Consider the following 72,089-nt stretch of genomic DNA (forward strand, 5'->3'; position numbering starts at 1 on the left):
CAAAAACCTCGCTGGAAAGCAGCAGCGTTGGTGATGCTGCCTCACAGCTTCAGCTCCTGGATAGGAAGAGCATCAGGGCTGAAATACCGGAGAAGGGGGCTTTACTGCTCCTCTGACCACCATGGAGATCCCTCTGAAAAAATAACTGATTAGAATTTTATACTAATGCTTCTAATTGGTAGCACAATGTGCTAGTTTTGCAATGCAATAATCCCAAGGAAGACGGCTTCACATGCAGCTGAGCACTGCTAGCGAAGGCAAGGTGAGAAATTCCCTGCTCGGAAAGGCTGCCATTTAAATAGATAAGGCAAATTGTAGGAGGAGAAGCAGAGCTAGAGAAAAGTGAAAAGACTTGCTCAAGGTCACATGGCAGATCAGTGGCAGATCAACAAAGCTGTCTGGTTCTCTGACCTGCCAGTCTGCTGTCCCACAAGATCCTTGGAATAAAGGCTCTAATAGCTCCTGCTGTCCTTGTGCCCACGGTGAGGCTGTGCAAACAATATATCACAGCATCACCTCTGGCATCCCAGAAATGAGAATTCCATATTTTGTATGCTCATAGTAGGAGTCCCTAAGGTGGCTAATTTGAAAGCGGAATGGTTTGTTAGATTAGTCATTTGTTTTTAAAAATTAACTTTTGGAAAGCGTAGCTATCCCAAAGTCTATTTTTTCCATGGTGAGACGAACACGCCGGTGACCATAATCGTGGTGAAAATATAGGATAAGGAGCTCCCCCACACACACCCCCCCATGTGCTATTTTAAGTTGGCATGTGTTTACAGAGATAACATTTGATGTCATAGTTGCCACATTTGACAGAGAAAAGCCTGAGAGAACCATTAACTATAGGACGAGTCAGCAATCTAAGGCATCTTTGTCCTTTGCTAAATGATTAGCTCAAAGCAATGCTTCTTCTGAAGTTTCCACCCCAAGAAAATCCTGCAAACAAACACTCTAATAGCTATTATAAAATAAAGAATCGTTTATACATAACTGAATTTTACAACTAGGCAAAATCAACTCATCTTTATTACCCACAGGAAAAAATATTTATTTTCCCTTCATTTCTAAATGCGTTATAGTGATGTTAACTACAGATTTGAAGGCATCAGAGAATCAGAGAATAGAAACTAGAGACAAATAGGAGTCACGGTGCCAGATTACTTTTTCTGCTCTACCACGTTGTTGCTTTGTAGCCCTGAGCATGTCACTTAACCTTCTGCCTCAATGCATCCATATGAAGAAGGCAGTGATGATTTCTAATTCACATAACGATGCTTCTTCTGCCAGAGCCCCCATTCCTTGAGCCTCCTCAGGACAGGATTCAGGAAAAAGAGATCTGCTTGTGAAGATCTGGGGAGAAGCTTTTTCTCAATGAATCCACGTAATCCCCAAGGAGCTCAGCAAATCCTAAGGGATCATATAATTCAGTGGATTAGACATAGCTGTCAGACTTGCACAGGAACTATGTTCCTAGCGGGCTGCTGGCCACAGCTCTCTCAAAGCCCCTTGAAGGGAAAGGCGATGCTGGTCCACCCAATCCATGGGTCTTCTCTCAGATGCCTCCAAGGACCAGAGGAGCCAATGATATTTCCGCCTGCAGCTCACTTGGTTTCTCGACTGGAAAACTCCCTCACCATAGCTGAGAGAAGGGGAGGACAAGAACGGGACAGGGACAGCTTAATTTGTCTCTGCAGGGGAGGGGAAGACAGCACGCAGATGGTCCTCTGAGCAAAGGGATCTGAGTAGCTGGGGGAAGATCCCACCCTGAAGCATACTTAACTGCTAATAGGTTAAGAAGAGCAAGATTATTTTTAACTCACTACTTGTGAAACATTTTTCCTTTTCCTTGAAGAAGTACTTGGCAAAAGGTGTGGCACAGATGCCTGTAATAGTAAACGCGGTTACTGGGAAACATTGCACTACATCGCATCCATAAGAATGTAGAGTTTCCTTTTGTAAAAGACTATTTTAGGCACTCAACATTTTTCCATGCTTTCCTTCCTACTAAAAACATCCCTGAAGGGTGTCTATCTTACGGTTGATGATTTATTTATCTTTTGGTTAAAGATTCAGCAGAAATGGCTCAGCCATTATTTCCAGGGGTAATGAAATGAATCTGTCATTCGGCTCATTTTCTAAAGGGAGAAAAACACCTCCGTCCCACTGCAGAGCACTAGCTTGCGTGTGCTCGGGAGCAGGGATGTGAATTTGCTGACAGGGTTACTCTGGTGTCAGGAACATGCCCTTTGCTTTCCTAAATAATATCAGCCAAAACCGTGATATTCTGGTTTGGACGTAGTTTGGAGAGCCTTGTTAGAGCCGGGCAGCTCAATTCTCTGAAGGTTACACATGCCGTAGCCCCCGCCAGCTCTCATCAGGCTACGGCTGTTGTAGGAAACACACATCGATGTGTTACAGAGCCAAAACGCTGCAGCACATCCCAGAGGGTTCCCCGTGATGATGGCGAGCTGGGGGCTGCTGCTTGCTTCACTTTCTGGAACTAGCCAGTAATCCAACAGCCCCCGAGGCTGCACTTTTGAACCCCAGCTCTCCAGTCCAGGCTTGGAAGATCTTGAGGAGAGTTTGTGGCCAAGTGGCTGCTGGAATCACCATTCTTGTGCTTGTGGGAGGAGGCCAGCTGAGTGCAGCAGGGAGGCAGATCTCAGTGGGCATCTGGAGAGACACAGTCAAGGGACATGTAATGCTGCACTTGCCAAGAGAATTAAGATACCCAGGCCAGGCTGAAATTGAGGGCTGAGCGCTTTCTCCACAGAGGTGACAGAGAGCTTGAGATGGATGGCCATGCCCAGCTGGGGACCATGGGAGACAGCGCAGACAAGGGCACCATGGCATTAAGAGGAACCGCAATTGATTGCATCCCCTCTGGAGTTTGTAAGCACTAGAAGAGGGCAATCAGCGTGGATAGGGCAGGTGAGAGCACCGCTTGTAGTTAGAGGACATCCTCATTGGCATGGAAAAGAGCATGCCAGGGAAAGCAGCTCAGCCGAGTGGCGTGTTGCACAGCTGAGGAGCCTCAAGCCATGTCTTTGCTCAGGGACTGTATCGACTGGTGAGAGGCCTTTGGTACCCAGGACTGTGCCTACGTGCTCAGGTCTGAGAGTGGTTTAGACTTCCACAGCACAAGTATGGGTCCCAGTCACGTCCCCAGCCCACGTCAGGACAGGCTATCAGTTTTTGGAATCCAGTTTTTGGAGTCAGCTATCCAGCTCCTGAAGCAATGAAGCAGAAGGCTGTCAGAAGTGGTGGCTCTAAGGGAACACCACATTTTTCTGCAAAACCCTTTCCTGAAACCCTGTTGAATCCAATGGAAGTAATTGCTAGATGTGTTGCTGGTAAATAATATCAGCAGGATTTGTACCACGTAGCAGTGAGGACCCCAAGAACGGGGTGTCACCTCCAAGCTATCCCAGTTTTGTGGAAACTTCTTGACTTTAGCCTCTCTGTGCTCACTTCACCAAGTTAAAAACAAAGACAATACTTTTCCTTTCTTTTCTTCACCAGGAAAGTTTTATTCACCCTCTACCCTCAGGAAAATAGAGTCAGGAACAAAAGGAAAAAAAAAAAAAAACAGAATTAGATTTTTTTTTTTCTTAAAAACTCTGAACATTTTCAAAACCAAACATTTTTCATAAAAAAGCTCACATCTGTTATTTATAAAATTCAATTTTTATGTGATTTTTTTTTTTTTTTTTTTTTACTGGCTCCCATTCAGATACCAACAAAACAAATCAGACACAAGTATTACATGTTGTACCAGTAAGTGCTGGAGTCCCTGGACGAATATAACAGCAATTACTTTTTTTCGCTAAAGACTTGGCAAGGGAGGTGTGCTTGGAGGAGGGATAGAAGGAAGAGAGGTAGCTTGAGAACAAAGACAAGCGTGATTAATAGAGTACAACCCTCTTTATCTTCTTTGTTCCAGATACCAAAAATATTCAGGTGAGCAAGGAAAAAGGCAAGTCAGCGTTACATCTCTGATGAGAGCCGGAGTCAAATGAAGCAGACTCCCAGATAAACCCATTTTCTTTTTCAAATAAATATATTCAAGAAGGCACAAGCTTGTCAGCTTGGGCACTAGGCTTATTTTTAAACATTTATCTAGTCAGCATGCCAAGTTCCTAGATATGCTCACCAGCAAAACTCTTAAGCCCAGTGCATTATAGCTGCAGACTGCCTCTCTTGTCTTTCTTGGGAAACCCACCATTTCGGCCCCAGCTCCACACAGAAGCTGCATTGCTCCGACCGCTCGGGCGTAAGGACATCGGCACAACCTTCCCCCTCTCCCCCATGTCGTGTCTGCCATTATACCAGCATAAAGACCCCATACCGGTATTATTATTCCTTGCCAGGAAAAGGAATGAATTGCAAGCACCTTCCTGCCACTGTAAGTGAATTGATACCAGGAGCTGTAGATGCAGTTAAAAGACCCCCCAGTGCTTCCCCCCCGAAGTCTCCCACGCAACCGACACAGTTACACTTGTACAAAATCTACCTGTAGAGCAGGCTTTCATGGGCCAGGAGCCTTTACCCTTCTTTAATCCACTTAGATTACCAGCGGTGCACTGCTAATTCGCATGGCAAAGGGCAAAGGGCTTTCTGCAAAGCGCAACTTTTTCTTGTAGCAGAAATAGATGAACCCACTTTCCTCTAAAGAATTGATTACTTGATGCCTTTGTTGGTTTTGTAGAGCACTCTGGCTGTGTGAATTAGGTGTAGTCTGGTGAATGTGAAAGCTGAACTCCCCTCTCTCCCCCCAACCATGTGTGGGGATGGCAAGAATTTGTGTTTAAGTTCAGAACTGTAAAAAATACAATAAGCTGTATTTTTTTAAATGTAACTTTTCTGTTTCTACATGCAATAACACACATTTTAAACTAACAGAAATACAGAGCCTTCTGAAGTTTTACGAAAATGTCTGTCATGCTAAGAATCTCAGTCTCCGTTGAACTGGCAACACACATTAATGAGAAACATTAGATTATGAATAAAATCATAAATTTGTTATGTTAAGGGCTAACTTTGTCCTGTAAACATTGCCGCTAGTCCAAACAAACCTTGGTCCAAATAGAAGTTGCTTATGAAATAGACAAGAAAATGTTATGGATTTATTACATATTAAATATTCTTGTACTTTACATATAGAACTTGATTTTTTAGGCACTCTGGATTTTCATTAATAGAAATCAAGCAAATCAGAGTTTAAGCTGTTGCTGTTGCTTGAGTTGAGCTATGCTGCTAAAGACATTTTTACATGTGACATGCTCTCCTACGTACTACCAACCATTTGGTCACATCAGTACTGTTTGACCACATGCAATGAAGGCACTGCAACTAAGAGAATGGAAATATATACACTGTGATTGGTGTCACCAGAAATGATGGAAAGCTAGAGGGGGGTAACACATGAAGGCAATTTGTGCCCATCTTTATTTAAACTTTTTAAACTTCCCTTGGTATTCAGATTTTTCTTTCCGGAAATTTTCTCAAAACAGTGGGAGATCCCTGAGCAATTAATTGAAGCTTCTAATATTTTAAAATTTCTAACACTGAACTCAGTTGGTGGTATTATTCATGTAGTTAAAGTTAAGCTTGTGCTGCAGTACCTTGCTGAAAGAACCAAATAGATTTTTTTCCCTGCTCACTCAGCAAAGGAGTTACATCAGTGTTAACAAAAAGGCTTTCTGTATGAACCGATTATTAGTCACGTTCTCTTGGTCTGTCAGATTTACTTCCTCCTTGCCTGACACCACATCTACTAAATCTCCATTCACCTGTAGAGTAAGGCAAGTAGAAAAAAAACGGACTTTTTTTTTTTTTTGTGTGTGTGTGTGTGTGTGAAGTATTACCAGAAAATCTCAGTCTGGACTCAAAATAAAAAAAATGGTGGATTAGTAGAGATTAAGACTACAAAAAGTTATTTTCTCGCACTGTTCAATCACATTCGGGGGCAGCCCTAATTCTGCATTTCCTTGTGTTTGCTATTCTTTTAAAAGCTTCCAGTGAAAACGGAGATTCGATTCTCTTGACAGCAAAATGTCTATGACTGTAAATGAAAGGCTATTTTTCTAGGCTGTGATGGAGATAAACATTGCACGGCCCTTCTTTTCCTCTTCCCTTCCTCAGGCTCTGTTTCAGCTCCTTACGCTGTGATAAATGGCACTTAGATCCAGGATCCTGCTGTATCGCAAGCACGGCTTCCTTAAGTATAACATCATGCTCTCTGTACCAGCATGCTGCTAGCGCCTAGTGTGGAGCGCATACTTCCATCCAGCCTGTGGACAGCCTCCTGAAATGCAGTGAGGCTGTGGTTGTAGTCTGTCCTCTGCATAAGTCAGATCTGAAGAATAAAAATTGATTCCTATTTGGGTAAAGCACAGAGCCTCCATCATCACCAAACACAACTGCAATGCTGATACTTTCTGCTAATAGCGATAACTTTGGTCTAATGCCGTATTGTACACAACATAGCGGGTAGCTATGTTAATGTGCCCACTTACATGTGGACCTTTTCAACTCCAGCCCTTCAAATTTTATCACATGGCTGCTGCTCCACAGAGAGAAGGCTCCTCTTCAGCTGACTGAATGGCAGGTTTATGGCTTTTAAAGGCTGTGTCCAAAACCTGAAGCAAAAACACTGAAACAAACACATTCAGAAATTCTGTATTCAGTGACTCTTTGCTCAGTACATGAAACAAAGAGCTAGCTTCTGCACTCCCCCAGATGCACAAAGTTTTTAATTCTGGAGATGCAGAGAGACCACATCCCACATTTTGTCCTGACACAGAGGCAAGACGTAGCCAAGGCAGATAGCAAGACCCGGGAGCTAAGAGGTACTTGGGGTCAGGCTGCATAAACACGGTCAGTATTAAATCTGTATTATTTGCTTATGCCTCAGTGCCTCGGGTCTCTGAGAACCTTACTGTGCTAGGCACCATACAAGTCCAGAACAAACTTACCCAGATACAGACTTTGAATAAGGCAAGCATTGAATCGTGACAGATTTAGAACACATCCGCTAAAGACATCATTAAAAATATTTTAAAAACCTGTTTTTTGGAGCAATACCACCCCCACTCCCTTCAGAGGGGAGACCTTGTCAGGCACTAAATAAATGTTTACAGAAAAGTGTTTATGACTCAACATTAAATAATGATTTAAGGTGGAAATGTTGACAGAGCCTGAGTGCTAGTGATACATCTAAAAATCTTGATGCATCTGGGAATTTATTTCCTTTTATAGCCTATGATAAAAAAGAGAATACCTCTATGCATGTTTTGAAGTAAAGGCACAAAACTTCATAGCAAGTGCCAACCAAAATGACCTGCAATCCCTGAAAACAGGGATCTCTACTGGAAACAGGGACAAAAACTCTACTGTAGATGTTTCAGCAGGAAAAACAAAACAAAAAAAACCCATCTCTGTATGTTGCATAAATACCTTTTTTCATTCATAACTCATTGTTTCAGAAATCAGGACCGTTAACTAGAACTGGCTTTTCATTTCTCCATTCCCCTTGTTTGTCATTTATCTTAAAATGTCTATTTGCTTCAGAAAAGCCTTCTTAATTTTGACCCACTGGTGGCCCAGCTAAGCACTGAGCTAATATTGACTAATATTTCAAAATAAATTGCTCCCTCTAGTGAGACCGCCGTAGTACTGATGCCTGGCAGATGTGGGGGGGGTGGGCGGCCTGGGTGAGTTTTCTACGTGCTGCTCCAGCAAGCCCTCAGCCCCTCGCTGGCTTGGTTCTTGCTCCAGACAAGCTTACGAGGAGCCTTCCCTGAGCAAGGAGCGCTCAATAAGGCCTTCTGCATTTAAGATAAAATTATTTACAAAGGCTTATGCCTCCTACACTGTTAAAACCTTCCCTAAAAGAGCAGGCCAATTAACCAGCAGACCTTTGGAGAACCACACGAGCTCGCTGAATGCTAAAGTATTTGCTGTGGATGAGTTTCATACAAACAACACTGCCATCACCCTCTCCTTCTCTTCTTTCAGCTCTGGGCTGTTTAGAAAAAGAAAATCCAGTTATAAGTAGACCTGGCACCAAATATGAGTTGAGTTCTTCAGGACACCTCCCTACACCCAGTGGCTTTCAAAGTAAAAAATATTAACTTTGCAGAGTCCTCAAAAGACCCCTGAAGCAAAAAGACATTACAAGGAAACAGTTAGCTCTCCTTTCGGTACCTGTCAAGATGGCGCCACCAGATGAGGCCTGCTGCCATGAGTGGCAAGGCCAAAATTCTGCCATGCTCCCAGGGAGGGGCTTTTTTTTTTTTAAAGAGTAAAAATCGAACTCTGTGCAGCACAACTGTAATAAAGCAAGGATTTGGAAAAGGCCACAGGCCCTCCCAGGACCACATCAGGGAAAGGCCACCTGGTGGGAGGGGTAGGCCTGAGGGATATGAGAGGGCAGACACATTAGAGTGTTGGCAGCCTCGTGCTTCATGCTTGCTTTTCTGTCAGGGCAAACTCGATGCCCCTCCTTTAGGATGAGTTGTTCAGCACAACTCATCTCCAAAATCCCTCCTTGCTGTTGAGCAGAGTGAGGGGCCCTTCTCCTTCAGTGCCCTGAGGCACCATGGCGAGGCCCTGCCAGCTGCCTGGCGCTGCTGGGAATGGGTGAATGATGGCTGGGGGCTCTCCCCCCTGTGGGTCCTGGTCTCCCAGCCTCTCTCTTGCTCTTCACCTTCCCCTTTATGACAGCACAAAGTCTCACACAGTTGCCAGGGCTGCAAACATGGTGGTGAACGTGGGTCCCTTTTCTGACAGCAAAGCTCAGCTCACCTGAACAGCTCTTCAGAGGTCAAAGCAGACTCATACTTGTGGGAGAACAGCCATGGACAGTGATGGTTGAGCTGTTCTTCTGTAAATGACATAATGACTTAAAGGCAGGTGGTAAGGTTTGTTAAATAAATATTTCTTAACTTCTTTTCAGTGAGGAATGAAAGAACATATCAATCTTAAAGCAATGGATTAAAAAGACAAACACAAACCTGTTTTGGAAATACTGAGCTCAGACTGAAAGCGCTTTGTTGCAGGCTACTGTCAGCTGGGTGGCGTGGTCCTGGACAGATGTCCTCTGGGGGAGGATGCAGCTCCTCAGCCCAGGCTCTGCCACGCCAAAGGCTGTTCCTGAAGGCAGCATGGCTCCTGCTGCAGCCCCACCATTTTTCCTGAGTACGGTGGGTTATCCAGTCAGATCATTGGCAGGTGCTTTTTTTCCAGAGCTCCCTGAAACACACATGTGTGTATGTTCATAAAGAAAGTCAAGCTTGCAAGGAGATGTAATATCTTTTTAAGGAATCAGGTGGTATAAGTGGAAAGAGCTAACAAATACCTGGCACAGAATGGTCTGAGTTTATGTGCATTTCTGATCGCTGCAAATGACACGTGCCTGTTTTTGCTAAAAAAACTTTCTTTGGCTGCAAACAACTCCTTGAGGTAAAAACCATTACTCTCAAGCTTAATTTGCCTGCTGAGCACAGGCGTGCAAGCCAGTTCTTTACAACTGTCTAAGGTTCTGAGTGTTTGCCTTCCTTCCTGGTCCTTTATAGTAGTGCCCAGCATTTTTTGAAACATAACTTGCATTTCCAACAGTTTCTAAGGACTTGAATGGCTAAACAAAATTTTCGAAAGCAACATAGAACCTTATCTTATAGGGGTTTTATTTTTTGTTGTTTATTTGTTTGACTTGCATGATTACAAATTTTAGCTTAATGATTGTCATTTATTCTAGGTTAAGTAGTCTTACGTGGTGTTACTTAGACGTGCCTGCATACCTGACTGGTGTTATTCCTAAAATCCTTAAGACAACTTTGTTTTCTTAAGATGTATTTCAACCAGTTAAGCACGCTGTGTTAAAGCCGCTATAATTAAATGCAATGGCTGCTAACCGTCACTAGAGGATGCTCTTAATACACTGTGGAGAAATAAAAATAGGAAAATCTTTTCACTGCATGTTCTCGTCTTCGACAAAGGAGTATGGTTTTTGTTGTTGTTGTTGTTGTTGTTGTTGTTGTTTTTCTTTTACGAGGGGGAAAAAAGTTCATTTCTATCTCCATGATGCTTCTGCATGAATATCCTATTTATTTCCATCCTTTTAACCATAAAATCATTCTAGCTATTACAACCCCGTGAGATTAGAAAATCCACAGACAAACCACATTTCCCAGATCACCATATTCATTTTTTCTGGTGCACACAGAAAATAGATTATAATTTTCGAGTTGCCTGTTAAGATGTATTTGAGCAATAGCTCCTAATTATAGTAGTAAACATTTTGATATTTTACCTTTACTTTACTTTTTACTACATTTACTTTTTACTTTGCTACAAGTTTATGTTTTACTTTGATATATGTTTGGGGGGGCAATACCTTTCCCATAGCAAAAACTTAATGCTATTATTTCTCTAACATGTTTTCTGATGCTTCCTCTTTTCTGTCCTAATCTTCCCCATCTAATTTGTCTTTGATAGGTTGCATTCATCTCCTGTGTAAGGAACTACATCTAAAACAATTTTAAAAATATTTCAAGAACTCTTCAATAACTTGTGCAGAGCTGTTAACGTCAAAAATAGGCATGTTTAAACAAACAACACCCAGGATAGGACGTGTGTCACCAGGACATGTCTGTCAAACTACTTTGGCAACTTAAATGCCTCTCTGGTCCCATGTCCTGCACATTGTTTCCGTGTTCACTTGGACAGCCCAGAAGGTACTCCAGAAATGTTTTGTTTTTATTTTTTTCCCGAGTGAAATCACCCATCCATCAGATCAGAATAAGCAGATTGTTTTGGACTGATGTTGTGTTCTCCAGCCTTTCAAAATGCACAGATGACCAAACATTTCTCTCCTTGCTCTCTTCTCTTTTAATCATGCCTCTACAGATTTGGCCGTGGGTAGCAGTCTGTCCAGCGTGCGGAGGAATTGGAGCAGGAGGCACCAGCTCTGCTCGGGAAGCCATATCGGCTTGTTAGCATAGCGTGCTCACATGAACAACGTCCCTCATCCTGGCCCTGACTTTTCTGGCCAGGCTACTCCGATGCCAACTACGACATGCTGTTTGGCTGCCTAACTGATTTCCCTCTCCTGCAATCTGATCTTTGCCATGGCTGACCTTCCCCTAGGTTGTGTTGTTCCAATGCAAATTGCGTGTTGTTGGCTCTGCTGGCTGTTCCGTGTTTGTAATAAAGCAGTAACTGACTCAGTGTTCATGAAAACCTGCCCTTGCTTGCATCAGCCTTTCTCAAATTGCGCAATTGTGTGCTTCTGTTTTGTGGCTCGGGCGATACCTGAGGGTGTAGTTTGCTCTGGTTCACCTCCCAGTTTGTGTTGGTTCACTTTCCTGCCTGGAGCTTGTCTTTCCTCCCTTGCAGTCTGGCCGGGAAGCTCGGCAGCCCGTGTGTGAAGCCAGCAGTCGTGTTATTTTGGGGCACTCGCTAGGGGAGCACATTTTTGTTTGTTTGTTTTTCTCCTGAACTAGGGAGGAGAGGAGTGAGCCTGTGCAGCTTGAATGGAGCTTTGTTTTGGGCAGGGGAAATGAAAAGCTGAAATCTTGCCTAGCCTGACACAGAACTGTGCCCTTCCACAGGGCTCAGCCTTTTGGTTTGGGGTCCTTGAAGTGGTAAAGTACAAGAAGGGCTGCCTTTACCAGAGTGCCAGAGCAGAGGAACGCCCCTTACGTGCAGCGGTTGGAGACCTTGTGCGGGAGGTGGAAGACTTGGTGAATTATTGTTTCTGCTGGAGAGAATTTCAAACCGCATGCCTTCCCTTTCGGGCTGTTGCTCAAACCGCTGTACTCTACAGCTCTGATCCTATACGGTTGTATTTGCTTAGGGCCTATTAATGCAGGTCTGAGCTTATTAGCAGTCTGTTGAGGACATCCATCTTTACTTAAAGTAATAATAAAATATAGCAGTCTGGCATTCCTGTGTTTTCAGATGCTCATGTGAAGGACCAAACTAGAAAGCTACTCATTTGCTTTTAGTCCTGACTATTATTTAAGTACCACGTGGGAATTTGAAAGACCAGGCCTGGTATATTGTCACGTGGAAGAACTCTCTTGCATTTCTGTGGAGGAGATGGAACCGAGCCTTGATCTGCTTGCTTTCTTTGTATGTGCTCCAGCCTAAGAAAAAGGGAGCTGATGACTTTTCATCAGTGATTTTGTAGCTTCAGGTCCGCAGTGTTTTCTCCATCTGAACTTGCTTAACGAACCTGGGTGGGCCATAATTTCAGTTTGCTGAAAGAGAGCATTTGCTAAAATAAATGAATCAAATCTGTTTTTGGCTGCCCACCAGACACCTGCAAAATCTGCCTCCTAGACTGCCACAGCAACTATTTTGGCTCATTAGAACTTGATCTACAGCATTAACAACTTCTTGCCATAATGTCCTGCAACTTTTTCTCTGGCTATAGCTACAGTGACTATCCTCTGGAGAGTGTCCTGCAGTTGTTTTGTTTCAGGCTCCCTCTTTGCAAAAGACATGAAAATACCCTGAAGTTGCAGACCTGCTACAGGTGTGAGATCTGTAGCTCTGTGGTAAGCGGTTCCTGGCTGGATTGGCTTCTTCACCAAGCTGTTTGAATGAATTTGACAGCAGACAATGCAGAATGGGAAAGCTGCTGTGGCAGGACCTCATGATATGCAACTGGCTTTGCACTCCCTGGAAGAAAATATATCTGTAACTAGACTCTTGTTCACTGCAAGTTGTTTAAAAAAATTCAGAAGTGCTGGAAAGGATATTTAGAGGTCACCTGGCCATTTCATCCGTCTCCAAAGAAAAGCTAGCATTGATAATTTAAGCTAAAGCAAAGGTTGTACAGTGGATATCACACATACAACTCCACCATCTACTTAAAATTAAGGTTTAATTCTTATTAAAAATAAGAATCTTGTATCCCCAGCCTCCCTTTTGTAGAGTTAGACTCCAGTGCTCTCTCATGCTTGGATCTCTTCCTTTCCCTGTCTGCCTGCTTCTTGAGACCACCTGTACACATTGCTTCAGCATCATTAAACCACCAGCAAACAGACAGAAATCCCTGGACATCAGTGTGTGAAGAACAGAGGGTTGATATTGAAAAGATTTCTGTGTGTGAGAGATTACTGAAACAGCTAGTGAGTGCTACTTAAGAGCAGGGTCTCTCAGATACTGTGCCATGGTCTTGTTTCTCAGGATTTGTTCTTCGCTCACAGCTCTTTAGAATATACTCTGTGAAGCCAGAACCTCTCAGATTTATCTGAACCTAATACAGTTCAGGTGCTTTGATAAATAGATTTTTTTTTCCAGAGTGTACCTTGGAAATGCTCAGACACCTGGGCAGCTGTATGAGTCACTGCGGTACCTGTGAGCTGGAGAACACCTTAGTCTCATCTAGCTGTATGTTCCTGTACCAGTTTTCCACATACAGGCATACATTTAGGTGCTGTAAATGTGGGTGTGAAGTTGGAATACCTCCAGGTCAACTGCCTAAACACTAGGGAAAGCAAACACAGCCTTGTTTGACTAACTTTCATAATTGGATATGTATAACAACACAAGATGAAGTCTTAACCTGACAGCATAGTATTGCTGCTGATAGCAATGGGATGAGGCCCCGTGCTTCTGATCCCACTTGGCTGGGCTCTCCCGTGCCCTCTACAAGCTACTTTTCACCTTGAGCCCCCCAAACTGCTGGAAGATGCCGTTACCCAACATGATGGTAGCTAGGAGATGGCACTGGTCATTGCAGGATGACTGGAGGGCTACTTCCTAATCCTGTCCTGTTTCAACAGAGAGACATACCGTAGGTGTATGGTGGGTTTTATGTATGCATACTGTGTAGTGATCTTAACTGCTGTTTTAGAAACTGACTCAGCTGGGGAGTTGTAAACCCCTTGGCATTTGCATTGGTGCTATTCATTTTTTGTTTTCTTCTGTGCAGTAATGTGATGTTTTCAGTCCTTTCTTTACCTGAATCATCAAGATAAAGCATTTTCATGTACCTATCAAATTTACAGCCTCCCGGGGCACACAGGCTCAGGCTCTATAGGACACACAGCTGTGGCCGATATGAAAAAGATTTGTAGGGCTGGTGTAAGGCAACGCTACAACAGCCACAAATGGCCCCTCTTTAAGTCCACCACACTGCACTTTGGTTACTCAAAGCGTTTCTTTACCTCTCTGCATGCAATAGCCTTTGCTCCAGTACAACAGCAGCAGCAGAGCCTCCAAAGCTGTGCGGGTCTGAGGGGCCAGCCAGTTCTGCACTCCCTCACTTGGCTTTATCAGTGGAAATTCCTTCCTCGCTGATCGAATGACCAAGGGAAAATTATCTCTTTTTAAAAACAGTTCACATTTCTTTGGATTCAGTTTCAAATTGGCATTCTTAAGCTTATCACAGACCATTTGTAAATGCACTAGTTCCTGACCGAAAGATTTAGCATGTACCAGATTTGTTATCTGTCTAGGACAAACAGTCTGAAAGAGGCACATGCCATACAGTACATTCTCCATGAACTGTTTAGGGTAGCAAGAGCACTGCATAATCTAGAGAACATTATTTAAAATTGACAGAACCTTTATCGTGCTATAAAAGCAGCCTTCTTCTGGGGCTTTTGGGTTTACTTCCACATTCACCTACCTACTTAAGATCAATGCAGACATCCAACAAACCTTTCTGTAACATCAGAAGTACCCAAGCACTGGCCAAATGTCTCTCTGATCAAGTACCACTCAGGCACAAAAGCTGCACGTGGTCCTCCTGTCTTCCTGAGTGGGGCAGGACTGCAATGACAGGAGGCAATTTCTTGGTTCACTACTTTAAATCCCTTTCTCTCCTCCATGCACGCAGGGTCATGCGCCCAGTTCTTGCTCAGGCTTGTGCTTGGCTTCCTGCTCTCTCTTTGCCTTAGTGGTATTTTTCTGTTCTCTCTCTCTGATTGACCTTTTTGTTTTTTTCCACAACAGCAATGCACGGTACTACCGATATGTGCCTTGTCTTGAATAGTGCTGTGTCTGTGGGTTTGGGATGGAGGCTGATTTTGTTAGAGCTTTCGAGCACCGCAGCAAATCTTCGTGCCTTCTTGTGCTTTCCCTGTTGAAAGCCTACCACTGTAACTAACAAGGTAGACAAGTTTGAGCCCACTCCATGGTAGCAGCACCTACATATAACAAAGGTTAGAAATCTCTTAAAGTAACTGCTTAATCTTAGCCCATTCACACATTTCTTCCTACAGCAAATTGAAGCATAGGAACAGTTAAAGAATCAGTTCTTTCTGCCAGATTTCAGTGTCTTCTCTTAAAGGGAAAACTGCTGAGCTAGCTTCTTGAGCATCTTTGTGTCAGTTCTGCATTGTTCCACATGGTGGTCAGCAGGAGTTAAATACCTGTCACTAAAACAAACAGCACCTGCAGCCCAAGCAAAATTCTGTGCGCTGACCGTACGTACTACTGCCCAGTCACAGCACTACAACGTGCTGACAGCATTACAGTGTGGGGTGACCAAACCAGTCTGTGACCTTGACACCAAGAGAGGTGTTACTCATTTTCTGGGCTTCCAATTCACTCACTGAAAATGGAGAATGATGGAGGCGAACCCATACATCTCCTCCCGAGCAGGCAGCTGAACAAGGCCAGTCCCATGGCCTGATCTGCTGGTAGTTTTGCTTCACTCTCGCTGTCCTCTGTGTGTCAATCTGAAAATAAGAAAACCTGGCAGAAATTGCTTGGCCCTTTGCTGCCTCTTGGCCTTAAAGAGAAGCTGGTGCCTATAGCCAGTTGTTACCACTGTTAGTCAGCATCCTGTCATGTTTTGTTTGTGGGAGGCAAATGGCTGCTGACATCTTCCTTTGACAGGACGGCTGACTTGGTCACCAGATCAGTCTGGGCTTGTTGCAGCTATTTGGGTATCTAGGGAGAGGCCCAAAACTGTACCAGCCCTGAATCTCCTGGGGGAGTAGGGTAAAGTGTTTGTTTCCACCTGGGACTATATGTGCTTCTCTGGAGCCCCCTGTGCTGAACAGAAGCCCAAAGGCAGGCAGAGCTTGTACCCCAGCATTTCTGTACATCAGAGACACCTCTTCAGCATCTCCAGCTTTTCCTTTGAATAGCACTGCAGGCTAAAGGGAAGAGAAGTGCTTTTCCGTGCTTCTGTCATCCCATCTCACTGCAGTTTCCAGACAGCTGTGCCTCACCTCTCCCAGATCTACCTACAGGGAGATGCTTTGTGGCCCTGCTCCCAGGGCATTCACACAGGGACCAGCTCCAGCTGCTTCCCTTCTGCTGCTTCTTTCCACCCAGGAGACCAGGGAGAAGGCGGTGAGGATGGGGCTGATGCTCACATCTGCTGCCCGTACGGTGTCAAGACGCAGCTCAGAGGCAGGCAGAGTGGCCCCAGTGCCTTCCCCAGCATCGCAGTGGCAGAGGGACTGGGAACAGAGAGTTGTTTCTTTGTTGCCTGTGCTTCTGCTGTCTACTGATTTGCAGTCCTCTGCCTGACTTTGCCATTTTTTTAATTCCTCGTAAGAGGGAGTAGATGTTTTCCCCTTAAAAGTCGCTGAAGCTATATGTACCCCATAGCTGGGCTATGAAATGGCTGCTTTTCTATATGCCATGCAGTTTTCCCACTTTATTAGAAAGAGACTGAGACTTTCAGGTAGATTTTCTAAATTTTATTTTTCCGTAAGGAGACAGCAAGTACCATCTGTTTTTGTTTGCAGTAAAGGCTGCCACAAGTTATTTTGACAAGATTTAGAAATAAGACAAAAATAACTAAGACAACCCCTTCCCCAAGCTACAGAATCCCAACTAATAACATTGAAAAAGTAGCTGATAATATTGATCCCTTGTGTACCAGTAGTTAAACTTCAAAAATCAATGGAGATGGAAGCTTAACTGGCCTTTCTGTAGGATAAGAATGCAAAGCTAAATCCCAAATGTAGATTTTTTAAATGAATATAAATATAGGGGGCGATTTTCAGACAAAGTTTAAATCACTGCATAATTCCCTTTTCTCCAGAACAAAGCTCCCACAAGGTGCACATGGAAAGGAATCCCTGAGTGTAGTAGGTGTACTTCTGTATCAACCATGAAGTAGTTTTTCAGAGTGGTATATGGAAGGCCTGAGAGCCGCTTGATAAGCAAAGACCCCAATTCTGCCATCATTTCTGCCTTGAGTAACTTGAAATATTTGTCCTGTTTATTCAGGCAAATGAATCTCTCAAAATATAAAGCTATTCATGTGCACAAGCGCTGGCAGGATCCAGGATCAGCAGCTACACAAACATTGCTCTGGCAGTGGTCTCCTGAGTGGTTGCAGAAAAAATATTAGACCTTGGTCCCCTAAAGTACCTAGGTGAGAAATCCGCATTGCTAAATATCTCTGAGGATCTGCACGCCCAGAATGAGGGCCTGGTATTTTTAACTAAGACTTTAAGGGCCTTTCCATGACTCTAGCCATGCTCGTATCTCCTCCTTGTTATCTTTCAGCCACTGAATATTAGTCTTCACCTGCTCGATTGACTGACTCCTGGGTGATTCTCCTGCCCCAGCATTAGAATATTTCTCAAAGAAATTTTCCATCTGGAAAAGAGAGAGAGAAAGAATTGGCATGAAGCAGATAACACTGCCATTGGCAAGTAGGATTTTATGGGGACCAGATCTAGTGCAGTTGGGGGTGAGAACGATATTTAAGCTCAAGCTAGTAGCACTGGTAAAGCTTTACAATAATTCATACTGCTCTAGCTACTTAGGGAATAAAAAGTCCAGTTTTCTGACCAGTAGCTTTTAAAATGTGATGGCTTAGAACCAAGAGAAGTGCTGGCACCATACCTGCCAAAGCTGGAGTTCAGTGTTAAAGGTTTGGCTGATGGTTACTATTTGGCCAAGGTTTCTGTCATTTATAGTGAATCTAGGGAAAAAAATATAATAATAATAATAATAATGTTTGATGCAAAGCTGTTCAAAATAAAAGACAGAAGTAATTATCTGAAGCTTAAACTTCTAACAGCTCTATAATAAAACAGATGCACCCATATTTCAGCATTTTTGGAAACACATGAAAAATGGTACTCCTAGAGAATATCTATACTGTTCTCAAATAAGTCTACTAATTGAATGATTTCTTCTGGGGGATTATTATTATTTTAATTTATGGTTTATTGTCTCACATTGGAAATCGGGTGTTTCAAGACATTTTGGTCCTCCCAGGTCTATCTCCTGCTGTGGAATGAACTGCTTAGCGATACAAACACTGTCTGGTTCACAGCTCTAGGCTAGCAGGTGGGTTCTGTTTCTGTGCCCTCACCCAGCATTTAGATAGGGGAAGGAAGGAGAGGGAAGTCACTCCAACAGGGAGGAGCAAAACTAAGAGGTTTGTTATTACTTCCACTGTTCGTCTGTACCTCCTGCTGCTTGCTGTTACCACCAGGAGGGTTTTAATTCTAAAATTACTGCTCTGTACACTGTCTTCTCATTATGAAATCAATAGAAGGAAAACTACATCAGAGTGGAGACATGACTGACTACTGCAGAGCATTTCCATGCAAAAAGAAGAGATTTCTACATGCTTAGTGGTACTTTCTATACCTTTTCATCACCATTTATCGGTAATGGTCATTTAGGGAAAAAATGGTTTTTGAGTTAGCAGCCAAGTACTTTTTCACAGAAGGTGGCTATAATTGTGTTGGTTATGCTTTTGGTTTTCATTATGAAAAGAAGCTGAGCATAAGAACTGCTTGCTTTTACAGAAATGAAAGGAAACTCACAAACTTTGCCTTTCCAGAGAAAAGAGGAAGACAGTGATTATGGCTGTATAGTGACAACAGAGAAAGGCCTGTAGACCTAAACTGCTCCATGAGATCATTAGCGTACCTGTCAACTAAGTATTGCCAGTTAAGCCGAATCCAGTCCCAGGCCATTGTTTTCCCATAGGTGTTATAGGAGATGTATCTCAGGACTGTGAACACATCTTGGCTTTTGATGAAGTTGGTGTCGTAAATGTATTTCAGATACCTAAAGGAAATCCCATAAGAATCAGTGTCTTTCATGGTTGTTACCAGGGAAAGCAAATAATAAGTTAATGCTTTCAATGCAGACTTAACTGATGTCAAAGAGAAATAATACAGTGCTAATGCCTATGTTTCTCAAGCATTTGCCACCACAATTTACAGTCATTTCCAAGCAGGAATATTATTTTTGTTGAAAGCATTTTAATGGTGAAGTACACCAATCTGAAACATAACTACCTGTTGAAAATTGTATTAAGAGATCATAGAGTATTGAAAGTAACCTGGACAGTTGAGCATCTCTTTAGAAAAGAAGTAGAGTTCATGCCTTTAAGTTACTTGAAAATAGCCCAATTTTTTCTTTTTTCGTGAATACAGTTTTGATGGCTTCAGAGGGGGGATCCCTCAGCATGCACGTGTGCAGGGCAATGAGGAGCATGGTCATGGCTTCTCAGCAGCAGAGCCTTTGGCTGTCATGTGTTGGGATCATGTTTTGTCTCTTTTTTTCCTATATGCAGGTGCCAGGAACAATTTATCAAACCGTTTGCTCTTTTTCCCTCCCTTGGTATTTTAATAATAAAATAAGAGGCAAATTTTCCCTGCTTTAGGAGGGATTCTTTATTTTTTGCAAATTTAGGTTGATCTAGATAATTAATTCATGCCTTCATCATGTCAGTGATTACTTATTGAATGACTTTAGGTTATGGCTCTTGTGGCCACAAGAATTTATGAATACAGCTGCCTCCTACCACTATTTTAATTACTCTAACTCTTCTATTTACTCTTCCTGAACCTCCTGTACTTCCTTGTTTCATCTTGTCTAAACTTGGGTCTCATTCACGCAGAGACTGCTCCTTTTTATGATATTTAGACAGAGCTCCAGCAAAGTGGTGTATGGTCCCAGTGAAGATGTTTGCCTGCGGCTCTGCTCTGTGGTACAACTGCACACAAAGGTATCCGATAAGCTTAAAGAAATTGGTGTGGCCATGCAGAGTCACAGCCAGGGGAGGTGCTCGCCCAGTCTGACAGCTGTACCAGCCTGGCACAGCAATCAGGTTCCCCATCAGTGCATCAGTACCCTTTGCTTTTGAGTCCCTTTCCTGGTCTGGGATGAACAGTGCTCTGTAAGTCTTGCTTCCCTTTCCTGATTATAGAAGAAATGTAGAAGAATATTTTTCTCCTGCTGCCTAACTATTAGGCAGCTAAAATTACACAGGATGAAGGCACTGCTGGAAAAGCTGAAGGCTGTTGATCACATGCAGAAACAACTACATGTTCGACATCTTTCCACTAAAGGAGCAAGGCTTTTTTTCTACTATGGTACAATCTCGGAGGCGGGTGTTAGATAACTGTGCTTTAAAATGTGTTGCATTCCTCATGCTGTAATCTGACAAAATGACAGCACAGGAGAGAGGAGAGGTGAATGAGCAAACAGTGAATAGTTGTGTCTCAAGGGAAAGAATAATCTTTGTGTATGTAAATCACCTGTCCAAAAGGCTGATGTTATTCACTGACGCCAGGCCATACAGCAGTTTTTCTTTTTCTTGTGCTAATGAAGTTTCCTGGTACATCTTGAACATGTAATTCCACGATGACTCATTGCCGGAGTTCTGCATCCCATAGCGATATACCAGGAGTCGGAGATTTACAGCAATGCTAGCATAAAGAAAAAAGCACTTTAATATTCTTCCCCCTTTCCTGCTTGAGATCTGTGACCACGTCACAGGCAGTGTTATTCACCAGGCACAAAAATCATGAGCTCTCACGTTTTTCCTTGTAGCCATTGCTCAAATTGCTGAGAAGCATTGCTCAGAGACTCTGGGTCATTCATGCTGCAAGCAAAGTCGAGAACAGATGCACGAAGAAGCCTTTAAAAGAAAGAGAAGGGAAGAGAGAGAGAAATATTCCTTCTGCTTAGCATTCTTTGAAACCATCAATAATATCATAAAAGAAAGAAAGAAAGAAAGATTGTTCAACCTGTCCAAATGGTCTCCAGAATCACTCCAGCCCAGTTTATTCACAATGGGTTTTACCAGATGGCGAAAATATTCCTGAAGTAGAAACAGGGTTTGGTTATTTGTATAGATTTCATTAAAGAACAATGTATTTATCTTTATAGGTTATTCTCATTTATTTTCCGAGAACTAGCATCTCTTAAACAAAAAGTAATACAAACACACACACACAATCTTTCCAGATCACCACAGCATGTCAGATGTGAACATGCTCACACACTCTTGCTTGTAGGACTGAAGGGCAAAGTCAGTCAGAACGGCAGAGTCTGCTTCTCTCGAGCTTTGCCCATGCTCTATAATGAAAACCAAGGTATAGCAAAGGCACACTGCCATAACATTCTTTCCAGGGGTAATCCTGAATTCAGGACACAGTTATTTTAGTGACCATTAAATCATGTTCAGCTTCAGGTCAACTATCAAACCTTCTGACTGACAAGTTGAGATGTAGCCGTTCTTCATGTTGAGGATGTGTCAGAGATCTTGTTGCCCAATACATCCTTATTTAGTGGATGCCGAGCAGCCTTCAGAAACAAATGACTGTATTGTGGCTTATGGTGATGGATTATAAGAATAAATAGGCATAATTTCTTTCCTTCAAGTACATAGACTTGAATTGATCCAGGTAATTCAGAGATTGGTACTAAGCAGCTTTCAGCACTTTTTTGAGTACAGTAACAAAAAGTAAATCCTGATAGCTCAGCAACACTGAAAATCACTTGAACCTCAATATTATTGCCATTACAGATACTGAACTGTCAGATCCAGTAGTGCCATGCAGGAATGTATTTTTGCTTCATCACCTGAAACAGGGGATAGAGATCTGTATCGTCTTCAAGCATATCTGCGATGTAAGTTACAGATGATATAACTCTATGCCAAGGTAAATAGTCTGCTTCATTTGTTAAGTATTTTGTGAGCTCCAGAGGAACAGAGTAACTCACAAGTCCAGCTCTGAGGAAGGAGAAAACATAACTTCTGTTATTTTAATGAATTTGGAGAACTCGCTTGTTTAAAGATACTAGAAGGCTACTCACTTTAGAAGGTCCAAAATAATAAATTTTGACAGGGGGAAACAGTCTGGTATGTAATGTGGGACGCATTTTCCAAAGAGATCACTGAGGACCACTGTTGGCCAATGCCTAACTGCAGGAGCTCTCACTGTAATGAGAAGCTGCCCATGTTGTGCAGCAGCCCAGTGCACCCACAAGTGGGCAGCCCTCAACCTAGTATATTAAATCGTGTCCCACAACAGAAATGGCTAGTTCTGGAGATATGCTGAAAGGCTGAAGAGCTTCAGACTTACGGGCTATTACAGAGTTCACCTAAAGTTTATCTGCGTCAGCATGGCTGAGAGCAAGAGCTAGAAGTATCTAAGCAAGTTTCTAAACAAGATAGCTAGGTGGGAACTTCCTAATGCCATGCTGTGCCTTGTAGGCATACCTCTGATTTTCTGGACACCTGGCTTCTTCTGGAGTGCTTCTATTGTTGCTTCCTACATGGCAAAAGCACCCCTTTCTAAGAACTCCTCCTTTTTCTTCCACTGAGCAGGGAGGGAGCATTTCTCTTGACTATGTTAGTACTGCAAGTTACCAATGCATACTTGTATTTGTTCTTTGAAAGGACAATATAAGTAAAAAAAAATAAATTGTAAAAAATTCAGAATTTTTCTTTCAATCACCTGAGTTAATTCTAAGAGGCAATGGAAAGTGAAAAACCTGCGTTGAAGTCTCTGCAGGGAATTAGTTTACCTTGCTAAAGAAAAGGCATCATCCAAAATCCCTGCACGGTCAGCAGTTGATAAATTCTGTATGAAAAGAGGAAGAGGGTGATCAAGAATGTATAGATTATTTGCAGATACAAACTGTCTGTACAGACTTCTGTAAGACACCAACCAGACAAGTTAATGTTACAACACTCACTCCGTGGCCGTTGAGCAGTAGAGTGCTTAACTTGGTCCAGGTTTGATTATCATAATTCACACGATAAAATCCAATGTGGTCTGGATTCACGTTCACAAAAGAATCGGGAGATGATGTTATTGTAATTCCTGCAAAACAAACCAACAGTGATCAGTTTGTGCGTCTTATACGACATAGAACTTAGTGGAGATGTCTTGGCTCCAAAAGTAGTATTTGGTTTTAATGAACATCAAAAAAAGATCCAAACCTCAATTATAATTATTATATTTATAATTATTGTTATTATAAATGGCTGTGAGGAACAATGAGTTATTATAGACATTAATGGATACCAGCACTTGTGCTAGAATAGTGAATTGTGGTAATTACTTGGGGCTAGCTAGTTTTTAAATTTAAAATGGAGACCTCTGTGATTAGGCTGAAGATTGACATTGAAAAGCTTTATCAGTGCGTTGCTAGTAAAAGAGTAGGGGAAGTTTACCTGCAGAATCTGATGTGTTGTACAAAGTATAATTCATTGAATTCCCCAGTCCCCATTTCACTGGTATATTCCATTTGTAACTGAAATTATTTAAAGAGAAAGAGAATCAAATGACATTTGAAATCAAATGCTAAAAATAAAATTCCAGTGTATGTTTCTAACGGGCTTAATGTGTACACCGTGTTTTATGAAGCCAACTGTGTATTTATGCATGTATAAATATACCAAATACCCCTTGTAAACCCCCCCTGCTTTTTTTTATTTTTTTGATTGTGTCTAACGTATGACAGCTGCACGATCTGCCAGATTCTCTCTCTCTCTTTTTTTTTTTTTTTTTTTAATCAATGGAACTGCTAGGGCAGTTCAGAATACATCATTCATCACCTCTTGGTAACAGTGCTGGGGCGAGTAATTACCTGTAATCAGAGAGAGATTGTGTGGATGAATTTCTGGTGTACTCTGCTGTGTAACTAATTATCATAACTCTGGAACACGCAGCTTTAAGTAGTATCTTTATGTCATATCAGATAATAATCTAGCAGGGCACACACCAGTTAATTTAGTAAAAGATGATTATATGTGGATGGTTCATGTCAGTGTTAATATGGCTAGGGCTTTCTGCAGACACCAGATAACCTTTATAATGCTCACTTGAAACAAGTGTTTAAGTGTTATTAAACCCTTTCTACAGATGGGAAAACTGAAAGAGCTTAAGCAACCACTGCTGTACAGTCAGTAAGACCTCTTTCCATTTCCACCCTCTTCTCCTTCTCTGAGACAACCATAATTCCTTGACTGTAAAGCACTGAGGGCCAAGCGTGACCTTACCTCTTGCTCCTCAATTCCACAAATACCCCCAGTGGCCAAGTGCAGGCTTCTCAGCCTGGGCTATGCCGTGTCCAAGCTGAGTGAGGACAGCCCAACGCTTAGACATTTGGGCTGTAAGCACAGCCTGATCAAGAGTATGACTGGACAGTCAGAGAAGTAGGAGAGCAGAGCAAGCCATGGGCACACCTGCACTGACACCTACATAGGGCTGCTAAAATTAATAAGCTATTTTGTTCCATGTTAGAACATTACAGTCCATCCCAAGGAGATATTTATTCCATCTGAAGTGCCCTGCTGACAAGTGCTACAGGAAAACGTGAGCCTTCTTTACAGCCCTGGATTAAGTGAATGGTCATTAAGTTCTAGGAAATACCAAAATGAGGGTTATGGCATCTCCTGCTGCCTCCAGGAAGAAACATCAGCTATTGTTTTGTATCTTCTAAACAAAAACATTTTAACAGATTTATACACTTTGAGTTTTTACTAGTACTCTTATGGAGCTTACTGCTGTGGAATTTTGAAAGGTTATTGTTTGGCCAGAAGCCTCAGTATTGTGTTTCCTCAGGAGAAAGCCCATAAAAGACATTTAAAAGAAAAAAAAAGAAAAAGAAAAAGAAAAAGAAAAAGAAAAAGAAAAAGAAAAAGAAAAAGAAAAAGAAAAAGAAAAAGAAAAAGAAAAAGAAAAAGAAAAAGAAAAAGAAAAAGAAAAAGAAAAAGAAAAAGAAAAAGAAAAAGAAAAAGAAAAAGAAAAAGAAAAAGAAAAAGAAAAAGAAAAAGAAAAAGAAAAAAAAGGCTTGGAAATGCATTTAGTAGTGGGAATTTTATTTAGTTTTCTTTGCATGTTCTTGAGATTACATGCATAAATACTTTTCCTGAGCATCAGATACAATAGCTATGTCCTCTTAACTGTGCACATTGAGGACGTATGCTGCAGCTACATATTTGCCCAGCAGCACTGTTGTAAGAGCACAAGCTTTCAAACTTCTATTTCTTTTGAGTGCCAGCATGCAGAAGAGGACTCTTTCAAGCCAAACAAACTTGAAACAAGCAGGCGTCTTATGATACCATCCCTGCAGGGTTCAGAGAATAAAGCATATACAAGACTTGGACTCTTCACTGCTTAAATCAAAACCCTGCATCCAGATGTGAAGTGGGCCAGCCTCATCTGGGGTAGGATCTCTTTAAAACCTTTCTCACTCTCATCTCCACGGGTTGAAGGAGGAGGTAATGACTTTCAATGGACTTTTAGGCAAGGGAGTAAGTCTGTCCCAGGATAGATAATATCAGCATAATGATATGTATTATTACTGCATTTTGTTTCTAAGTCATTTATAAAAACTACATATTGAGAATCAAATTTCCCTATTGCTTTAGAAATGGCAGGCGCAGTGCACAGCTCAGGTTCTTGACAGGTTAAAGTAGGAACCATGCTGGGATTTCTTCTCAAAAAATAACAAATGACAAGGTACTGTAAATCTTGAAGTCAGGCAAAAGTCAGATTCCTGAGTCTGCTATCTCAGAGCATAGTGCAATAAGTCAAGATTTTTAACACAGAGAGGTAATTTTTGCTTGAATAGTCTGTAACATCAGTCTTCATCTGGCACAGGGCTGGAGTTTTCAGCTAGTGGTGCTTCAAAACCAGCAAACTTTTGTGCTTGTGTTGGGAGAAGTACAACATCGCAAATGCTTGGTTAATAATCTCATCCCGACTCTTTTGATACCTATCCAAAACTGCCAATGCCATGGGTCTTCCCATTGCTCAAGTGTTTTCTTTTAAAGCAGAAACACAGCTGTTTCTTTGCTTTCTCATTGTTCTTGCTCTTTGTATTAAAATAACTAGTAAAAGCTAGTGGGAAATGCATTTGGGTTAACTTGGCTCCTGTTCATACATGCAATTTTTACTGGTTTAGTTGTACGGGGCTAGTTCAAGGAATGAGCAAGACTTTCCTAATATGGGGTAATTTGAATCTTTTTCACTGAAGCATTAGCAAAGTTGCATTGCCTCAAAATTGAGGCTGGCTAAGAATATACACAACGGCAGCTTGGAACAGTAACTCAGTTGGTTAACGCTATGGTGTAGCAGAGTCATTTTTCCACGCTGTTCCACCACCCCACAGGCAGGGTTCGTCTCCCTTTAAGCTGGTCATCTGGTAATTAACAAATATGCTTCTCTTCAGTATCCCAGCTGTCTTGAAGAGGGTAGATGTATATCTACAGCTGGTTGTCTGGACACATTAAGTTTGAGAAGGCTATTTTTGACTATTGTTTGTATGGTTAAAATTAAACAATACCACCCTGAGCTAAACAGGAGAAAAAAAAAACAGCTCTTGATGAGGTTTCATATCATTTATACATGACCAGCTATTTCACAGTAATTCATGTTTTTAAGAGATGTAGAGAAGACCCTGTACTGTGATATATTGTACATCCTCTGCCATACAGGAAAAGGAATAAGCTTTCATGGTCTAAGATACCTGGATCATGGTATCTGGTTTCTGGGCAAAGACAATTTTGTGCCATTTTTCTTTGTTCTGGCAGACAGTAATTTGTAGTTGTTCAGCAGATGTCTTGCAGTCATCTGAGCTGTCCATGCATGGGACTGAGATCTTGTGAGAGACCCTGTCCAGTTTCACTCTGCTGTGTTTGAGAATGAAGCCCTGAGTAAAGGTCTGATGTCATGCTAAATTTGAAATATTTGCATCTAAATTCCTGTTAGTTTCTTTTAAAAACAAGCTCTGAGAGTAAGCTTACCAATAATGGGTATTAAACTGCCTACTTTCACATCAGTAAGAGAGGGTATGTACCTCTACAGTATTTCTACCTGGTTTGGACAGACATTTACAGTAGGCTCTTACCCGAGATCAGAGGGAGGAGAAGCAGCATCTGCACTGGGATCCAAGAGAAAACGTTTCTGGCTGAATACTGAATTACTTCCCATCTCCAGTACAGGGTAGCCCATCTGCCTAGTCCATGTGTCCATGACTTCGCTCACAGATTTATTACTGGCCTGTGAATGGTGGGAGAAGGTTGCAGTGAAAAAACAAACTCAGGCCAAAGAGGAAAAACAACAACAACAACAAAATCTCTGAAAGAAGGAATGATCTAGAAACTTGAACACAGCCAGAGGAGATGAGAAGTACATGGAAAGGAGACTAGCTAGTAACGCAGACAAGAAATACTGAGTGTCTTTTGAGGCCCCTTGCACACTCTTAGTCTCTCATTTTTTTTCTGAGGAAGGAACAGAAGAGGACAGAAAGGATATAAAGAGCCTTTTCTTCAAAGCCAGAAGATACCTTGCAGCATTTTGAGTGTGAAGGAGGAGACATTATTATCACCAGCAGCTACACTAATATCAAATTTGATCCCTACTGTGGAGCACAAACTTCTACACTAGAGGCAGGAGCTGGAGAAAGCTGCCACTGAGATAGATAGAAAGGAAAAGTCCAGACCAAAAAAATAAATAAATAAATAAATAAAAATGGAAAGAGCAGAGAGTGATGGCACAGAGAATGACCCAGCTGGGACTCAGAAGCTGGAGATGGAGACAAGCACCAAAACTTCTTGGTAATGGATACTGTTGAGAGCTTTCAAACTGATGACTCTTGTTAGAGATGAAGGAGAATATGGGGTGTAAGTGTGTGGTGAATGTGGAGTGTTTTCACCCATCAAATGAGTTTGGACTGGAGGGGAGATGCTACAGAAGCAGTCAATTTGTTAACAAGGCCTTCTTTCTTTTTTCTTACTCCACTCCTCATACTCTTCTGCCAAAACTGAAGAAATAATATATACTTGCTAGAAATGAGTTGTGTTGGAATACACTGGGATGCTGCCTAGCTTATGATCTCTCATTGACAGAAGAGCTACAGAATACAAAAAGGTTGGGAAATTGAAATCAGCAGGGTGAGATCTGAGGCTTGTATTAGTGAGGGTTTGATTGCCGCAAAACATACCGTTTCCAGAGCTTCCCAAAAATGCTGTGTCTTGGCATTCTGGAAATGGTGGTTCTTCAAATATGCCTAAAGAGAGATAGAAGACTGTGAAAATACTATCAGCTCTTTTACTTCTCCTATGAAAACAATACACACATTCAAATAGGATCAGTTGTACAGAATATCTGTGGGGGTAGTGTGTTGAACCTGGAGGGACTTTGAGTTACTGATACAGTGGTGTATTTCTCTGTCTTTACTGGCAACATTCACCACACAGGGTTCCTGTGGGATATGCTACAAATATATTAGGCTGTTCTAAAAATAAATAAATAAATAAATAAAAATCTGTTGTCTTAATTTCTTAAGTACAGGAGACAGCCAGTTGCTTTAAGCAATCCTTGTAGCTTTGCATATGCTGAAAACATGGAGAAGTTCCTCAGAGAAATACTGAAAAGGTCATTCCGTTGAATAAAAAGTATTTCCTAGTGATAATGTTGTAGGTGGGAAAGTATTGAAATGTTTTTAATCACTCATAATATGGTATGATTGGTTTTTACACACACAGACATAAATACATCAATTTCCCAGGAGACAAATTCAATTCTTATGAACTATTGTTTTAAATACGTCCACCTCAAAGAAAAAAACAGCAAAGACCAAAGTGTCATCAGGGAAGATAAAGTTGCTCACTGAAGAGATATTTCTGGCTCTGTGCAAAAAGCTCCCCAGCACATCCGCCCTGTGTTACCGTGGGAGGTTAAATGGATCCATATTCATCTGATAAAGCTCCTTTGCCTTCCAATGTATCCTGTAATGCTACAAGCCAGCAAGTTCCAGTGTGACTCACTAGTATGAAATATATTTGTACTTGAAGAGTTCTTTGTGTTTTATTTGAATGGACACCAGTGTATTTATTCTGTTGCAAATTTCTGTCTAACGAAAGAGGCTGTTAGGAGGAGGCAGCTATTTCAGGTTTCACGATCTGTGGACTCAGAGTGGTAGCAGGACAGGCTGGTCACCTCTAAGCTGTGATTATAATGTCCGTTACGAGGAATAACAGTATTTGGGTAAGTGTCTGCCCATCCTAAACACTGTTCCTGTCCTTAGCCTTACCTGCCTGTCGTTAAGTGTGCTTTCCTACCCTGTTAACTGGATTCTGCTGAGGTTTAGTCAGTAGATGGTGCTGTTTGTCTCACTGTTAGCCAAAGCTACCTGCTTTTGTGTTCTTGAAAGCTCTGAGTAAAGAGGAAGTATTTGTCTTTTGTGGACAAGGTGGCTGCATTTTCCCATACTGTAGAACTGTCCTAACTGAATATATGAAAGGAAAAAATACAAGGAAAATATAACTTTCCTGTAGTGGCCAAAAAAGTGCTTTCTAGAAGGGGAGAAGCTAAGAGCAAATTTGATAAACCTGCACTGTAACTTTTCAGGGGAATTCAGAGGAAGAGTCTCCCTGCATATTGGGCTTGGGTGGATTGGGAGGCTATGGCCATATGAAACTGCAAAGACATGCTTTACAGATGAGTGAGGGGATCCTAGCTGACAGCAGGACAAACAGCGGGGTTGAGGAAATTTCTCTACTATCGGCTGTCATGAATTTAGGACCTCACTGATGGGCTGTCAAATCTTCCTGCAGTTCACATTCCCGTTCTGTGGGAGTGTGGAGCGTCCCCTTGGCATTGTCCACTCAGTACTGAAATGAGTTGTATTTCTGCTACTGATAGAGAGTCTCTGGTATTGACTTTTTGCACAATGGCTTTGTTGTTGCCACCTGAGGAAGGGCTGCCTTTCTGGTGTGTTTTGGTGCCACTCGTACCTGACACCCTTTCTGGAAGAGGTCCGGCGTAATCCAGTCTTGAAGCATCCTGAGAATCGATGCACCCTGAGGACAAAGGGAAAGGGAAGAAGGTCATTCCACGCTACTCTAACGCTGTATTCCCATTCACCTAGAAAGCAACATGTGAACGAATGTTTTATAACACCAAAGCAGAAACCATCCATCTGACTAAGGAAGTGGTTTTTCTAACTCCTTCCCGGCACTGCATGCCTGCCTGCCTGCCCAAACCTGGAGATTAATTCTGCATGTGAGGGCTGGTCTTTTGTGGAGATCAGATGCCCACCCCTGAGCCTTGCAGCTGGGGGTAACTGTCCCACTCCTCTGCCACTTTGTACAAGCAGGGCTCCCTGTTTCACTTGCAACAGAACAGGAGAGAGGGCATCTGGGGAACCAGCCCCATCCAGCCTGAGCAAGGAAGAGAACTCTGCAGAGTGCCCAGCAGGTAGGGAACTCCTAAAATGCTGCAAGTCTGGGGCACCACTTGTTGGGGATGCCAGCTCCAGATTCAGAATGAGCTTTGCTTAGGACCAGTGTAAGAGCTTTTGTCTCTGAAACAGGGTAGAAATGGGATCGGAGAAGTGACTTATTTGGGTCAAGGAAATAAAACAATTACAACCTTGAAAGAAGAAAGAAACAAAGGGAATACAGGAGAGTGAAGCAAACAGACATGTGGGACAAAGAACAGTATAGGCACAAAATGAGGAAAAACAGAATCAATGCAAACCAATTCTAAAATGCAAAATATGATCTTAAGATTAGTATGTTTTCATTTTCCCAACTAAATCAAAGGGCAGCTGAAAGCCTAATGCTATGAATGGTTTAAAAATCCAGTTGTCCCAGGAAAAAAAGAATGTTATCTGCGTTCTTAGTAAATCCTGTCTCCTCCGTTTGTGTGTCTGAGAATAAAAACTTGGCTGCACGAGAACAGGATAGTAACTGAACAGATATGCTTCAGACTGCTTTCCAAACTATTGTTGCAGAGTCAAGCTGGTCAGCAGATGACTTTTCTGATACAGTAATTTAATGTGTTTGCCATGAAATATGTTCAAGAAATGATTGAGTAGAACTTAGAACAGATATCCATTAGTGGTTATCAAACAGCTGCTAATGATTAATAGTGATCATAAGGCCACATTTATGCATTGTGATATCTCAGTTCCTCAGCTTTATCTTTCAGCCACTTCTTATCTGATACCACCTCTCATAGACCATCCCCTCTCATTTATATTAAACATAAGAGTAGAACTGTGCACTTTTGCAAGCATTTAGGGGCAGCAGAGATTTCCTTTCTGCAATATATAGTTAATTCCTGCATCTTAATACAACTGCTTTTCAGTCTCTTTGACCACTGTGCGTCCTCTGAAGTTAATGACTGAGTGCTTTTGAGAAAAACTCATGCTAACAAAATCACTAGTTATAGGAACCCGGTGTTTTCATAACTTTCCTTTCTTTCAAATATTTGGGAAGGTTCAAGAGAGCAACCTTGATTTGAATAGCTGACCTCATCTCATTGTGATGTCTTTACTTATTACCGAGATGTATTAAGTGCCAAGTATATGACAAGACTGTACGTGGTGGAAATGTGCAGCTTTTAAGCTTAACCTTCTCTAGTTCCAAAAATGCAGAAATCTTAAGAGCAAATTTCTATCAGAACTGCTAAGTAGCTGTTTTCCAAAAAGGTAATCAATGCTTGAACTCCAAGGACAAAAAAATCTCATTTTAACACAATCTTTCAAATTAAGGGAGATGGTTAAACTGGAAAGGTGAAGTGCAATTTCTTTTAAAGTGTGGATTATGTATATTAATTGTGTATTCACCAGCTCTACTCTAGTACAGCTTTCCTACATTCCTAGTAGGAACGTTTCCTAGTATGTTCATAATGCTATTGTGATCGTGCAGCAGTCAGAAGTTCACTTACAGAATACACTGCAAGGGCTCCACAGATCCTTAGGCATTTCATTCGGGTTTTAGGAGTGTATAAGCCCTGTAATTGCTCTGGTAAAACTAACAGAGAGCATTCCAAATTATACTTTGTTTGTTTATTGATGAATATTATCATGAGAAGATTGTTTTTATAAGAAAAATGCTAAAGAGAAGCCAAAATAGAACCAAAAAGAAACAAGTTAATTTTGTCACGCATTTATATATAAATACCAACAGTAATTTGAGCTAAATCTATGTGAAGACTTTCTCATTCAAGCCAAATTATATCCCACGCCAAATTATATCCCAAGCAGTCTATTCCCAAACAATGCATGAGTCCTCAAGTGTTTTGCTAAAAAAAAAAAAAAGTAAAAAATCATGTAGCAATTATCTAGGCACAAAGAGATGAGTTAATGCTAGGTTTTTTTTTTTCTTGTTTTCAGACCATGCAAAAGTGTGCCACTTGCTTAGCTCACCACTAAAATACGTTTTTGTCCAGAACATTTGATTTAGCTCTGTATGTTTCTTGACTTTTGTTAGCTTGATTTAAGAACATCAGTGTTACACAATGCAGGTTTTCACATGGTTTATGATTTGACTGTGAGGCATTTATGATGCAATAAATACTGATTGTATTGTTGGACAGAGGATTTAACAATTGAAAACAGAAAACTGATGGAAATGGATGGATCAAGTCTAGCTAATAAAAGTAATACTTATGGCTATGGATTTTAGCTGAAGCACAGCTAAAGCTAAAGTCAATGAAATGCATACTTCTTGTTTAGCTGATAATGGGAACTTAGAGGAAAGGAACAAACAGGATTTAATAATGGTGGATTTTGCATGTTCTGTGGAAAGTTGCTGTAATATCAGATAGGAACCACTGTCAGCCATACAAGAAGCTGCTAACACAAACACGGTGTATCAGGGTCATATGCAACATGGTATGGGAGATAGCTCATTGAGGAGAGAGTGAACAGAGCCCCAGGACTGGTGTAAGGACCAAGAAGTTGGATGGCACAGGCGTCCGGGAGTCTCACTGGGCAGGCAGACCTGGGGGATTCTCCCAGTTGGTTCCAGTTGGCTCTAGAGAGACCCCTTAGAGGCACAGGTCCCCCCCACCACTGACAGGGACAGCCTCAGGATGATCATAATACATGTCAGACCTAACAGGGGTGCCCTCTACCACCTCTTGGGCTACAGACTTAGTCCAAGTCAGATGTGAGCTCCACAACTGGCAGCGAAACGTGAAGCTAACATCTCCCAGTTTAGGGGCAATGCTACTAGAGGCTGGTGTTGCCCATCTTTGCTAACGCTTCTAGGGGGCCTGAGATCCTGTGCGCAATGTGAGACAAAAAATTGCTTTCCTATTCTCACTGCTTGATTTCCTGCCTGGCTTGCTAAAAATAGAAGTTACGGTGCCCCAAAGGTGCAATGGAGAAGTGAGAGAGAGGACACCTGGCCATCTGCCCTTGCATCAGGTTATGTGGCTTGACAGAATTGGGAGGCATCAGCACATGAGGTGATGGGAGAGGAGTGTGCTTAGTATCTGGCTTAGGATAATTTTAAACCCAACAACTCTCGTAGCAGACACTGCTGACACTGCCATTTCCCTGCTCCTCCGTGTGCAGGTTTGCCTGGAACATGGTGGCCAACCAGGGCTCTGGCTGCATCGCTCCTCTAACCGTCACTTTTGGCTGAATTATCACAGACAACAGCAGGGAATGTCCTAGAAACAAGCTGTGTGCAGACACAGCCCACACTGGTTTAGGAACTACGATTACGAGCTCCCCTGACTTCTGCCTCCCCTCCCAAGCCTCCACATTCTGTGTAGCCCAAGTCACCGCAGGGGGGCGTCCTACCTTGCTGTAGGAAATCACATCAAACACAGAGGTGATTTCAGCTGGAGATGACACGTTGACCACAATTGGGTGGGAAGAAAGCAAAGCGTCATCCTTCATTACAGGAAGCACGTCATCAATTAAAACCTGGTCAAGCTGAGAAGAAGAAGATGTTAGAATAAAAACAAAGGCAGGACTGTACACCTAACTTCACAAAATCAGTAGCTTGAGCTGCAGCTTCTCTAGAAGGAGGCGATTGGAAATGGAATGAAATTTCACCTCCTTTGAAGACTTGCAAATTCATGCTTTACCTCTGAGAGAGGAGGGATACATTTTTTCCTTAACTACGATAAATCACCTTTTGTAAGTCCTATTTTCCCATGCGTATCATACCACACACACACAAAACAAAACAAAAAAAAAACACTCAGTAGGCACAAAAGGAGGCTGTATTACCAATTTCAGCAGTGTGACAATATCTCAAAGCATTATGGGCTCCTCTTGCAAAAATGGAGTGGGGGAAAGTAAGGAGGGAAGAAGGGAAGAAGGAAGCAGGCTTCTCCATCCTACAGGTGATCATCATTTTTTTTTAAATATGAAGTAACCTTTGGTCAAAATCCCCTTACTTCTTAATCAGTGTTGGTGAAAAAAAAAAGACAATTTCTATTTAGTTTTCCTCTTCTAATGCTCGATAGGATGAAAATACTGAAATGGTGCAAGGTCTTAAATGAACATGGTATCTGCATTTAACAGCTTTTAAATTCTAGGCTCAGTAATGAAATTTTTGCTTACATAGGCAGCACAACAGATCTCCTACTTCAAGTGCAAAAGAAGTGATCCAGGAATGATTTCATCCTAAGTCTCACATAACGCAATGAGAAGAGCGATTTGTGGGAGGCAGGGGAAGCGCAGGGTAGGCACTGCCTGCTCCAGATGTCTCTCGGCTTGTCAGTGGGCTCAGCCTGTGCAACACCTACCCTGCTTCCTTCCAGGGGCATATGTCATGTATTTTTTAGTAGCCAGAAAGTCATTATTCCTGGACAGCTTGGGGAAATATGAATGCTAAGTGCCATCACATCTGTTTGGGAAGGGAGGAAGGAGAGAGCAAGAAACCTCCCTTTACTCACACGCTGTTATCATTCCTCAGAGCATAATGCGTATTGAAGGCTGCCCTCTTTGCAACTCCCCAAAGCGAATGGAGTTGTTCTTGCTGCATAGTACCACAGGACAGCCCCTGTAACTACCTATTTTTGCATTGTGCAGATTACACATACTCTTTAGCTGGAGTAATGGAAATGACACTTAAAATGCTGGCAGCAGATAGAGGGGGAGCTGATTTTCTCCTTGACGAACAGCTCAACCTGTGGGACAGGCTGGGGTTCCCAACCCATACCAGGTTGAGTAATGATCCTAAGGCAGGCCCTGTGAAGAGAGACAAGTCCAGCTAACTAATTAGGGGGATTCTCCATCTTCTAGGGCTGGACTTTGAACAACCTTTTAAAAACTGCTAACACTGCCCAGAGTCCACCTACGTATTATTTGCAATAACAATAACCAAACACTTCACACACTTGTTAAAAAAGATGACTCTTCCCTTCAGACAAAAACTTTTCAAAGTTTACTTTGATTAGTTTCAAACCACAACATAGGGAGGTGGAAAAGCTTAAACCAACATTTTCTTTAGATTGCATTGCACTACATTTTAAAAATATAAATATATTTTAAGTCCTCATCATTCCTGTCTAATTTTTACACCCTTTCAAAATGCTCCCCCCAGCCCCACCAACCCTCCACAGGACAGAAGTAATTACCATTTCCCAATCTGGTTCTGCAGCATTGACTCCCAGGAACTCAAAGTAACTGGCAAATCCTTCATTTAACCACAGGTCATCCCACCAGTCCATGGTCACAATATTTCCAAACCACTGTAATTTATCAACATTGAAAGATGTAGTGTTAGCCAAATGGTAAATGTATATCTCTGTATCTCACATCTCCACGTAGTACATTCGTTTGTTTACATTTCTTCCTGTTACCAGATGAAAATTATCCTAATGCTGGGGTTTAAATAGGAGCTCAGGCCTTGCCTGATGTTAAAACATCACTTTTATTATCAAATTACATATTACTGGGGAAATTGCTAATGATTCATGTGCCACTGAAAATATTTTTAGTTTCTTCCTCTTGATTTGCTGATTTGTGCTTGTACAGATATGTTTTCAGACAGCCTCCACAGTGTATAGCTGTCCTTATTTGCTTGCCCAAAAGAGACATCTGCACATGCAAATGAGTTCCTTTAAGACATTTTTGACAGATTTTCATAAGCTGGCTCACCGTCTGGATCCAAGCACCTAATTTCCTGAGAAAAATTCAAAGGCAGTAGTTCTGGTACTTTAGAGCTCTATCAGGGAACAGTTTTAACATGGTATTTTGCAATCAAAGTGTGAGCACACGCAGAAGATCCTGAGTCGTGATTAATAAGAGTATTTTCCTGATTAAATAATTGCTACTACACATTTAAAGAACTTTAAAAATGAGTCGTGTCCTAAAACGTACCTGGTGAACGAGCTCGTGAGCTATCACGGCTGCTACTCGCTGTTTGTTGGAACTGGCAGACTCGTTGGGATCATAAAGTAGGTTTGTTTCTCTGTATGTGATCAGCCCCCAGTTCTCCATAGCACCTGTCCCAAAATCTGGAATAGCTATTTTATCTACATTGAAAGAAAGAGAACGTGGTTACCACTGTATCCCTTAAGCCACTTAAATCACCATCTTTTCTGCTTATTCACGGCTGGTTTTGCTTGCCATATGTGGTTCAGGCTTACTGCTGTGGACTGCAGCCTATAACATGTGTTTAAGAAGCAGGGGACTGGCCTACAGCTGCTGATAGCAAGTGCCCAAGCTCTGCTGGGATTAGTAGAGCTACAACCAGTTGCAGTATCTGAGGATCTGTCCTGAGAGACGATGCTGTGCCACCTCCTGGGAGCATGCATATCACACAGAACTTAATTTTGGCTCCCAAAATTAATAGTATTGTCTGGGGATGTGCTCTAGGCAGTAAACCACCTGAAACTATCTGTAGCATAATGAGGCATGTCATTGTTTGTCACACTGTCGCATTAAAAATATTTATTGACATGTTAACCGAAGTAAATCCCCCATGCAGTGAACAACATCTGCTTCTATTCCCAGCAATTTGTGGGGGTCACTCCTTCATGGTCAGTAATCAATACAGGTTTAAACGAGAACTGTGGACTAAATTGGACTGGCATTTTCTTCTGCAAATAATGACCACAGCCTTTCTGTGTGAGTTAGTGAAAAAGTACAGATGGATTTAAAACTGAATAGAACAAACAACCCTTACCCCACCCTAACGGAAGACAGGAATTAATCATTTTAATTTAAACAACTCAATTATAGAATCTAAGGTGGTAGTCTGGCCAGGGCTCCACTGGGAGTCAAAATGAGGATCACAATGGGAATGGCAATGCCAGAAGCCATAACTCAATGTGAAACATATCTAAATATTTTGCAGAAATACATTTGATTCATCAGATTTGATCTAGGTGACTTCTAATACTGAGGGAACAACATAGTAAGTCAGGAATTGTGATCCAACAAATAGATATTCTCAGAAAAACAATATACAAGCTACAAGAGCATCTGCTGACCTGGGGTTGCCAGTCCACCCTGCAGTGCAGACAGACCCCTGATGTGGCAAAATCATCAGGCATTTATGGAAATGAAAGCTTGGGTATGAAGCACAGTTAGGATATAGTCCCAATTATTAATTGGAACCGGTGTGCAAAAGGACAACATCTAGTTTCCCTAAAACTCAGGTATTGTTGACATGCAAATAGATATTTCCAGTAAACTCAACTGATGTTTTGAAAGGAGGTAGAAATCTGTTGCTGAAGTAATACAGGTTAGACTGTTAGATATATTTGTTTGTAGGTTTTTTTGTTGTTGTTGTTGTTTTTCTTGATCCTTATAAGTTTATCAACATGACTGCATTACCTCTTGAGGTCATAGGAGGGGGCATTTCCAACACATTTTCACAACTCTGATTACATTCCCTACTTTACCAGTTCAAGCTGCACAAATCAGATCCAGAGACCAGACAGCCCAAATTAAAGGATGCCCAAATGCACTACTTTTCTTTTATATATATATATATGTATATATTTATATATATAGCTTATATATATATGTAGCTTATTTTGTAACCATGGGCAAAATTTAATCCTATACCCAAGCTCTGTGTCTTTATTCAGCCCAGCAGTAGTAACTACAAATTATACACTGGACCACATTCATCTTTCTAAGAAATGGTCACACACCCACTTTGCAATAAGCTTAGTAAATAGTATGACATACTCTCTGGCAATTTGCATCTTCACTTATCTCATTGCTGACTTTTGTCCAGAAGTTCCCATGGAAGTGGTACTTGTTTTTCTCAAACTTCATCTGGCTCTATTTTAGCTCATAATGTTCGTTTGCTGATGTCACCAATGATTCCCCTGATTTTCCACAAAACTCTCTAAAATATCCATGCCAAGAGCAGTTCTTCAGTTCATTTTTGAGAACTGCTAATGGAACTGTTGCTGAGACCAATGCTTCCGTCATGACACTTAAGAACATCCCAAACTACATTGGTGCAATTTTAAAGCACCCTGATATAATATCAGCAGGTAACAACCAAACACTTTCATACTCTGTTTACCATCAAAATACAGGAACTTGTAGGAGAAACATAACCACGACAGTAAATTAACAAAATGAAAAACTAATAATCACCTAGTTTTGGAAGAGAATAGCTCAAATTAAAGTACTCTTCAAAGAAGTCGAATACAATTTTTGTTACATTTGCTGCATATTCTGCCGTGTGTAATTGCAGTGGCTGGGCATAAACTCTCAGCTGTAAAATAGAGAGAGACAATTAGAGCAGTCTTCAGTCAAGAGAAACTAGGAGGTGGCAAGCATTGAAAAGTCATTTAACATACATACCTATAACACTGCAGATTTTCTCTAAGAGATTGGCCTAAGCAATGACTTCTGTTCCCTGACCTATTTATTCAAAAAAGTTTTTCAAACATCATGCATAGAAGAAACCAAGTCAACATAATATGTGCATGCTTCCTACACCATGCCTGAACTTCAAAACTGGCAAGACCCATGCCCAGAAGCTCACAGTGGCCATCTCCCAACACCAAAGCTTGGAGCAAGGCCTGAGTGCCTACCAGCCACTCTTCTCCCAAGGTCTGGTTTTCTTGAGAAGGAAACCTGCACAAGCACAAGTGAAAGGAATCCGCTTGTTCTGAGCAGCTCATTGCTTTAGACTGATCTCAACAGATCAATTTCAGGAGGCACGTTTGGCATCCCTGTGCATGATGGCTGACCATTTCTGTGCTCTTCTTGCGTATCTGAGCTTGCATTTTTGATGAAGGCAAAAAACATTGTCTTAAGTGCTGACCCTTCCACCCCAAAGGTTTGGTGTATTAGCTATTACTGCTCAAGCCCAGGAGGACTAGAGTCTGTATGGCACTCATAATCATGATGAAGAGGCCTACAGCTTGAGAAAGCCTTTTCAGATGTTATCTCCACATTGGGAAGACCAAGCTTTCCTTCAGAACTCATGGAGCTTTTTTGGGGGGGTCTTTTCCTCAATCTCTTTGTCCCAAAATTTCCAGGTCTCTTGCCCCAGACCTGAACTGTAGTGCTGGACTTGCAGGAGCTGTAGGCTGTCCCCTTCCTTGTCCCCCAATATCTCCAGCGTGGAAAGTGAGAGATCTTCATGTGGAGTGAAATTGCTGGCTTTGGGATAACCGATCCATCTTTTTGCGTTGTTGGCGCCTCGTTGTTGGCGTGGCTTGTTTACTCCTCAGTCCCGTCTCATGGCCAGGCATTTAGGGTCCAAACTTAGCAAAGGAGCTGGCCTACTCTAGGAGCCTCTTTTGAGCCTGACAACACATTTATTTCAATACCATGAAATTACACTTCCTCCAACAAGAGAGGAGGATGGGAGAGTGGTCAGAAATAAAGATGAAATGAAAAAAGCAAAACCAAGAAAAGCTTATGAAATTCAATTGGGAATCCATCCAAGCCAGGGGATTTCCCTCAGGGTCAGTTTGCAATTACAATCTGTAATTTCCACTTCAGTAAGCTCTTCACCCAATTTAGCAATCTTTGGTCCCCTAGCTGATCCATATTAATGGATTCCAAAACCTTTAGCGTGCACTAGAACTGACTTTGGGTTTCATTTGTGTAATCTCCTCTGATTTTCCAAAGCAGACGTTTGGTACCTGACAGGTAATCAGCTCAGGAATGTTGTTTCCAGCTGTGGGCACATTTTCCACCATTGATTCCATCAAGGTCTTTGTCAGGGCAATGATTTTCAGAGCTAAAGGCAGAGTTTTTAAATAATGGATCGTATCACGTGAGTTGCATGCTGTTGCTGTTGTTTATGCAAGCAATATATGGATTACACGGATAATTTCTGTTAGGTGTATGATTTATTACTAACCATTTATATAGCAAACTATAGAATGTTTTTCTCAACAATCAGCAACTCAATATCTCATGGCTTGGCAACGCTTCAAAGTTTTTTGCATGGAAGTGTTTAGTTAGGAGAAGGACTTTCTTACTATCTGATTAAAAACTCTAAAGATGAGCTGCTTTTACTGGTAAAAAGATCATTTTTAGTGATGATGTTTATGTGGCTCCCTTAATTTAAAACATAAGGTCTGGTTGATGGTTGGACTTGATGATCTTGAGGGTCTTTTCCAACCTAAATGATTCTATGATTCTAGAGCTGCACAAATTCAGTTTTTTTAAATAACTAAACTCTAGAGAATATCTATTGAGGCCAAAGAACCAAAGTCTTGTTCTTGACAATGAGTGGAGCAGCCAAGCCAAACAGCATCTTGTTAACAAAAATGCGTGGCTGAGTGGCCTAAAACATTTTCCTGTTTTGCAGATTACTCAGCCAAACAGCAGGGATCTCAGAATGTTGCATCACTATGTCAAGCCAGGCTCCATTTCCTTGGCTAAGTGCAATTTAGCCTCAGTTGTTTGTCAAGAAGTAAGACAAGCGTACAGCACGATGCTAGCAACGGCGTTGAGGAGGGAGGCCTCGGCACAGCGCTCTGTCAGGAAGTCTTTGCTAAGAGCAGGATCAGCACTTCGGAACTTTATACAAGGCAGCTTTTCACACTGACAGACAGCCTGAATGTGCCGTGCTTTTTCAGGTAGGGAAAGGAAGGGGAAGCAGCAAGGGCACACAGTTGTGGCATCACCCTCTCTCTCAGATGAAAGGCAATGTAAACCAATAAATAATCAAGAGTGGGTTGAGCATCCCAGACTAGTTGTAGGCTAAATGAGGAGCTTAGGCTGAGGAACAAATTCTCTTCAGGCTTTCGGCTATTCAGTAGAATATCTTACCTGCTTATACCTGTTCAGCTGCACCGTCAGGAGATTTTAATTGAATCCAAGCCAGAACTGGATTGGAACAGTTGTGTCTGTTGCATCTAAACCAAGGAGCTACTGTGATTTTATGGATTCATATTCAAACATAATCCATCAGAGCACCTGCCAAATACCCAGGCCCTGTCACTTCTGTATGGTTTAGTAAAGTATTTGTACGGTGGCAAATTACCTTTAGCCACTGTTGCAAAATAAAGAATATTATAACCAACATGCAATTGTACATAGCATTGTAGTCTGTCCTGGTTTCAGTTAGGACAGAGTTAATTTTCCTCCTAGTAGCTGGCAGGGTGCTATGTTTTGGATTAGAATGAGAAGAGCGCTGATAACATGCTGATGTTTCAATTGTTGTAGAGCAGTGCTTACACCAAGCCAAGGACTTTTCAGCCTCTCTCTGTCCTGCTAGCGAGCAGGCTAGGGATGCAGCAGGAGCTGGGAGGGGACAGACCCAGGACAGCTGACCCAAACTGGCCAAAGGGGTATTCCATACCATCTGACGTCATGCTGAACAATATATAGGGGTGGCTAGCCGGGGTGGAGGCGGGGGCCAGCTGCTCGGGGATAGGCTGGGCATCGGTCAACGGGTGGTGAGCAATTGCATTGTGCATCACTTATTTCATACACATTATTACTATTAATACTATTACTATTATTATTATTGTTGTTATTCTTTTCCCTGTCTTAATAAACTGTCTTTATCTCAACTCACAGACTTCACTTTCCCGTTTCTCTCCCCCATCCCGGAGAGGGAGGGGGGAGGGTGAGCGGACGGCTGTGTGGTGTTTGACTGCCAGCCGGGCTAAACCACAACATAGTCCTATGTCTCCATGACTGTAAATAGGAAAGACATCGTATGTAATAGAGATTCATGCTTTTTAACCCCCCAAAAAATGTAAAGTATTTGTATCCAGGGCCTGTGAATCTCTTGTACCCTTGGATTTGGACATTCCCTCAGGCTCTGGGCTTTAAGTCAAAGATGAGGTTAGAGCAACAGTGCTCCTTCCTCACCCACGTGCCTGTATGGGTGATGCCAGCTGGGATCTCACTGAGATGGGAGACAGGGAAAAACTGCAGAATACTCTATGTACACAAGGTCAGAGGGACCACTGTGAACACCTAATCTGATCTGCTGCCTAAAATACATTATGGGAAAGGGAAAACTCTTGTTTGTATTATAAAAAGAGCTGATTCATTAAAAAAAAATGCAAATCACTGTACATCTGTCATCTGAACCATGTTCATGCTGCAACAGGACTTACGGGTATTCCTCTAGCAGATTGTCTCTCTACAAACTTGAACTGGTGCACTGCAAAGCATACCAAGTAAGTGCTCATAGGAACTGACTTCTCAAAAGTTGTCCGATTCCAACCATCTTCCACCTGTACAGTTTGCTGTAGAAATGGAAAAATAATTAATTTGATTTTGAAATTACAAACACATGCAAAATTGGGTATAATGTTCTTATGAAGGCTAAAACTACCCAGGAATGATAAATCACCTCTCCAGACTCACCCCTTCTGGCATCCCACTGCAAATGGCATGAGAACAGACAAAATACACAAAATGAAACTTTGTTTTTCTGCACTAAATAAGTTTACCTGGTTCTACTTTTGCATCAAGGATTTGAAGCCATTCACATGCATGGGAATTTTGCCAATAGTTTTCCAGTGTACTTTAATACATTTTGTTCTTGAAATAGTTGTATAAAATAACATCACTCTGGACAGATCAAAGAAGAGACTGGATTCTGTCCTCTCAAATATGTGCATCACGCAGGAGTCAGGGGGTGCAGCGATGTTAGTTAGGGTAAAGACCAAATTAATAAATCTATCCTGAACTTGCTCAGACACAAATTAGCACTGCTAATTGGTGGGCTGTTTAAACGTACATAAGACTTAGTGATCATAGTTTTTATTTTGTTAAATCAATCTAAAACCATTCCTGGTTTTCTCAAGTGAACTGTATGACCAAATCTACAACCTTTTCTACGAAATTTATACTCTGAAAATTTGTTTCTGCTATGCATTACCTGCCACCTGTCTAATAAATTTTTGTGCTTCTATCTGGATGACTAAAATAGGAGAAAAGCACGCCGTATATAAAAGACACTAACTTTCTTCTAGAGATACAATACTTCATGAGATTCATTTGTTATAAATACAATGTAAATAAAGCATACATGTTACTGGTAATATGATTTCATGAGCTAAAAAATCCTTTTCACAGATATATTCACAATCTACTTTTTCGTTATTTGACTCTAATTTGGTATCTTTTGGTCTTTCAACAAAGTCAGAATCTCAGTGAAAAAAAAAAAAAAGGCTTTAAAAAAATTCACTCCAGTGAAAAATGCAAATGAAATGTACAAGATCCTGGTTTTGCTGAACTGATTTTGCCACATGGACTCTAAAACTTCCCACCACCAAAACTACTACAGAATGTGTAACACACAACGTGCGTTACATTTACAAACTACTTTAACTTCCATCCATTGAAATGATTCCCCAAAGATACTTCACTACTACTAAGAACAGAGCAACCAACCTTGTGACCACACCAGATGAAAAAGGGTTCTGCTGTCATCTGTTAGTCAAACCCAGGATAATCTGTATCCCTCCCTGTACTTGGGTTTTAGCAAATTAATTAACAAGCAGTAGCTAGCTCTTCGAATCTTACTTTTTATGTCCATTTTAGAGACAAAAAACACACCTAGAAATGTAAAGCAAATCTCAAACCCCACTAAATCTTGATAACAGCTAGTTTTACCCCTCCCCCACCATCCATACCCTTACTTGTCTGAGATCTATGTGTAAAGGTACCACAAACAGTCTTGTTTCATGTGTTGTTCATCAAAGTACCTGCTGCTCTTCTAGGTATCATAAACATATTTTTTTAATAACAATAGATCAGAGCTTTAAATTTGCAAAGGGTCTGGGAGGCAGCTGTATCACAGCAATAATAGTTCTGTCAGCCACATTGCTGATGCATAGTTAAAGTTCGGGGACTCTTTAAATAAACCAGTACACAGCAAAGCAGATCTTTGTTTGTTTTCTGGGTGGGGAGTGATCAGGAAGATGCAAATGTCAACAGTCTGGAGGCTGGAAGCTTTTTTTTTTTTTTTTTAAACTTGGCACTTTATCTCCCACTTCAGAACGTAGTCATTAGAAATTAAACATTGGATGACACATTCAGTTAAACTATTCATTAGAAACTCTCGGCTGAAAGCCATTCAATCTTCTTCCAGAGTGCCCAGAGGTAGATAATTGGGATGAAATTCAATGGCACCAAACTTGGAATTTGACCTAGCAGGTCCAGAAGTAGATTATTTAGAAAATTAAAGCCATAGTGGACTAAAAAGTGTCCACACTCATGATCTGACAGATGGGATTTTAGATTCTGTGTTATTATACGTGATAGTCTTAGACTATTTCTTGCTAGCAGGATGCTTTGCTGTTAGGTTGTGATCAGCAGGCTCTTGCACTGGAACATAATGCAGTTTTAGTGATTATTATGAGACTCCTGATCCGGGAAGCAGCTGTCTTTCAGAGCATTTCTTCTCAGAGTCCACCTGGTTTGACTGAAGAGCCTGCTGTTACATATTTATGGTTAGTAGGGGATGCTCATACAGCATATCTGAAGAGAGGGTCAGCTAGCTGAAGACAGAAGACACATTTCATTTCTGATTTGGATTTGGCTCTGCATTGCTATCTTGTGTACTGACTGGTCACTGGGAGTCCTAACCAAACAACCAGTCAGATTTCATGGAATATTTATTAACCATTAGCTTTACAGTGTCTGGGTGGTAGAGACTGAAAATGCACAAGGACCTTGTGTCCAGTGGCTTTACAGAACCATCCCTCTTAGGCAGTAGAGTTGGGAAATACATACCTGTACTGGCATGTTGGCAAGTGCTTCATACGTGTTTTGATGGATGATAGATACATTGTAAGTTGCCTTTTTGTTGGGTTCATCAAAGCAAGGAAATGATTTCCGTGCATCTGTTGGCTCGTGGTCAGTAGCTGCAATGCTCCTTAAATAAACAACAGATTGGCAGGTTGTTCCAAACCTTCACCGCATACCTTTCAAATCTTATCTGCACTTTCTAAGCATAAGTATTTAGCAACTTTACAAACTAAAATCAAGTACAAATATTTTGTGTACTCGTCCATTCATAAAAGTAGGTGACATCAGAAATGCAGAAGATATCATATAGGCATGTGGAGCAGATGTACCTCAAACTCTGTCGTCAACTTCCTCTAGGGTTCAGAGCAAAACTAAAGACAATTACTTATCAAGAAATATTTTAGGAGCCAGGTAATAAGATACAAATGACCCATCCTGGATAGTAGACTTATGCTTGCCTTCCTTATGAGTATTCCCATTGATTTCTGTGCCTAAAATAAACTGCTGTTGGTATCATCTGTAAAAGGAAATATAGGTTCTGATATAGAGCTATTTACTTAAGTAATTCCATGTGTTGTTTACCATCTAGAGTTCATCTTGGGATTGGAGTTTTAAGCATCTCCAAGAGGACACCTTGGAATTCTCTGAGTGCCCCTGAAAACTCACCCTACCTATGTATTTCTTTCTCTGCAGTGACCACATACACTTTTCTGCTGGTGCTGTTACACTCCTCTGACTCCAATAAAGAAAGTGTTTGAGAAAACATGGGAAGTCCAGGTAAACATCCTAGCACAAAACTGATGCTATGTTAGCTCTCTCAAGGGGGGTTAGCAAGCCATCTCACTTAAACAAGAACAACCAGAAGAACTAGAGAATAAGGGATCACAGAAGAAATTAAGATTAAGGTTGTGAAAGTTCCTATTGTGTGCTTGCTTCTCATAGTGACATCGGGCTCCCCCATTAATGAACCATTCAGTGGCAGAACATATTCTTCAGTGATTAAAGGTGAAAGAGATCACAGATGCTTCTTCAATTAATCTGGAATGTTGAGCATTTTTGACAGCACTTCTACAGCTGCTCCAACTATATTAAGGTAGTTTTTCTTTCCAAAACGTAATTAAAAGTGTACATCGTAAATTACAGATCTGCAGCAATCCTACAAGCTCACTTGACAACCAATTTTTCAGTGTTTCTGTTGCCCTTGGCTTTTCTTTGTGATGGTTAAACACTAAACTGGTCATTAGGAACTTGTAGCAGCAAGGTTCATTTACAAGCCTGATGAGGTAATATGTCTGGGTTCTCACCATTCATGTTCATTGGAATAGTAACTCTGTACTTCATGAGCAGAAAGCATAACGAACCCTCACCTTAACATAACTTCAGGCTCAATAGAGTTTCATTTGCTCGGTAAATTGTTTGATGTAACTCTCTACTTTTGGTTGGATATGAAAGCTATTTCACAATGAAGTTAACTTCAAGTCCCCAGGGCAATGCTTCACATATATTGCTTAAAAATTTGGCTATATATTTTGACACATTTATATCTTGTTTCTAAAGATGGATAACACTATGATAGCTCTTCTGATTTATAAGGTGATTATCTATCCTCATCTATTTGTGGAGGCAGACAGACAGCAGCAGTGCAAAACCACAGCGCTACCTCTCCAATAGGGTAGATGATCAGTACTCCAGGCTATGGCATGCAAGTGGCACTAGAAACATGAGAAGTTGTAACTTCCTCCCAAACTGTATAATGTAGTTTTTAGATAAGATTTTCTTCACTCTTTGATGGATTCCACCCTTCTACTTGCTGTTGATGTCCAGACCTTTAAATATGAACTTGAGGTGACAGCTGTAAATATCCTAGTAATAGGGAGTGAAGACCTGGCTGAGACTGCATCCAGCTGTTGTTTCCAAAATAAAACAGGTCTGCATTTAGAACTATGAATAATTTCCATTTTTTTCCCACCCCAAACACAGGGTTTTACTGCAAAAAGAGCTCCCCTTGAGCTGAGTAATGCTTTTTTTGTACCTAGTGTTTCCTTAAATTCATATCCATTGCTTCTTCTGAGAAATTTTGCTCTTGAGATGCAAGAGTGCTATTTCCTTGTAACAACAACATCTTGCCTTTATCTAATCAATAAAATCCTAAATGAAACTCTTCTTATCTGTTAGAGCTGTGCCCAACTGAGTATCTTTTACAAGCCTTTTGTTCTCCTATGGAGGACTGAGAGAATTCCTATAAAAGGGAAACCACACATTGTCACAAATAGTAATTCAAAGTCAAAATCAGGTGTCTTGACATGTTTGTTTTATCTGTAATATCAAGGTGAAAATAAAGGAAGGTATTAGCACATTCCTTTTCAGGAACCAGTGAGTTAAAAGAATCAATAATACCAGGCGGAGACTCTTATTGTGCTCCCTTCCTCAATATTTGAAAATAACACGGTTGTGATATATTTTTACTCACTGCATCATGTAAAGTAGGGGAGGACTGTTATTCCCCTTTCATCAATGAAGAAATGAAATGCACAGAGACAGTGGAATAGACTTACAAAAGGACTCCAGTGCTTACCGTTGGATTCAGGCATTCTCAGGAGGATCTAGACAGGTCTGTTTAAAATCTGCATTCTCAAAATTTCTACTTTCCTGCTCCCTACCTGCGTGCTCACATCAATTTAAATAGTTGTGTTCCCAAGGTATCTCAAGATCCATTTCTGGGCAAGTCCAAAAGTACTTTAAAAAAAATGGGGATTGTGCAATCCATCCGAACAGGATTCACAAATGAGGTGTTCTCCCTAAGCCTCCCAAGGTTCCTGGACTTGCAGGCATGTTCCGTCCATGTCTCCATGTTTTCCACAAAATGTAGTGGGAGATTCAGATCTAAGCAACAGCAGAACCTGGACTTCTGCCCGCTTTGTAAACAAAAGTCATTATAGCTATGCTTTGGCAAACCTTTGCCCTCACAGATAGACAGCTGGGGAGCAGCTCAGTCTGGAAACTGAATTTTCAGTGCCCTTTATTTTCTCAAAAGGTCCCACTGCTTCTAATACTGCCCAGAAAGGATGGGGGAGTTGGTTAATTACAAATTGGCTCTCATTTTCACCTCAGCCCTCTTCTGTCTAGCATCTGCTGCTATTAGTAGACTTTCTTGACTTTCGCTATTACCTGATCCAATTTGTATTTACTTCCAACATAACAAAGGAATGAACTATTTGGGTTGAAATATTGCAAGGGTGATAATCTGCCTCAGGCAAAGGTAAAGCAAAAAGCTAATTTCAGTCAGCATTGTTTTTGAGTAGAAAGCCAGGGGAAAAATGCACTTTTAATAAGTAAGAAAACCTTTCCCTCACCACCTTTCCTTAACCCCTTCTACCACCTACCCTCATGCCAAGTAGCAGCATCTTGAAGTTTGGCTAGTAGTTGCTTACATTTCAGAGCTTTACTTGTCACTATCACATACATCACCTCTTGCACCTCAATGGACTATCTACACAAACTTAACCCTATCAGAAATCACCATTCACTCATACTTATTAGAGCCCTTCTCAAGCCTAAGAAACAAATTCACACACTCAAGTTCCCTTCGGTACTGAGCATTTGCAGACTGCTACCTAGGATCAGCCTTGCAATACAGTAGCTCCTACCATCCAAACCAAGGAGTAGGAACTCTCTTGAATTGTGCTCACTTCATACTTTCTTCAGCTTATGAAGTTCTCCTTTCTTCCTGCCCACAGATGCTTGATTCTTGTCTTTCTACACTGTCTGGATCTGAGGGATAAACACTCACCTCTCCTGCTCTGTGACTCAGGAGACCTGTGCTCTAGTTCTGCTGTTCTGGTGTTGGGACAGACCAGGGGCAATTCATTCAATATTTAGGTTTCCTTCACCATTAAAATTTCCAATAAAATGGAAATAACACACCCAATTTATAAAGATGCAAAAAGGTTACACTTTAGAACTCCCATGGGGTCGTCAGATGCTCAAAGTATGAAACCAAAACGCCTTCTAAGTCAGAGCAATACTGAGTGGTACAGAGGAACAAGAGGGAAGGAGCTGGCAGGAGTTCAAGTTATTCCCTCCATGGCTTCTTCACAGACCCAGACCCGATAACCATGTTTACACATAAAAATGAGTGCTTGCTTTTTCCTCTGCTTCCTGAATTTTCTGCTCCTGGTGCCTGTCACTGCTACTACTCCTGGCATTGCCTGCCAGCGGTTGAATGAAGCTGATACAACTCTCACTCATGACACTGTTGTCCCAGGAGGGCAAAAAAATGCCATGAAAACAGACCAATGTTTGGCTTTGTGTTCCTGAAACAAGACCCTAGAAGAGTCTAGCCAAGTTTATCTTCTAGTTTTAAAGGCTGGCCTAAGTCACTTCAGAAATGTAAATATTGTAAAATGGATAGTATTTTGCCCTTTCCGTGCATTAAGTGAGAAGTTTTGCCCCTGAGCACTGAGAAATGGCTTTTTCAGGTTTTCCCCTTGAAGTGGTGCAAAACTGGGAAGTGAAATGGGTTAAACGAACCACAAGAAGCTTATATCAATAACTATTGATATGTTAAAAAAGAAGAGCTGGAGCAGAGAAACTTCAAGTCAAAGATAACCTTCATAGTTCGGATCTCCCTAACCCATAATTTAAAGCAGCTGCAGAAGGGACAGAGTTTGGATATTCCTCAGGCTTGCAACATCAAGGAGGCACAATGTCAGGAAAAGTATCACAAGAGCATTTCACACCAAAACTATTACTCTGGGGAGCGACTGGCGCCTTGTGAGAGCTGTGTGTTATTTATTGGACTATGGAGCCAAAAAACAGGCCTCAGTCCCTCTACCTCTCTGAGGGAGCCTTTTGTAAAGCTCAAGGGTAACCTGGGACCAGTAGAGTTTGGAAAAGCTTTTCAAATTTTCAAAATAATAACAAAAGCCCCCAGCTCTCCAGCGCACTCTTGTCAACAGCCAAAATACAACATCTTCCTTAGGGGAATGACAAAATTAAAGAACAGCCCAGAAATGTCAGCAAGTTGGTGAGAGACAAGACTGAGAAGCTGACACAGGAACAGAGCAGGTCTGAGCAAGTAGGAATAGAGAAGAACATTTAATAAATAAAAGAAAATTTCCTTTACTTAGTCTCTCCGTTCTCAATGTAGGTGGTCCTATAAAAGCCAACCAGGGAACCATTCAGCCAGCCTTGAAACTTCAGGGTGAGTATATAAGGGTCATTCTCATCAGTGACAGGGAGCTCCGCTTCTGCCTTCATCACTATGTACTCTTGTGGTGCGTACTCAAAGCAGTCAGTCAGAGCAATCTGCTGTCCTGAGGACTTCTTGAGCGTGGGCCTTTCTGTAATCTTGGTCTCTCGCAGATGGAGCCACAGGTGGGTGGTAGACTTTTCCAAAGCAATATAAATACTGACTGTCCCGGTGTAAATGTCTGCCTCCATCTCAGGCTTCACTTCCAGGTCATAGTGGAAAGGCTTCACGTAAGTGGGTAGTCTGAAATGTCTCCACTCGCCAGTCTCATCATTTTTAGGAGGACAGGAACCTGCATCCACTGTGGGAGAAGAGGTTGTTGGTTGATCTGGCTGATTTGGCTTATCTGTTTCCTCTGAAGACTGCTGCGATTTAGGTCTGGTCAGTCCCACACCAAGCCCCACAGCAAGACCTACAATGACCACAACGCCACAGATAATAGCCACATGCTTTGTCTTCATGCAGTACTTCTTAGGCTTCTTATCCTCGAGATCCATGTCCTCCATCTCAGCTCCCGGGTCTGTTCTCAGAGCAAAACATTAACCGTATAAAGCTTATTAGTCAATTCAGCACTTGCTTTCGGTAAACTCAGCAGACTTGGTTTGTACGTTAATTGTGTAGCTATAGCTGTTCTCTCTCTGTCTCCCCCACCTCGCTTTCCACGAGGCACTCAATTAATTAAAGATAACATGCATTTAGAGGAAACATGAATGATCAAAAGGAGTGCAGCTGGGCAGGGAGACCGAGGGAACCGACACAGAAGAACATTGTTCCCACTGCACTCCCCTTATAAGCAGCACAACCCCACCCCCAGCCCCTCCTGCTCTGGCCTGAGTTAAATATAAAACAGTGCTATGTTAATCAGCAGTTAGGAGATGATCAGATGCCAAAGCTCTGTCAGCAGCTTTCAGAAGGAGTTTGCAGATAGAGGTGTAACTGCTCCAAAACCTCAACCTTTGCCACTGCCTCTTCCTTTTTTTACTGTGCTGTGTCTTGTTTAGGATTTTTGAGGTTGCAGGGTTTTTTTTCCCTCTTACTAGCAAGGATTTTCTTGAACTTCCACCCTATAGTTTGTGAAATGACGTCTCTAAACTCTCAAAAATCCAGCAAAATCACATACATCTTTCAAGGCCTTTTCAACTGTTTCCCCTCTTTTCTAGGTTCATTTACCTCTGCTGTGTAATTCGAGGCAGTTGCAGGCAGAAGAATGTACAGCAGAATGATAAATCTTCATTGCTGACTTTAAACTTTAAAATACATCTAATTCTTTTTGTCTCATAGGGCCAATTTTCCAGGAGACTGCTCATGACTGTGCATGCACAGGCAGCCTGGGATATGGCTGCCTTGTTGGTTAGTGCGATTGCAGAGCTGCCTGTGAACCCTCGCTGTGAGGGACACTTCTAAATATGCAGTTGGATGATTTATGTACTAAAAATCTAACTCAGCATTTACTGCATGTCATCACAATGTGGCGCTTCATTGAAACAAATTAATTGAACAGAGCCCAGTTCTGCCTGGAAAACCTTATTATAAGTAATGCCTTGCTAAGCTTGCAAGCAAGGTGTTGCTAATGTAACACCAAGCTGAGTCTTGACCTTGTTTGACATTGAACTAAAGGAAAACAAAGTAGAATAGAAACCTCAGTCTTCAGCTCTCTTAACCCTTTTTCTCCACTTACAGAGCCCATTTCAGTAGGTTTTAAATCAGGCACATCAGTTTGGCTTCATGCCTCCTGTTTTAGTTTATAATGAAATAGATTAACGTTGCTCTTCACATCAGTTAAGATTCTCTGACTACTGAGCCTCTTTTTTTTTTTTTTTCCTTTAGGATAGATAAAGTTTTACCTGGACAGGGAGATTCAAGACTTAGAATTAGTGAACACATGCTCCCAGTGAGACACACTGTCTCACGGAAGGAGCCTTTCCAGAATAGATTTCATCCAGTCTATTTAGTCTTTTTAGAAATGAATCTGCTCCCAAGACTTTGTAAGTCTCCCTTTGAAATATCACCAGCCACCACCAGGAACTTCAGCCACCCAATCCACATCAGCACTCTTATAGCACACTACTATTTATATTACTTCTTCTTTTAAGGGCAAAGTTTTCCATCAGGAATTGAGAAAAGAAAAAGTCTTTTTTTTTTTTTTTTTCCAGAGCATCAAGTTAACTCTTACTCAGATACTTTCAAAAGTGAAAAAAAAAAAAAAAAAAAAAAAGAAAGAAAAAGAAAAAAAAAAATTCAAGCAGAAAGCTAAAAATCTGTTTCATATTATGTCTGGTTTTATTGTTTCCCATTTCCCTCTCGTGATCAAAACTAGATATGACATGGGAAACCAGTGCCCTTTAATGGATTGGGTAAGAATTTAACTTCCAGCAACAGAGCCAGCATTGAAGATCATGGTCTTAACATTTAAAACCATTTCTGCTTTTCTTTTGTTCTGATTGAAGACGACATGAAAACAGAGTGAGAATAGATTTTAAATAAGACATCTTAAGCCAAAGCAGGCCATAAGTGATAAGATAGTAAATGTGTCTTGATTTCAAGCATGCTTTTTACATCAATACGATTTTCCTCCTCCATAGCCAAGAGGTTTTCTGCTAAATGTTAAGTCTATAGGTTGCAGAACAGGTTATTTATTCTAATTATGAAGAGACTTACAGATTTCTTCCCTGCTAACAATTACCATCCTCAGGGAAGAGCTAGAAAACATATCTGGATGAGCTGGTCCTAAGTAACAAAAATATATGTGTCTCTTATCCAAAGCCTTAAAAACAACAGTAGCAGTAAAATCCATTACAAACTAATGAGGAGTGACACATGTATTAGCTCAACAAATAGCAGAGATTATTAGTGTCTTTTTGCCAGTCAAAAGCAGTAGTGCAGTTATACATGAGTTATCAGCATTGATATTTTTTTAATAAACACTGAGGTTGAAGCCTAGCTACAGCCAAAAATAGGTATCTATATTTCTGATAGAGGTAGTTAAGAGCAGGCTTATTCCTCCCATATCAGAAATATGCTGATTTCCTAGCTGATACCAATGGGGCAGGGAAAGAGAAGGAAGCAGCAAGCAGCTGTGCTAAGATGCTGCCTAGCTGCCAAGGCAGCTGGGGAGCAATAACCCCATATACTTATCCAGGGATGGAACAGAGCTGGAGCTATCAATTCCACAGAAGAAATAAATGAGTGCAGAGCACGCCAGGGCTGTGCGAGTGCACTTGCTGCATGGTTGTCCCTATGTAGAAAGGGGCAGGGAACAAGACCTGCCTCCCCAGAGAGGAGGTTGTGCAGACCAGTACCATGATCCCTCATCACAAAGCTACGGATATTTTGTCTCTGCTCTTTCCACTAGTCTAAGATGATGAATATGGAAAGAAAGCTCACCCCAAGGTACTTCTGCATATACCACAAGCACAACTACTTTGAAGCTGGCAAGTGCTGGCCAAGCTTGGAGGGCTTTAAATTGTTTAGTTTCATTCTAGAAAACTAGAAAAGGATTACAACAATCTCGTCAGTCACCTGGACAATGCTAATAGCTGCTATCTCTCATTTGGTGTTGAAGCAATTGTTGTTAATTGAAGCAATTGCACCTTAAGTTAGGATTTAGTTCTCAGTCTGAACTGGAGTTACCACACCAGTTCAGCCCTGCCCCTTTGGATACCTATAAAAGAGGTGGGTATAAATTCACCCTGCTCGGTCTTGACATTGCTGGTGGGGACATGCATGTGACCGTAGGAACAATATCCAAAGATCTTTTCAGACAAATACCAAGAATGTAAATGCATCCTAATTTTTATCCCCCAAATGGTCAGCCTTTAATTTCCAAGATCACTTCCAATTTTAAGTTCAGAAAATGGAATAAGATTTCCGCAAGTGACAGCCAAGAGCAGCACTAGCACAGGCCTGCTTCAGGCTTTTAGCAAGAAGTGACACAGTCCCAGGAAATCCTTAATTGAAGCTGACAATGCGCAAAGAGCTGCTCTGGAAAGTGTCAGAGACATGGAAATAAACAAAGTATATTAAAAAATAATAATAAAAATCAAACTCCATGGCAAATCACAACAAAAAAAACTCCCCCGAGCCAAGTCCATCCTTGGAATAACATGAAGTACTTACTGGGCCCATGCCAAGGATGTCTAGGCTCCCTGTGCCCAGGGACATTAAGGCAACATGAGGGCAACAGATTCAAAGGACTTCTAATTTCCTGCCTGTTCCTCAGCTGCCCCTGCTATGAAATTATGAGATGCTGTAATAAATGGAGCCCCTCTGCCCCTCCATCAGGAGCTATTTGGCTCTCTTTCCATTAAACTGACACTCCTCATTAAAACTGTGGCTTCAGAAAAAAAAAAAAAAGGCATGAAGCAATCTGCTGTAGTGACTGCTTTCTGGCAGAGCTGCTCTTGTAAACTTCTCTCCTGTGGCTCCCTACCCCCAGAAAAATGTTCAGGACGTGGATTTGAGAGATGTGAAACTGATTGTGGTGTTCCACCAGGTCACAGATGAATTGTACAAGAAATAATTCCCCCGTGCTGTATTTTCTTATGTCTGTAGTGACTGATTATGTCTTCATCTTCAGCTTTGAATACCCTGTAGCTTTCATGAATTCCCTAGAAGGTTCTCAAGTCTGCCTTATGCTGGTCCTTGTTCCACTCACAGTCTGTTCTATGACAGTTTTTATCTATAAACCAGCTCAGCCTGGATTTGCGCTTTGTGGAAATACAAATATTTCAAGCTGGTTTGAGAGGGACAGTTGGACTTTCTTCAATCCTTGCTGTTTCCCCTCAGTAAAATCTTTGAAAGCTAGCCTCTGCTGTGCCAGATTGGTGGCTGTGGGGGCTCAGGAGGACTGTGTTATCTCCTGCTGCAGGCTGACGAGCTCTGTATATAACACTTGCAGTCCCACCACCCATTTTGGTGGCTTTCTCCAGTATGCTGATGTTGGCTGTTTTATCACTTGAGACAAGGCTGAAGGGCTTTATCTCAAAGCCTCTTCACAAGGGGGAACTATGAGTTACCCTGACAAGTTTTTTTTTTTATTTTTCTTTCTTATTTCTATCTTCTGGATACAGATTCCGTGCCTTGAAATGTGAATGTCATCTCTAATATTCCTTGTGTTAACAAGGTAAGTGAGACTATTCATTTGTTTTGCTCTATAGTATTGTTTATTCTTCTACTGCCTTGCTTGGATCCCTTCATGCAAGTCGTTAATCTGTAATCCAAAACCATAATAGTTTCTGGGATCCTGGTGAATATTGTTGGTATTTAACAACTCTATTATGCTTTATTATTGTTACTCCTTAGTACTGTGGTTCTTGTTAGCGCTGGTCATTAAAGGAGTTACAGGTTATGGCAATGCACTTCAAAGGTTAGCTTCCAATATGGAGTTTCCTTCTTGTCTTTAAAAACCTGCCTGAGGTGACTTCTGCTGTATCAACAAAATACAGTTAAACTTATACAGGTTTTCTTTCAAGCTTACTCAAGAGAGCATCTCTTTGCTACTTTATACATTCTATTTAACAACTTCCTAAGCAAAAGTGAGAAAAGCAACCAGCTTTTACGATGCAGTCTCTAGGATGTGCTGTGACACCACCAGGCCCTCAGGAAAACCAGAAATGTTCAGAGGGAAATTCCCTGGGGAACTTGTGGAGGCATATTATCCTTATACTGAGAGACTTGCGTTCTTTTCCCTTTGTGAATGAGGGTGATACCTTAGACTTTCTCTCCACTTGCAATTCAGGGCAATCATTTTAATCTATTTCACAAGAGTTGTAGTTCTCCGAGGTGCCACCTCTGCCCTTGAGTATTGCTGTGTCACTTGGTGCACAGCTATATTGATCTGCTTCTGTAGCTAATAGCAGGGCATGAGGAAAAAAGCATTTTTTATGGAGGAGAGGTATAACATCCTCTTCCCACCTTGACTGTCTGCAGCCTGAAACCGTTGACCTTCAGGGCAGGCTCATTTGTGCTGCTCCCCTCTTCTAGAAGCAGAGCAAGAGCTTGGAGGCCAAATAAAGAAGTATTAGCTAGGCCTGTAATGATATCTGCTCAGCATGCAGTGATAGTGCTAAACCCAGGTAACATACTAGCTTCACTGAGCAGGTGATGGAGATTACTGTGGAAAATGTGTTATCAGCTGATGGCATGTTTTAACTTACAGTAAATTATAGGCTTCTTGTTTTACTGAAAAATGGAAATATAGTAGAAACAAAAGAAAACATTATACTAACTGGAGACAGAGTGGAAGGATCAATCATCCTTCTAATCACTAGAAGAGATTAAAACACTTCTTTCTCTTACAGCTGTGTGCACTGGGAGCAATTCTCTAACAGTCAACAGCAAAGTGCTTGAAAATCTGCAAAAAGAATAATAAGATATCATGTAAAAATAATGGAAGGCTTACCTTAAGATAACTTGCCTATCTGGAATATAATAACAAGGAGACTCATACAGTTTTCAAAGGTAACAAGTTTCTCACAGATTAGAGAACCTTTCGAGTTAATCTTGTATCTCATTTGAGGTATCTGTAATGAGGGGTTACGTGCTGTTTCTGACATATCTCACATGAGTCACTGCAAAACAGTGGACTGAGGAGATCTTTGATTTGTTCTGCTGATAAATTCATGTCTCCCTTTGCTGAAGATGCACCAGAAGTCATGACAAATCGCAGAAAACTTGCTCATATGATTTCTGGCACAAAAGGAGTCCTGTGAGTGAAACCAAGTTAATGTAAGAGGAAACAACTGTCCAACTTTCTTTATTTAGTTGGAGATATCTCGGGAGTTTGCCAATGTGTATTTAGATTACTTGCAAACCTGTTACATCTGCATTTGCCCTTGGTTTCATTTTCTTGGCCAGGATGATGAAGCTGATAAAACAAAGCAATTGCAGTGTCATAAACTTTCTCATTTGTATATTATATTTTAAAAAATCCTTTTTCCTCTTTGTAAACAGGATTGTAGCTATATTAATGTATTTGAAAATGAATGGAGATTGGAGGATGAAAGTAATCAATTACAGATCCGGCTTCCTTTCATTCCTCCCCTTTAAATGATTTTATTTTCCTGTGAAATGGAAATAGAACAAGCTATGTCTTTGGGACTTCAGCCATGTTTACTCTGTTTTGCCCTGTGCAGAATCTTTCTCTCAAGAAATAGTTTAATTTTCATCAGTCCTTATCTCCCTGCTTCTGCAATGGTTAAGTAGAACAGGAGATAGGGATCATCACCTTAGGTCACATGGATGGGGTATCAGAATATCCTAAAATGATGAGGTGTGTGATGAGGAACCAGCATAAAGCATGATGTTAAAGATTAAAGTTTTTTTTTGCAGTGGCTGTAAGGACAGATAGAGGGCAGGTGTGTTAGAAGCCTTTTTCACTGAAAGGCTTAAACCTCTACAGTTCCGGAGTTTTTTCTGCATTTAGCTGGGATACCTAATAGATCATCTCCCTCATTTAATTCTGGATAGCCACTTAAACTTTGCAGAAACTTTGCATTCACATTGGTAATCAAGAAGTATCCTCAGTTTCTAACTGATGGAAACAGTTGTGCTATGTTGTTTTGGGGCTCGGGGATAGCACTAAGGACTGTGCTACTAGAAAAATCTTTTGCTGATCAAATTGGTAGTAATGATGAAATCATTTTTTTCCTTCTGAGACTAAGAAAGGTTTGGGAGTCTCTAGTTTCCTGTAGCAATAAAAACATCATCTGGAGGCCTAGACACTACTTAGAAGGAAAAAGAATGGCAAAGTAATATCTTTCAATCTGAGGTAAATACAGTAAGGACATCTTTCACTTAGTAATGGACCTTGACAGGGTTTTTGCTTTACTTAGGACAGCCAGATCTAGTGGTTAATCCTACCACTATCCCAAAGTAGCATTGTGAACAGCATCCTACAATGTTCTATGATGTTTTTCCAAGGGGGTTTGGAATATATTCTTCTTGAATTTAAATGAGCTAAGAAGTGTGCATTTTTTTCCCTGTCAGGAAGCACGCTTTTTCACCCCTTTACATCCCTAGCATGGGATAATCTGAATAATCTGTTAATTGACTGAATAATCTGGGAGTACAATTTTATGGGCCAACAGTTAAGTCCTCACATATAAATTGATTTATTATGAGCAGCAGCAACCAAAGTAATAAGTTTCTACACAAGAATGAGGGCATCTTTATTCTTCAGGCATATAACATATTTGAGCTTGTGTGCAGCAGTACAGCTTGCCAAGAACATAAAGGAACAGACCAGCAAAATTTAGCACTTGATAAAGATTGCACTGTTTAAAAAAAAAAAAGGGCAGCAAAAGCAATGAAACCCAGGAACTTCTTACCCTACAGATTATCAAAACAAAATTCATCTTATAAAACCAGCTAAGGAGTTGCATACTTCTTGGCTCCATTGGGTGCTGGATATGGAGGCTTAGACTTGGAAATGATCAAATAGTGTCTTGGTCTATCTGGATCCAATTCAGGGTTTTAATCCCACATCCAGGGCCTTCTCCACTGATAATCTAAATTAAAATGAGTTTAGATTGTATGCAACAATTCACAAATTCAACAATATACAAATAACCATTGTATGATTACTGCCTCTCCTTTCCCTGGAGGAGTTCAAGTACTGGTGCATAGTGTTACAGCACGAGATATTGTTGTACAGCCAGGTATTTCCTGCAAGGCTTTCCTTTCTCATTTTAGTTCACTCTTTTCCTTTCCCTCAAACCTCAGTGATAGATTCTGGCAGGAATTTTCCTTTTTTAAGAAGAAACTTCCTTTCCTAGAGATTCTGGCAATAGAAGACACAAATATCCACTTTTGTTTATTGGTATAAAAGTTAACTTGTCAATCTATGTCCTAATGTCTTTTAGGAACTCATAGTACTACTTCTGTATGCTGTTTTCAGCCTATTTCTGGAGTCAGTATTTCCATTCTCTGTGGAGAGCCAAGAAGTAGAACAAAAGTTCAGGTCTATGTTAATTACCAAGTCTGAGGGAAGAAAGGTTTAGATACAGGATGTTTACTTCTTCCCCACAGAAATCTTCCCCACAGAAATTTTCTCTATTTATATACTTGCATTCAAGAGCAACCTAATGGTTTTAGAATGGAGACTTGGTCCTTGCCTGGAGAGTACATCTGGTGTTAAATATGACCCCAAAAAAGTAGGGCACTGATGAATGAAAAGGGAGAATGCAATGAAGTGATAGGATGACTATATTGGTGTAGCTGTACAGGTAAGTAGATATGTGCTATTTGTCTTGATTACTTGTAATCAACACATAATTCATATATTATGAGAATAGGCTCATTCTGTTGACTGGCATCTCATAAAGCCATAAGCCTTTAAGTGAAGCTTTTTTAAAAAAATAATTCAATTATTTTGTATATATCTCTCTCTTCATCTGAGAAGAGCACTTATTAAACTCTCAGACAAAGCAATCTCCAGCTAAGTTACCAGCACTCATTTATGGTGCAATCAACAACATTCTTCAAACTTGCTGCATCGGTCTCAAGGTAAAAAAAAAAAAAAAAAAAAAAAAAAAAAAAAAAATGACAAGCTGTTTGGCATAATTCTACAGTGATCATACTTTATTTTTCCAAGAAAACAAATTTGTTTCTGAAGCATATGCTTAGGGTAGTAATGTAAGGTTTGATCTATTTAATTCTATCTTGCATCTTAAAGCTCCATCTCCATTTTAGAATGGAAATGTCATTTTTTGAGGAGGATACACTACTACAGTGATTCACAACAACAAAAAAAATCTCAGACAAGTCACTTAAGTTTATATAAAAATTGTGCATTAAGATGACTGAAAGGGCATCTTGGCACAAGTTGATCTCGGTCTGCTCACTACAGCTGGAGGGTCAGTAAATATTTTCCAGGAGCTATGCTGCCTTATTCCATCTAGTTTGGTCTGTAATATCTGTATTATTGATGGATGTTCAAATATTCAGATATGGCCAGCAGGAGCAGGGGAAAGCTTGGAGAAGGAGCTAAAGGTAATCACAAATCAGAGGCTAAAAACAGTGGTGTCATTGCAGTTGGGTGTCAATGCAAAAAGAACCAAAATCTATTTCCATCCACCAGTCTTTCCTGTTTCTTTGAATTGTCTATAATCCTGGATTGCTGATATTCTGAGGCTACTTTACCTAGATTGCTATATGGAACACTTTAACAGTGTTATTTTAAAAATAACAGGTAAAAACAATGTTCTCGAGAGCAACAGAAGATACTTCTGTTTTACTAAGGTGGGGGCTGGCTTTCCGAAGTTGTATTTTCCTATAATGTGTAACTGCACACTTAGTGCTGGAGAGAACAGAGTTCACAGCCTTGCTTTCAGGCAGACTCACTGCAGTTTAACATGCTGCACAAGCTGTTCCCTATTGTTCTGAGGCAATATTTTGGCATGCGTTCAGCTGAGACTCCCAGATTCACATGAAGCATTTAAACAAGTGGCCCAGTTTTCGAAGTGCTTGATTGCAAATTTAAGCACCTAATTTAACTGTCTTCAGGGAAAATATATATGTATTTGATGAAAAACAGTGCAGAACTTTTTTTTTTAAAAAAGCACTTTCAGTACCTGCTTTCCAAGGTTATCCTGAAAGCTTCTATGTGGTACATGCTACAGCTCTAGGCTCCTGGAACCCTACCAAAAAGTATTATGTTCCTGACTGTATCTTGACTTGCAGGGAAAAATGCAGCCTCGTTTTAGTAGAGAGATGAGTTCTGGTTATGCTCACCTGATCACTTGGCTTATTGCTACGGCCATGCTGGACTGGGTGTCTGTGCTTGTGTTGTGCCAGCCCCTTCTTGCAGTGCAGCAGGAGTCAGGACTTTGTCTCCTCCAATAAACCAAAAGAGCACTGTGGAGAGGAAAGCTGTTACGTTGCTTCAGGTGATGCACGTGAACAGCAGTAGTGTCTTGGCAAATTTTTTCTATGGCCAGTTAGTGCTTCATAACTAATGACTGCAACTGCAGTGCTCAGAGGAAGGATCCTGATACCTGGCTCTGTCATCCCACCAGGAAACAGAAGTCAGCCCTAATCTACTTGATGCCAGAACCCTGCAGCCTCACCTGGGGCAGACCTCCAGGTGTTATGGGGACCAGGGTGATTTCTTCTGCGTCCAGCCCTGTATCGCAGCCCCTCTGAGCAGCCAGATGGGACGCAGCCCCAACAGCCTGCTAGCTGGTTCCTTTCAAGCAGCCCATCATTTCTGCTGCATCCAATGCATCTCTGCAGTGCGAAATACAACTTCCCAAAGTCTTTGTACTCTTCTTTCAGGCTTAATAAAGACCCCACCTGCCAATTCCTTTACCCAGGGGAAAATTCTAAAAAAATCAGTTTCTTGGGTGTTTTCTAGACCACACTGTCAGCTTTGGGAGTGTCAGAAATCATTGTAACAAGGGAAAGAAAGTGCTTTTAGGCAGCAAATCACTAAAGCTGCCTTCCCCCTGCAAACATGATGAACTGGTCTCTTAAATACAGTTCCAAATCCCTTGATCTGATGGGATTTACTGGCCTTACCCAGAAAGCAGGGGGTGTGAAGCCAGGCAATGACCAGGGAGCAGAGGAAACTGCCTCAACTGCTCTGTATTAAGCAGGCTGGGGAGAGAGTGGGCAAAGGAGGTGGTGGCAAAAGGAACTTGCTTTCTAAAGTGCAGCCTGATGGCAGATTTCTGCATAGCTGCTGTCAAGGGTGGATATGTTATAAAACAAACAAACAAAAAAAAAACTTCCCTGAATGGACGGTTAATGAGGCAACCCAGTAGTTTTTGCTTAGTTTATTTTTGGTGTCACTGTGACTCAATGACAGATGTGTAACACTTCAGATTCACTTCCCTCATGTTAACATTACACCCGCGATCCCTTGTGTCTGTCCCCTATCAGCACAAGAGCAGCCAGGGCCAGGCCTGTGTTTATGTTGCTTCCCTGAAGCTGTGTGACTATTTCTATACTTCAGATAATTGAGTTTCAAAAGCCTTGAGCTAAGTGATGAGGAGGCAGGGGAAGTGTAGAGCTGAGGGATTTTTTGTAACAGATTATGATTTACTTTCTTGTTCCAGCAAGTGGAAACCCACACTGCTTCCCTGTGCTGTCTGTCTCAGAAATGTACGTGTACTATTCTCATGAGGACAAGCTTCCATTGTCTTACTCTGGGGCAACTTCACTGCTTGCTTATAAATAGGAACAGATGTTTCACTTGGAGCAATGAAGAACAGGTGTGGAGAATGAAATTATTTCCTCCTGATCTAGTATTGTTTCCCTTCTTTCACACTAGCTTCTCTGTGAAGATAATCCACTTCCCTGCTGCGCAGCCACTCGAGCTGGAGTGGTGGCTGTGGGGTGTGCTCCCTCCCATGTGTGCTGCCCCAGAACATCTGGATTTAACACTCCTGTTCTCCCCAGTGCCCAGCAGTACAAAACAGATGACTTTTTGCAGCTGTAAGAAGGTGGCAGTGAGGGAACCTGAGTCAGTATGCTTGATTATGGAAAAGGTATCAAGGCACAGTCTGGTTTCCTTATGTTGATAGATTTGCACTACTTTCAGTGTAGATAGCTGCAGCTGCTGGCTCTGAGAGCAGCTGTGGCTTAGATGGAAAGTGGGTGTTCATTTTCAGAGGGATTCCTGGGCTTTGGTACTGCAGTTAGCCATCTAGTTAGAGGCTGATTGTTTACTCAGTGTTCACCAGTACATTTTGAAATGATATAGAAATGGTTCTGCTGTATTCTGTGTTAGTGGACTTTATTCTTTCATAGGGAGCGGCTGTAATGGTCATGAGATCACACGAATAGTATTAGTGTTCTCACATACAGAAAGTGTGGAAGGTATAAATGACTGGTATGAATGTTTATTACCAGAGGAAGATTTCAAGTTAACTTGAACTAAATAACTGCGAAATTGTAGGAACAAGACACTAAGTTGAACAATGCTATTTTATTTGGGAGATTACCATGTTACATGACTGTTACTGTCTGTGCTTTGTGCGTACCCTTTGATCACTTTTCTTAAACAAAACCAGAAGGCTAAAAGGACAGGCACTTAGAGCATATATGACAACCCTGTACTGCTGTAAACAGCAGAATGTTTTTCTGTCATCCTGTTCTGAAGTTAAATGCTTAATATTTCTAATACTGAAGGCGTCCTTAGTCCTTCTGATTCTGAAATGGCCTTCTATGAAGTGAACTGTGCTATTTCTTTTTACACCACAACTGTTCTTAAAGCCAGACTTCAGTATTTCATTACTATGTAACTTCAACTGTGCTCTTGCTTGTGCCTGATAACTAAGTTATTTCTCTGGAATTAAAAAGGAACCTACTCCATTAAAGTAAAGGTGCTGACATACACAGGACTTGTTTGCAAGACAATACACGGGTACCCAACAGCTTAGCTTTTTAGATCTTCCAAATCAATTCTGGTACCATCCTAGAAGTGCTGTGCTTTCTAAAATGACTGAGGTCTCAGTTCATACTTTGCTGACGCTATTCCTGTTGCAGTCAGCTTTCCCAAGCTGTGGGAGGTACACTTCAATTACTGTCTTATCTGATCTGAAGTCACTTTCCTCAGCTCCATTATGCTATGACTGCCTTTGAATCCTAGTCAATAATATGCCTGTGTAGTACTTCTTGTCAAGGTCTTCATTGTGTCTGTCTTGGTATTTTCCAGCATGCAATCTTCTTATCTCTTTTAAGAGCTATGGGAGGGAGCAATTTTTGCAGATGTGCTTGGAAGCCTTTTTCTGTGTCCATGGAAAATACTATCTTTACTGGTAGTTCCAGCATGGCATATCAGAAAATGACAAAAAGGCTTTTTGCCTGCAAAAAGCCTGCAGGCTTTTTGTATCAGGCTACACAGAAGGTAGTACAGCTTGCCTTGCCATGAAATGCTGGGCTGTAGATAGGCAAAACATGCTGGTACTATGGGTTAGCAAATGAGAAGTCTTGCAAGTAAGTAGATTACATTTTTAATGGGGATGGGAGGGTGTCAAATGAAGATTCATGTCCATGTTGACCAACTGATATGATAGTGAATGAGAGCTTAATCTAAGTGAGGAGAAGGAAACTGCTGTGAGCAAAGGCAATGTGCATTTTTGAGAGCAACATGAGACCTCTTGGCTTGCACTGCTTCCAACAAATAGTAAAGTTACTTGACATACTATTTTTTCTAAAGTTATGCTAGTGATGATTAGTACAGTGCTCACTTTTTGCATTGAAGATTCTAGAATATGAAGAGAAGAAATAACTTTACTGATGTTGATGGTTATTAAGAAATGTTCATGGCTTGGGAGATCTGAATACTGTAATCTCTTAAAAGTCAAACTCAATGCTTCCATAAAATTATTTTCTTATTACTACGTCTGGGTACAAGACTAGTGATACAAGATATCAGTTTCAATGCCCAGAAAGTTCCTGGATTAGTATTTAACTTCTGTCTATTTTGCTCATTGCCTAACTTCTGTTGTGAAGTATACAACTGTTCCATTAATAGCAAAACACAGGCATCAATATTCTTTGAGCCACTTGTAAAATTGGTACAAAGATGTGCCTTTCAAATGAATGCTTCTTTCCACAGCATGAGGCATCTTCATGAGATGTCACACCCATTGCTGGTGGCCTGCAGCTCACTGCATGAATGCTTCTGCTGAGACAAGACATTCTTATGTGAGGTACTTAAAATCAAACCAGCATCGTCTCCAAGTTAAGTAATGTTAGCTGAAGAAAAAAACAATAAAATGTTTTATTGTTCAATAAAACTAAGTATTAGAGCATAGCCTTGGAGTTTGATTGCACGTAAGCTTGTAGAAAACATTTCTGCAGCCTGGAGGCATCTTAGATTTGAGATTGAGATCCTCCTGGCCTACTCCATCTCCAGTAGAAAGCTTGCAAAATTTTGGCCACCAAAGTTATCCTGTTTCAGAACTGGCACTACTCAAACCTTAATTACTTAATTTGCTTCAGTTTTGGACTCTAGAGTAGACTGTTTTTGATGTGAAGGAATAAGCTGTCTTTGCTCAAAAGGAAGTGAAGCCACAGACATCCTGGGAATAGCACCAAAACCTCAGCATCCCTTGGAGGAATGTCTTTCTCCTTACAAGTGAGATTCCTGATGGAGCACCAGGGTACCACAGGGGCCAGCTGCTCTCTAAGGGATGGGGAGCAGGGAGATGAGGCAGCTGGCAGGGCAGGGGCCTTGGCCACCCCACAGAACCTGAGCAAGGCAAGCCCTGGGGTGGTAAGGGGTCAGGTGAGAGCCCTATCACCATGTGCATCCTTGGTGATAAGGCAGCGTGAAGGTCTAGCTGGGAAGCCAGTCCACAGTGGAAGGGTCCATGGCTGGGCTCACACTGTGACAGAGCTGGAAGGGAGTAAAGGCCTGGTCAATGCCATTAAGGCCTGTTGGTGCACCTGGGGCCTTGCAGGTGCAAAAATTACTTTTCTGTCTTGGAAAGCTTTGAAATGGCCAATGTGTGTCTATGCTGGAGGATGGGGGACATCCTCAGGATTTCTAACAGTGAGATCTAACACAACACAATGACTGAGGAATTTTTTGATGAGAAATTGAAAGGGAAGCTTTGCCACAGTGCTGACTTCCATGACCAGCAGTAATGACTTCAGAACAAGAAAGCAAAAAATGCAGTTGCTTGTTTAGCAGTGAATACGAAAGTGCTTAGCAGGAGACTGCTGTAAGAAACTCATTTTACCTTTAGCTGGGTAGCAACTGCCAAGTTTTGAATTACGGATGGGGAAGGCACTGGAGATAAGAAAAAGCAAGCTTAGTGAAATGCACGATGTCCAAATGACTAACTACTGTACACTTTCAAATAGTTATCACAGTAATTTCTGCATGGCTATAGTGTATGTGAAACAGCATTGCAAAAGGATTCAACTCCATAAAGACACAGTGAACCAAGAGTCTAGCAGTCTCTCTGGTGATAATTAGTTGTGGGTTGGACTATGCAGTGCTGTACTGAGCTTGCACTGGGACACTCCAGCCAGCTTTGTGACCTGGTGGGTAGTCACCTACCTACTATAGTCCTGTTTCAAATGAACTCTCTTGATTATCCCCCGTGTAGTACAATGAGAGATGTGTCAGAGCTGGAATAAGAATTTGGGATTCCTAATGTGTAGCCTTGTGATTTCTGAAGATCTAGTGTGCTTTTTGCTTCAGTGTTGCAGAATAAGTAGAAAGCACTGGGTCCAATGGCTGAGAAGTTAGAGCTATTAGTGGAGCTGAAAGACTGCATGGATGCCCAGTGTAATTTCTGTAGGCTGCAGAAGTAGCTGGACTGACTGGAAGAATAGCTGCTTGCAGGGTATGCCTTGTCAGGGAACTGTGGAAGTTGCAAGGGTATGAAAGTACATGGAAGACACAGGCACCAGAGAACTTCTGCGGGTGCACCAGATGAATAGCGACTTAAGACATCTGTTCTGGCTGAGAAAAAGTTTTGTAAGTGTTAAGACTTCAGGGCCATGGGAAGAAAATGTGAATGGGTGCAGTAGGACTGTGTATGTGTGAGGTTCCACATGTATAACACTTTATGAGGTCATCTGTATGACCTGCACTGCACTAGCAGCATGGCCTGGGGAGGTTATGGTTAGCTCTGTTACCTGCAGGAAGCAGGGACTGCACAGGCTGCAGAGAGGAGAGTACTTCTGTAGGAGGCAGTACTTCTGACCTCCAAACACAGGGGCTGCAGGAGGAGGAAATAGACACCAGGTGGCTTACACGTTCCAAAGTATGCTTTTTGACCTCTGCTGCCTGCCTAAGAGGTGAACTGGGTGCTTCGTTTACACTTTACATGTGGGACTAGTTCTTCCTTGAATTCAGTGCTGGGGCTCATTCTCCTGCCATTGGAGTAGAAGCAGCAAGGGAAGGACATCGTACTCTGCAACCTCGCTTGCTCACGTGGCAGCTGGGAATAGCTTGGCCTTTAATATCTGTATGCTACGTAACAGACACAAAGGAGAAACATAACTAGTGCTTACAGTGAGCGTGAACACAAGTTAAGGCTAAAGCTGACCCATCAAAAGAGTTTGAATGTGTTATATTGTTGGCTAGCTCTTCCAAAGGAGCCTAATTGCTCGCATTGCTCTTCCCCACCACACCCTTAGAAATAAGTGCAATATTTTATTTCCAAGGACAGTATACTTCCTTGACTTCTTGTATTCTTCAGGTTTGTCACTTTGTTTTATTACTCCTGTCACTATAATTTCCCTTGTTCCCATTCTGGACTACAAAGTTCCAAGGGGTGTTTTGGGTTATACTCAATCGGTGCAGCCAAATCCTTATGCAGCCCCTTCTGTTAAAGTTATTGGTGCTCGTTCTCACCACTTTCCAGCTTTTAACTTTTCCTTGTCAGAATTACTTTTATTAGCTAAAGCTAATAAAGCTTTCCAGCAAGCATGGTTTCACTCGATCCGCAACCAATGTTTTTGTTTCAGTATCTGTACTTTCCCTACTGAAAGGGCAGAGGCATTGGAAGTGAAATGCTGATGCTTTGGCTTGATTTCTGAGCAGAAAGTCTTAACAGTGGGATTCTGCTGTATTGATGAGAACAGGTTTTGGTATTCTGGAAGTGTTGGCACTGGGATTCCTGTCATCTATTCCTGGAGACAAAGTGCTTTTCTTACAGTGTAGACAGAAGTGCTCAGCTTCTACGTGTTCCTACATCTTGTTCTGACCTTGAAGGTGTTTACTTATATTTAATTATCTTATTGCAAGATTTTAATGATTTAATGATCTTCCTTGAGAGTAATATAATTCTTCTAAAGCACAGCAGCACTGCAAAATAGACAGATGCATTATATACTATAAAATCTACCAATGCTAATTACTTCTGACCAAAAGACAGCTGAGCAAACCATACACGAGTATTTTTGTCTCATGACTGCAGTAAAGACCGGTCAGATTGTGTCACAGTTACATCACTTGAGATACCAAGGCTGTAGAAGACACTAGCAGTAAGTCTGAAGTTGCTGCTGAAGTGCAGAACTGTCAAGGAGAATAAAAGCTAACATATATACTAGATTCTTAAAAGAAGAGGTGCAGGTTCTTCACTGAAACTGATCTGATTTAATCAATGGGACCCCCATCCACCTACAGGTTGCTGAAAGCAATAGAAATGTCAGTTTCCTCTCTGGAAGGAAAAGCTCTCACATCTTGGTGCACCAAGTTTGCTCCAAGGTCATGAAGACATGTTTATAAGTTACTGAGTTCTAAACAGGTGTTATGCTGACAGAAATTTCATGGCAGCTATCTTAGTCTCCACAGATATTGTGGTGAAGAATGTTATAGCACCACTGTATTTGGCACGCCTATATTAAAACAACACTTATCTCTAGCCAATAAATGTCAATATCTTCATGACCTCCAGATTTAGACTATTGACCCTACACACCTTAACATTTAATTAAATCAATTTACTGTTGAACTTATGAGAAGTCCAAGTGACTGGGAAGATCAGACAGGGAAAGCATTATCCATTCTTGAACCTGAAGTGATAGGTGAACCCACAAAATGTCCCTGTTACAAGCTGCAGACCTCCTTTGAGCTTGGACAAATTGTAGAACATAACCTTTCAGGATTTCAACAATGTCTAATGTTTACATGGAAATCTGTCAGACTACCATACGCTGAGAAACTGGGCAGACACCTCTTGGTGTTAATATAAGTAATGCGATGTTTGTCTGTGTTGTAGACAGGTTACTTAAATAGCGGTAATCAGCCTAATCTGGCAGGCTATCACTTGATAATGCATTTTCTATACTGCCTTTTGATAGCAAGTGCAGTTATTGCATTGAATATACAAGCTTGTTTGAGCAAGGAAAATGCCACTTATTCTACAGTTGTGAACAAGATCTTTTATGTACATAAAAATAATTATTTCTAACTACCTTGCTAACTTATTACCAGGTTCTCCCTTTGCTGTACACTTGACAGGAATGTCTCCATAACTGTTATCTGTGCACAGCTGCCTTGGAATTGTGCTGGGATATTGCAATTGTACATTAGCCCTTGGGAGAACTATTGCAACAGTGCTTCCTGGTCCATATCTAAGGCAAAATTAGCTTTACATAACCCTAATTGTTCCTATCTTTGATTTTAAGATAGGATGTACCCTGGGTAGATATCTGGGTATTTACAATACCTGTTTTTACATATTCTTTAAAATGTGAGTTTTTGATCATAAAACTGCAGTGTCTTCCTGTTCTCATTTCCAAAGTGCCATATTGTCCCAGCTTGCAAAGACGACTGGCAGGAAACTTTCCCTTCCCATTCAGTTTTCAGCTTTCCTTTGGCTGGAGGAGGACATAACAGGAATAGGATAATAGTTTCTTGTACTACAGCCAGAAATTTGTGTTGGGGCAGATGATGAGAGCTGGGTACCATTTTCTTGTGGGGCTTGGGCAGACTTCTAGCTGGAGGGTATTGCTGTCCAAAGGGGAGGAAGCTGTCTGAGCAGAGGTGAATGCCAGAGTGGTAGACAAACTGTTTTCTCCCTACTAAAAAAAAAATGCTCATGGCTGCTGATTAGTAGTACTGCTCCTCTGTAAAAGTGAGAGGGCTCTAGATCATAGGGATACAAGAGATTTGAGCACCCCATTGCCCTGGTCTGTGTTGTATGTTCTTCTTGAATGCTGCCTTTTCTCCTGTGCTGTTACTAGCTGAGGGGCATGATATTAACTTTGAATCCAAATTTAAGGGTAGCAAGAAAGTATTCCAGAGGCAGAGGCTTGAATTTGTACAGGTGTTACCATGCAAAAGCTCTAATGCTTATTTTTATGTACTTTGGGCCTCTTACAGCACAGTAGCTAGAGATATCTGGAGGATGCAGGAAGACTTCCTACATGGTGCAAAGAAAGATATATACTTACTGTCAAGTCAGCTTTTCTGTACTGTCTAAGTTAGGTAATATTCATATAGTACAAACTTCTACTGGAATCTACTGGAAAATTATATTAAATTGTCTCATACTTGATTGCATCCTTTAAATCTTAGACTACCTTTTTTTAATGTTTAATTTAGAGTATGTCCTTGCTCCTTCTTAGATATTTTTGAATTAAAGGTCATTATTATTGCTAATGCAGGTTAGCCTTATAAAACTGAAAGGTAGCCATAAAGTCTTTCATGGAAGACAGTTCAGGAAGAGCTTCTGCAGCTGCGACACCAAGAAATATAGAGGGAATGGTAGGCTTAGGTGAAAAATTAGACCTTTTAATCTGCTCTGTAATTTGCTGCTGGCATCAATTGGATGGGAGATAATTATTAACAAGATTAATGCAGTAAAGATTATAACTACTTGGATTTTTTTACTCTTTCCCTATCATGACAACCTTTAACTAACTTTTCTTGTTGAAGACCAATTCAGTTAATAGGAAAGGTCCAGGAAGTATTCCAAGGCACGGGCCTATTTCTTTTGTCAGTCCACTTCCTTCCTTATAACAAATTTTTCCAGCCTAAGGCAGAGCTCACATAAGCATCATTCACACCACTCATGGTGTACAGTCACTTCCATGCAGCAATGGCCTGGCACAGGGACAAGGCCTCTTATTGTCAATAGTGATCTAAAATGCTGGAAACCTGATCATAGTGGCATGACAGGGTCAGAGAACAAATTACAAGTAAACATTCTTGTTTGTGTTTCCAGGGCCCTTAGTGAAAAATGTTTTCTGTATCTTCAGAGGGGTTATTAGCAGCTGCTCAGTTTCCACATCTTCAGTAGGTATCCCAGAGCTAATGAAATCCTGGTGGATCCACTGAAACAAGAAGTGCTGTAACTTTGCTAGGAAAGAGGATGAATGTGACACCTAAACACTGAGGGTCCAACAACTGGTGCTTTGTCACTGATTTTTTTTCCCCAAGAAGGCCAAAAATTCAGTGACAACAATCACATTGGCTTTGAGAGAGTCAAGAAACCTTTGTTCTGACAGGTGTGTATACCAAATATTCAAGCTGCTTCAGCTGGAGAAGTCTTTTGTGTCTGAAACTTACATTCCTCCTAAAAAGGAGAATTTTAGCACCATGTTCAAAAATAGCTCTTCCTTGTGTCACTAGTCATAAGTTCAGGCGCAAGGTAAGGAGTTCTCTTCTTGTCATGTATGTGGAAAGAGGTACTGAGAAGCAAGATCTCAAGTTGCCTTGCCTTCTTATCATGGGTCTGAAGCAGAAAAGGGTCTGGACAACAAGTTGTTTCATCTTTAAAGAGTTTTAAAGTCTCTCTAAATTCAGATGAAGGGGTTTTTCTAAGCACGTTCTTTTTACTTGTTTCATCACCTTCTATGATTCCAATATGCTTTACCTTGGTGATAAATTTTCCTTATTATCTCTCTTAACCTCTGGCCCTTAAACAGTTTTTGTTAGTCTTATGAGGTTTTTAAGATTCAAAAGTTTGAGTAGTTATCAAAACACTCCATCCTTGCAACAAACTCTATAAGCAGGCCCTTTTTAATATGACCTTAATCAGGAAACTTCAGAGAGTATAGTATTAATCATAGCCCAGCTAATGTTGGTGTGTTTCTAAGGAGCTCTCAGCCTTCAGGCTGGGACAGGATCTGTAATTCTTCCTATTCTCACTAGTAATGGTGACCCAGTTAGGTTATTTGAGAAGGTGGTTTGTTGCTACCTCAGTAGTATCTACTTAGGGTAGTAGATATGGTTGTCTGATTTCTTGATGTG

At 41.3% G+C, this 72,089-nt stretch overlaps 1 protein-coding gene across 1 annotated transcript; it reads right to left on the reverse strand.

Moving 5' to 3' along the window:
• Nucleotides 1–17,439: 17,439 nt before the first annotated feature.
• Nucleotides 17,440–50,928, reverse strand: ENPEP (glutamyl aminopeptidase). The gene is made up of 20 exons (XM_035560333.1): nt 50,297–50,928; nt 45,157–45,298; nt 42,528–42,659; nt 38,584–38,704; nt 36,343–36,497; nt 35,598–35,711; nt 33,808–33,942; nt 30,002–30,067; nt 28,207–28,272; nt 27,112–27,263; nt 23,429–23,508; nt 22,948–23,075; nt 22,777–22,832; nt 21,829–21,979; nt 20,991–21,064; nt 20,780–20,881; nt 20,499–20,669; nt 18,880–19,020; nt 17,839–17,917; nt 17,440–17,589 (listed from the first exon to the last, which is right to left on the reverse strand). The coding sequence occupies exons 1-20, from the start codon at nt 50,926–50,928 to the stop codon at nt 17,440–17,442; spliced, it is 2,847 nt and encodes a 948-aa protein (XP_035416226.1).
• Between the last annotated feature and the right edge of the window lie 21,161 nt (nt 50,929–72,089).

This window comes from Cygnus atratus, chromosome 4 (assembly GCF_013377495.2).
Source record: "Cygnus atratus isolate AKBS03 ecotype Queensland, Australia chromosome 4, CAtr_DNAZoo_HiC_assembly, whole genome shotgun sequence".
Taxonomy (NCBI): Eukaryota; Metazoa; Chordata; class Aves; order Anseriformes; family Anatidae; genus Cygnus; species Cygnus atratus.

Excerpts from the sequence above, each read along its gene's own strand:
- ENPEP (XM_035560333.1), bottom strand. The coding sequence starts at position 50,928 with ATGGAGGACATGGATCTCGAGGATAAGAAGCCTAAGAAGTACTGCATG. Across the intron at positions 36,498-38,583 it reads CTATTCTCTTCCAAAACTAG|ATAAAATAGCTATTCCAGAT; the intron begins GTGATTATTAGT and ends CTTTCAATGTAG. Across the intron at positions 33,943-35,597 it reads CAGAACCAGATTGGGAAATG|CTTGACCAGGTTTTAATTGA; the intron begins GTAATTACTTCT and ends TCTTCTTCTCAG.